Source organism: Nothobranchius furzeri, chromosome 6 (genome assembly GCF_043380555.1).
Source record: "Nothobranchius furzeri strain GRZ-AD chromosome 6, NfurGRZ-RIMD1, whole genome shotgun sequence".
Classification (NCBI taxonomy): Eukaryota; Metazoa; Chordata; class Actinopteri; order Cyprinodontiformes; family Nothobranchiidae; genus Nothobranchius; species Nothobranchius furzeri.
In genome coordinates this window covers 29,444,101-29,513,141 of record NC_091746.1, presented here as the reverse complement: position 1 = coordinate 29,513,141, position 69,041 = coordinate 29,444,101, and the positions used below count along the sequence as shown (strand labels likewise).

The following is a 69,041-nucleotide window of genomic DNA, read 5'->3' as shown; positions in this document are numbered from 1 at the left end:
GATGGTTAGCAAACACCTGAGCTAGCTTAGTTCTGCTCTTTTTGCTGATTCTGCTTTTCCTGGGATCCACTGATCACCTTTTCTTGTTCATTTTCTTTTTCCCTTTCATCACATCTTTAGTGTTTCTCACTTTTATGATTTTTTAAATTTCTTTGTTTTTGATTAATTTTGATCCTGAGTTAAGTTTTTATTTATCACAAGTGATATCGTCATCACAATATTAATCACTGTTATCGGAAATCGCAGGTTTTCCTAATATTGTTCAGCTCTACTGTTTAACGTTGTTCTGGATGGATCCGTGCTCCGCCGCCACACAGGCTGGAACAACAAGCGCTACTTCAGTCAAACCAGGGAACATTTCTCCAAACCAGAAGTCAGCAAGACCCCCTAAAGGAAGGGTTTCCAGACCTGGACAGCCCTTGCTTCAGCGCCCGGTGCGCCAGCGGTTCGGCTGCACCGCTCTGTTGCAGACGCACTCCGAGATTCTCTTGTCAACGCGTCGAGAAGGATGTGGTTTAATACTTGAAGCTCTGAAGCAAATCTTTCCTTGATGTATTTGTGGTTTTATTGTGATGTTCTCTGTGTGTGACGTTTAAAATGTGTGCACACCCGCATGAGTCCGAGCGGGAGCTACCATCTGTCAAAATGGCGGACAGCCTTCAGAGTTTTCTGTCTCTGTGAAAAAAAAAGGTCAAAAGCATAAAAAGTCTTGTTAACATGACCTCCGATCACATGTTACGAGCATCACCTTTGTTACCTGTATCACATGTGTAACCTGTAACATCTGTTACCTGTATCACATGTGTAACCTGTAACATCTGTTACCTGTATCACATGTGTAACCTGTAACATCTGTTACCTGTATTACATGTGTAACCTGTAACATCTGTTACCTGTATCACACGTGTAACCTGTAACATCTGTTACCTGTATCACATCACATGTGTAACCTGTAACATCTGTTACCTGTATCACATCACATGTGTAACCTGTAACATCTGTTACCTGTATCACATCACATGTGTAACCTGTAACATCTGTTACCTGTATCACATCACATGTGTAACCTGTAACATCTGTTACCTGTATCACATCACATGTGTAACCTGTAACATCTGTTACCTGTATCACATCACACGTGTAACCTGTAACATCTGTTACCTGTATCACATCACACGTGTAACCTGTAACATCTGTTACCTGTATCACATCACACGTGTAACCCGTAACATCTGTTACCTGTATCACATCACACGTGTAACCTGTAACATCTGTTACCTGTATCACATCACACGTGTAACCCGTAACATCTGTTACCTGTATCACATCACACGTGTAACCTGTAACATCTGTTACCTGTATCACATCACACGTGTAACCCGTAACATCTGTTACCTGTATCACATCACACGTGTAACCCGTAACATCTGTTACCTGTATCACATCACACGTGTAATCCGTAACATCTGTTACCTGTATCACATCACATGTGTAACCTGTAACATCTGTTACCTGTATCACATCACACGTGTAACCCGTAACATCTGTTACCTGTATCACATCACACGTGTAACCCGTAACATATGTTACCTGTATCACATCACACGTGTAACCCGTAACATCTGTTACTTGTATCACATCACACGTGTAACCTGTAACATCTGTTACCTGTATCACATCACACGTGTAACCTGTAACATCTGTTACCTGTATCACATCACACGTGTAACCCGTAACATCTGTTACCTGTATCACATCACATGTGTAACCTGTAACATCTGTTACCTGTATCACATCACATGTGTAACCTGTAACATCTGTTACCTGTATCACATCACACGTGTAACCTGTAACATCTGTTACCTGTATCACATCACATGTGTAACCTGTAACATCTGTTACCTGTATCACATCACATGTGTAACCTGTAACATCTGTTACCTGTATCACACGTGTAACCTGTAACATCTGTTACCTGTATCACACGTGTAACCTGTAACATCTGTTACCTGTATCACATGTGTAACCTGTAACATATGTTACCTGTATCACATGTGTAACCTGTAACATCTGTTACCTGTATCACATGTGTAACCTGTAACATCTGTTACCTGTATCACTAGTTTAATTTTTCTACCTGTGTTACCTGCCAGGTGGGCGGTGCTGTTCTTTCTCTCCAGACGGTAAGGCTCTGGCGGTCGGTCTGAACGATGGCAGCTTCATGGTGGTGAACGCTGACACTCTGGAGGATATGGTGACCTTCCACCACCGCAGGGAGCTCATCTCAGACATCCGTTTTTCCCAAGGTACCTGAACTCACCACACAGGTGGGCTACGACACTGATGGCCAGGTACTGATGGGTCCGGTGTTTGTTCCAGATGCAGGAAAGTACCTGGCTGTGGCATCCCATGATTCCTTTGTGGACATCTACAACATTCTGACCAGTAAGAGGGTGGGAATCTGTAAAGGAGCTGGAAGTTGCATCACCCACATCGACTGGGACTCCAGAGGTGAGCTCACCACCGGAGACAGGAGACACGTAACGCCAACACTTAAATGTCCTTTCTGCAGTTTTGTTTTCTTGTACAAACACATTAAACAAACAAAGCAAAAGGACCGCTGATGGGGACGGAACCGGACGTTTTTAGGCCATCGACTAAAAATGTAGAGAGGAAAAAATACAGTGCAAGCAAAAGAAACCTAACCCTTCAAAACAACCCCTCCCTCCCTACCCGTCTCCCCCTCGCTGACAAGGGGAGACATATTCTGCTGGGAATGTTCAAATCACGTTTTTTTTCCCCCCTCCCAATCCGATTCCGAGCCGTTTCATTTTAAGAATCTGATCAGATTCGGATGCTGATTGAATCGGAGCATCCCAGCACAATAAATGAATAATGAAACAGGAAAAGGGTTCACCTGAACCATCATTAGGTCTGTGGAGCGCATCAGGAAAAGGGCTCCAAAGGAATTTCCCAGAGGAGTGTTGGGGAGAACATCTCATCTTCTCCACCTCGAGGCACGACGTGAGGTCGTGTAACCACCGTTTGTGAGTGGGGGGAACCGCATCCCGGTACACGTCTCCCCTGCTCACCGACACCGAAAAGAGCGGGCAGAGGGCTGGGCGCCACGCTGACTTTAAGAATCTTAGCTAGAGAGTGAGAAAATGCTGTCCCAGCTGGAATGTTTGGTTTGTAAAGGTAAGTCCGACCTCTCTTCACTGGACTTCAGTCTTGTGGAGGTGTGATGGTCCAGCCGGTGCTACTCCTGAGTGAGAGGCTGTAGTCTGAGTGACGAAGGAGGACCTCAGCTGGGTTCTGGAGGAACCTGAGAACATTCAATTCAATTCAATTCAAAAATACTTTATTAATCCCAGAGGGATTGCTGTAGTAGCTCAGAATAATAATAATAATCAGGTCATCAAAGAGTTGTTGTATGTTACAATGGCTGTTGGCAGGAAGGATCTCCAGTAGCGGTCAGTGTTGCAGCCAAACTGAAGAAGCCTCTGACTGAAGACACTCTTCCGTTGTCGGACAGTCTTGTGAAGAGAATGCTCAGGGTTGTCCATCATTTTCTTGATTCTCTGGAGAATCCTTCTTTGCATTATCTCCTCCAGCGGTTCCACAGTCGTCCCCAGAACAGAACCAGCCTTTGTTATTAGGCTGTTGAGCCTTTTCAGATCCCTGCTTCTGATGCTGACCAGCACCTGATTTATCATCGCCCATTATGATCAATGGAAGAGATGGTTTGAATTTCCTCTTTCTCTGTCTCCGTTTGCTCCCGCTCTGCACCCACGCTTCTTGCGTTTTAGCTCATTTGGGATTTGTGGCTTCAGTTGAGGTATTATTTCAGCCTTTCCAATGCTAATCAGCTGCTCCCGATTGTAAACCTGCTTGTTACCATGGTTACGCATCATAACAAATGCTCAAAAAGTGAAAAAAGTGAAAAAAATTACAGTAAAAATCCTCTTAAGCTTCACAGCACCAGAAGCAGAAAAGTAAAATGTCCAAAAAAACAGTTTTTCTTGAGAAACTAGAAGAAAAAATGTCTAAAAAAAGCAAAACTTACATATAGTCAACAGAGCTACTCCAACATGCAGCCACCCAGAGCAGCGCAGTTCCAGAAAAATATAAAGAAGAAAACATAAAGAACCTTTCTGTGTCATCTGCAGGTAAACTGCTGCAGGTGAACACTGGAGTCAAAGAGCAGCTCTTCTTCGAGGCTCCTCGTGGACGTAAACAGAACATCAGCGTGGCTGAGGTCAGAAACCTTCTTGGTGGTCTCATTAGAGTTCTTTAGTGAGACTGGGACCCAGACCTGTCTGTGTCCTCGTTCCAGTTCGAGAAGCTGGACTGGGCCACCTGGACCTCTGTTCTGGGACCAACCAGTGAGGGCATATGGCCGTCCCTGGGCTTCGTCAATACAGCGTCCCTCACCAAAGACCGCAAGTTGCTCGCCACAGGGGACGACTTCGGCTTCCTGAAGCTCTTCAGCTTCCCGTCACGGGTGAGATCCAGACGCATGATGAGAGTGTTGCAGAAGTAAAGAAGGTAGAGGACTCAGGGTCAACGGTCCAAAGCATCAGTGTGTGAGGCAGGTGGGAATGGGTGGAGAAAAGTGTCAGGTGTGGCGAAAGGTTTTCAGGTGTGGAGGACAGTAGTTTGGTGTAGAGACGGTGTCCACTATGGGGTGCCATTTCTAAAGTCAAACAGTCATAATCTAACAGCAATATTTTTGGTTATTTAGCATATCATAAGAGAAAAAATTGGGAGTTCACTTTTTCGAAGTCATATTTTCATCATGTTATTCATACATTTATAAATGTTAAAGTTTCCAAATAAATATTTAGTTAGCAAGCTAAATATTTAATTTGTAGTTAAATATTTCTTTTGCAAACTAAATATTTAGGTCTGATCTAAATATTTAGTTTGTAAAATAAATATTTAATTCACTAACTAAATATTTACTTTACCAGTTAAATATGTATTTTGGAACTAAATAATTAATTTGTAAATTAAATATTTATTTTCCGAAATAAATATTTAGATCCCAGCTAAATATTTATTTTGGAGCTAAACATTTAGTTTGCAAAATCAGTATTTGGGAAATAAATATTTAAGTCCGACCCAAAAATATAAAATATAGTGTGGGGCTAAATAACATCGTGGAAAATAAATATTTAGCTGGTACTTAAACATTTAGCTAACTTGCAAATTCGCTTGCCAATAAGCGGAAGTTGATTACCAAAATAAAAGCTGGGTCTCGCTAACTTCTTTATAAACTCTTGCGCTGAACCAGAACTTGTTTTATTTCCGGTTCTAGTCTTCTGAACATGTCCGACGTGTTGGTTGAAGAAGAATAGAACAGGAGATAAAACAAGTTCTGGTTTGGAGCAAGAGTTTATAAAGAGGTTATCGAGATCCAGCTTTTATTTTGGTAACCAACTTCCGCTTTTTGGCAAGCGAATTTGCATATTAGCTAAATGTTTAAGTACCATTTAAATATTTATTTTCCACGATGTTATTTAGCCCCACACTATATTTTATATTTTTGGGTCGGACTTAAATATTTATTTCCCAAATACTGATTTTGCAAACTAAATGTTTAGCTCCAAAATAAATATTTAGCTGGGATCTAAATATTTATTTCGGAAAATAAATATTTAATTTACAAATTAAATATTTAGTTCCAAAATAAATATTTAGTTAGTGAATTAAATATTTATTTTACAAACTAAATATTTAGATCAGACCTAAATATTTAGTTTGCAAAATAAATATTTAACTACAAATTAAATATTTAGCTTGCTAACTAAATATTTATTTGGAAACTTTAACATTTATAAATGTATGAATAACATGATGAAAATATGACTTTGAAAAGTGAACTCCCAATTTTTTCTCTTATGATATGCTAAATAACCAAAATATTGCTGTTAGATTATGACTGTTTGACTTTACAAATGGCACCCCATAGTCCACGAGGACAAGACGAGCGTTATGACCTTCACCTGTATAATCAAAGGTTATGAACGAGTGAATTATTTCCTTAGGGCCAGTTTGCCAAGTTTAAAAAATACGTGGGCCACAGCACCAACGTGACGAGCGTGCGCTGGTCCAGTGATGACTCCATGCTGCTGTCGGTGGGCGGGGCTGACACGGCGCTGATGATATGGACCAGGGAGGCTCCGGGTCACAAAGAGAGCAAAGCCGTGGACAGCGAGGAGTCAGACGATGACACAGAGGAGGATGGAGGTAACTTCATCTGGTTGCTATGGCGACACCCAAGGAGGGCATGAAGTAATTTATTCCTTATGAAGGCTTCCCAGGTTCTGGTACTGGTACTGATGTTGGTTTAGTCTAACCTGAGGAGAAGAAGAAGAAAGATAAAAATCACGAAGTGCTTCACGCGAACAATAAAATCAAAATAATAAATCAATGATTTAAAAATATCATAACAAATGGGAAACGCCCACACACACACACATGATCATCAGAACAACTGATTTGGTTCTGAGGATGGTTCTTTACTTTTATCTATGTTTTGCGTTACCACGGTGACGTGATTTACACAAAGGCAGGAGTTCTTTAATCTTCCTAAAGCGTTCCCCGTGTGGCAGCGTAGTGTCTCCAGAAACGGTTTCAGCTCGTTCTCTTCAGGATACGACAGCGACGTGGCTCGGGAGAAGGGGGCCGACTACGTCACCAAGATCTACTCGGGGAGCATCCGGAACATGTCGGGAACCAAACCCCACCTGCAGCACAGAGAGCTTCCGGTGGAGGACAGGTAGGGTGATGTCATCATGCTGGCTGGTGAGCTCGCATCAGTTTGGGTCAACCTTGTCCACCCCGTTCAGACCTCCTGTGAGTCGAGCTGCGCCGTTGCCCGACAAGCTGCTGAAGAACAGCCTGATGAAGAAGAAGAAGGTGGTGGAGGTCAGCGCGGGCGGTCTGGTGGGCGACGTTCCGCCGGCTCGCCGCGTTCCGGCTGACCGCTGTGTCTCCCCGCAGGAGCTGGTGTTGGAGCACATCTTCGGCTACAGAGGATTCGACTGCCGCAACAACCTGCACTACCTCAACGATGGCGCGGACATCATCTACCACACCGCCGCCGCCGTGGTCGTCCAGAACCTTTCCGCCGGTCAGTGAAACTCCATCGGTGCTTCTGAGTCACCGCCGTTAGCCTCACACTTCCTGCTTCCTGTCCCAACAGGAACTCAGAGTTTCTACCTGGAACACACCGATGACATCCTCTGTCTGACAGTCAACCAGCACCCCAAATACCAGAACATCATAGCCACCGGACAGATCGGTGAGTCTAATTCCAGAACCTTATCAGAACCATGACAGAGTGTCCTGGGTTCATGGCCCTATCCGTCCTGTGGTGCCGGTTGCCCTGGCAACAGGTTCTGTCTGGAGGTTTTGCTTGCAGGTGACATGCATGGATAACTGGACCGGTTCTGATGGTTCTGGTCAGCTAATATTTAAGTGCAGTCTCAGGTCCAGCAGAACCTCAGCATGATGCCTTCACTCATGACCGGCTGCTTTTGGCCCATTTCACTTTTGTGTTTCTTTTTCATGGCTTCCTCATTGTCACCTCCTCCCCAGGTGACCGCTCTGAACTCCCAGGTAAGTCTCGCTCACCTGCCTCACGTTCTCATCACGGAGTCATCACACACATGATTCTGTTTGTTTTCCTGTCATCTGTTTGCTCTCCGTGTGTAGAGGCCGAAGTGTCCGGTGAGTATCCACAGACCACCTCCTGTAGACCCCCCCCCCCCCCCCCCCCCCCCCCCAGCAGGTCATCCAGGCGTCGAGCCAGTCCGGTCGATAGATCTGATGTTGCCAGCGGGATTATGTCATGGATGGATTAGTTGGATTAGTTATTACGGCCCTCGCCTCTGGATCGGGCTGCCGGAGGATCTCAGGGTCGCAGAGAACGTTCGTGTTTTTAAGATCAGGCACCAAGGCCCGCCTTTTTAGTTTAGCTTTTAACTGATTACTATTTATCGCATTGCTTGTTTTACTTATTTATTTATTTTTAATTGATATCGTGTTACACATTTATGTTGTTTTATTTGTGAAATCACATTTTATTGGATATTTTACATCAAACATTTTCCATATTTTCCATATTAGCTCATGTTATTTTACACGTCACGTATTTTACTCCTTCCCGTGTTTCCTCTGTGGAGCCCTCTGCCTCGGGACCGGTGGTCGGTGGCGGCGGCTGGGGTGCTCCTTGGGTAGTGGCCCGGTCGTGGTGGGGGTTGCCACCGGCACCCCCCCCCCCCCCCCTCCCAGGGCCCCCTGGATTGGTGTCTTGGCTGCTGCCGTGGATCTGCTGCAGTCGAGGCAGATGGCTGCCTTGATGGCGTGTCTTTCATTACCTGTCCAATCTGAGCTCAGCCTAGTGTTTACTGTGGTCTTTTAATGTGTTGTGTGTACGAGTGTGTGTGTGTGTGTGTGCCTGGGAATGGTTTTTAGGTGTGGGAAAGGGAGGGAATGTGGATTAAATGGGTCATTTTCATCTGTTAAGCACTTTGTGATGCATCCTATGCATGAAAAGTGCTTTATAAATAAAGTTTGATACGGGTTTGAACCATCAACATATACATATATGGACAATGGGTTTCCATAGCCTCCAATAACACGTTTTTCAAGAGAAATGGGAGGTGGCCACCACCGCCATTTTGACCGTGTCACAGGTTCCGTCAAGCCCAGACAATTCCACAAAAGGGAAGAGAGGAGGAGCTGAGGGTGGGGCTGTAAGGCTGGGATCGACTGACGACACCCGGTCGAACTAGCCACAAGCTAACCTGAAGCTAACCCGAAGCTAACGCGGAGGTGGGAGCTAAGCTAACGGAGGTAGCAACCTAGCTACAACCGGAGCTAACTCTGTGGAACGCCCATCGACCTGAAGTTCACACGAAGTTCAGGTGGAGGTTTGCGGCGCTTTTTCATGAAAACTATCTTTCTGTGACTAAAAAAGTATCAAATCTGTAAGTTTATAAGTTATTTCCGTAATGAAAATATATTTTGCTTTGAGCAAGTTTTCAGTATTTTTAACGTGCCGTATTTTCCGGACTATAAGTCGCTCCGGAGTCGCACCAGCCATGAAATGTATAATGAAGAAGAAAAAAACACATATAAGTTGTATTTTGGGGGGAAATTTTATTATTTTTCTTACAAAATCTGAGACCGAGCGTTTCACATTGCAAGACAAGCTCCGGTAACAATAACAGTTTGAACTGGAAAACGATCCGGGCGGGTCCAGTTGCGTGTAGCCTGGTCCGGTCCTTTGTTGGTGCTGTCTGTTCTAGTCTGGTCTACATCCCAGCACCTTGTCCTATAATTGCCTTTTGTCTTTGTACATTGTGTTTCCTGAAGTCTAGGTCAAGGTTTGGGGGGGTTGACCTAAATCTTTCAGTCTCCGCTACAGCTCTGGTCTTGTCCCCCAGGCCTGGCCCCGTCCATCCACGTGTGGGACGCGGTGACGAAGCAGACCCTGTCTATCCTGCGCTGCCCTCACGCTAAAGGCGTCGGCTACGTCAACTTTAGTGCTACAGGAAAGCTGCTGCTGTCAGTGGGGGTGGAGCCTGAACACACAATCACTGTGTGGAGGTGGCAGGAAGGTACGTTACCTGTCCAGCTGTACCATCCAGTCACCATGGACGGGTGGAGGGTTGTCAGTGAGAACCCAGAGTTCTGGATCCGAGCCAGGTGTGTAAATGAAAACCTGAATACTGCTTCACTGATGCTGACCTTTGACCTTTGTGTCAGGCACTAAGGTGACCAGTAAGGGGGGCCACACCGAGCGGATCTTTGTGGTCGAGTTCAGACCCGACTCCGATACCCAGTTCGTGTCGGTTGGGATCAAACACATCAAGTTCTGGACTCTAGTTGGAGGTTCGCTGGTGTATAAGAAAGGAGTGATCGGGTCGGTGGAGGACGGCCGGATGCAGACCATGTTGTCCGTCGCCTTCGGCGCTGTGAGAACCCCCCGCAGCTAAAGTTCTGGCTTAAGGTTCTGCTCTGGTGCTCAGTAAGTTGGTGTTTTCTGATCCAGAATAACTTGACGTTCACCGGTGCGATCAGCGGCGACGTGTACGTGTGGAGGGAACACTTCCTAGTTCGGGTGGTGGCAAAAGCCCACAGCGGTCCCGTCTTCACCATGTACACCACGCTGAGGGACGGACTCATCGTCACCGGGGGGAAGGAACGGCCGTGAGTACTCCACGCACGGTCCTGGTCTGGGTTCGGTCACTTCTGTGCACTTTTTCTAAGTTTGTGATGAAAACATTGAAGTCCACTTCACGTTCCTGGCTCCAGATCAGGCGGTCGAGCTGGTGCACCTGCTGTAGTTCATGACTTACCGTCTCATTCAGAAGAACTCCTAAACCTCACCGTGGGCTCCAGCAGATGGCCACGGAGGCTCTTAACCTGGTCTTCCTGTCTTACCAGCCTTCTGCTTCTCATTTGTCAGACTAAAGGTGTGTTTCTGATGTTCCACAGGACCAAAGAGGGCGGTGCTGTAAAGTTGTGGGACCAGGAGATGAAGCGCTGCAGGGCCTTTCAGCTGGAGACCGGTCAGCCCGTGGAAAATGTCAGATCTGTCTGCAGAGGGAAGGTAAGGTCCCCTTCCCGTTGCTCCACCTTGTGCTTCATGAAACCTTCACCTGTGGACCTTGTCTCTTTGGCCCAGGGTAAAATTCTGGTGGGAACTAAAGATGGCGAGATCATCGAGGTTGGAGAAAAGAATGCTGCCTCCAACACCATGATCAATGGACACACTCAGGGAGGGATCTGGGGCTTGGCAGCTCACCCTTTCAAAGACGTCTTCATCTCTGCCAGTGACGATGGGACCATCCGGATTTGGGACCTGGCTGATAAGGTAGCGCACCCTCAGGTCTCCGTCTGCAGTCGTTCTGTGGCCCGACGCTCTTCAGTGATCTGGTTTTCTCCACCAGAAACTCCTGAACAAAGTGAGTTTAGGTCATCCTGCCAAGTGCACCTCCTACAGCTCCAACGGAGAGATGGTCTCCATCGGCATGGAGAACGGAGAGTTTATCGTCCTGCTGGTCAATTCGCTCACCGTCTGGGGCAAGAAGAGGGATCGGAGCGTCGCCATCCAGGATATCCGGTACAGGTTCAGTTTTTAATGTAGATCAGAACCAGAACTTTTCTGTCTGATACTTTTCTACTTGGTGGGCTTCTTGTGGTCCAGGTTCAGTCCAGATAACCGGTTCCTGGCCGTGGGGTCAGCTGACAGTGCTGTAGATTTCTACGACCTTTCTCTTGGACCATCACTCAATCGGATTGGTTACTGCAAGGACATCCCGGGTTTTGTGATTCAGATGGACTTTTCAGCCGATAGCAACCACATCCAGGTGATCTGGGTCAGAACTCTGATGGTTGGGGAAGGGCGCAGCTACGGAGGTGGATCGGCTTCTGAAACCTCTGATGTTCCTCTCAGGTGTCCACCAGCTCCTACGTTCGTCAGGTCCATGAGGTTCCATCAGGGAAGGTCATCCCAGTGCTGCCTGTCATCGAGAGGATCACCTGGGCGACCTGGACCAGGTGAGGTCGGGCTCCGTGTCGGACTGACCTGTTACAAACACGTTGTAGATGTAGAAAATGTCTCTTGATGCTTCTAGAGGGTCTGACGGACTTCTTGTTTTTGTCTCGTCAGCATCCTCGGAGACGAGGTTCTTGGCATTTGGCCTCGGAACGCCGACAAAGCCGACGTTAACTGCGCTTGTGTCTCACACGCCGGCCTGAGCCTGGTGACCGGAGATGACTTTGGCCTCATCAAGCTCTTCGAGTTCCCCTGCAGTGAGAAGTTTGTGAGTGAGACTCTGTTTCAGATGTGTCCTAGTTGGACTGTGTCCATCTGACCTGTCCTTCCGATGCGTTTCCAGGCAAAACACAAGCGTTACTTCGGTCACTCGGCCCACGTGACCAACGTTCGTTTCTCCTGTGATGATAAGTACGTGGTCAGCGCCGGTGGCAGCGACTGCAGGTAACCAACAGACCCGCTTCTGAAGCAGACCTTTCCCCTGCTCTCTAGTCCATGGTGCTACACCTTGCACTGAAGGGTGGTAACCGTGGCAACCGCTGTAAATTTTGCTCAAACGGGATCATTCTTCCATCGGAGTGTGTTTGAGGTTACCCTGCTTGGTCAGGGGGTAGAGGTCAGAGCTGGGGTCCTGGTCTATCAGACGGTGAATATTTTCTGTCTTATAAGTAAAACCTGTTCAGAGTCTGGAGCCGTGGCCAGCCGGAGGTCCATTCCTGGACCTTCCGAGCTCTGCAGCAGAACTGGGAGGTTCTTCTAACTTCAGATCTTTGACTTTTCTGTGCAGCCTGTTCGTGTGGAAGTGTCAGTGAAGCTTCCTCGTCCACAGAAGACTCCTCTGCTGTCCTGTGGGGACCAGAACCTTCTGCAGACTGACCCGACCCGACTCGGGATCAAATTCCTGTTGCTGGGAACAAACAGGATTCTTCCTGAACATCTGGATGTGTTGAGTGGATTCCAGGTGTTGTTTGTGTTTGGTAGAAGATGTGAGATGAGAGATGTGTAGCCGTTTGATGTAGCATGTTTGTGTGTGTGTTTGTGCCTTTATCTGACCTTTGACCTAACGTTTAACTCTTTGAACATGGTGCTGTAACCTTTAGGGCTCCTACGATGTGATGCTAGGCTCAACGTTGTTTCATTTGTGTGATGAAGAGGATGATGATTGATGTTTGTTAGAAACTGAATAAAAACTGATTTCTACCTCTGAGGTCCAGTGAGTGAGATTGGTTCTGTGTTTATGTGACCTTTGACCCCTGTCCCTTGGATTAAATACATGGGATTGTTTTTTGTGCATGTTTACAACAGACATCAGAAAAAAGCACCAAAACAGGCTGTCCTCCGGCACAAAGAGGAGCCAAACGGGGCAAAAATAAACAAAAACACACAAACAGGGCATCACACTCGCGACTCGAGGAGAACCAGGTCATCAGTTCCACAGCTTGTCCATAAACTTCACGGGTGAGAAGAAGTGGCACAGTTCGTTCAGGAATCATTTGTGAGTAAAAAAATGAACCCGTAATTATTAAACTTACAACATTTTCTAAATTAATTTCCAAAAAAGCCTGAAAGCTGATCTCATTGTCTCAGTGTTCATGTAGCTTTGGTATCTTCAGGAAAAGCCAGAAGTTCACGTCTTGCAGCAGCAAACGGGTCTGAAACAGAACTTGGTTTAGATTTATGAGGAAAACGAACGCCTGTGAAGAATTTCCTAAGCAGGATTATTAAGGCTGTTAACTCTGATGTGTGCATTAAAGGTGACAGGATATGTTGAGGGACAGCCTAAATGATCCACTAAAATCCTTTGTCTGCAGGTTATGTTGAGCATTAAAATCTTTAACTGAAAGAATACCTTTAAGCACATAACTGACCAAATGCCCTTATTATTTTTCTATACAAATCTATTTATTTACGATTTTATGTAACAGCAGTATATTAAAACATTGTGTTTGTAGATTAATCAACATAATAAAACTTGCAGGAGGAAGGCAGTGATCAAAGCCTACTGGTTGTGCAGCACCAGGCTAAAGGTCAAAGGTGACAGATCATCTGCTGCTGTGACCCCCAGACTCTGGAGCTCTCTCCCCCTGAGCCTGAGATCAGTGGACTCAGTGGTCTCCTTTAAAAAGCAGCTGAAGACTCACTTGTTCAAGCTGGCTTTTGTATGACCTTCTTCACCTCTCTCTCTTTATTCTGCTCTCCCCACCTATTCCACCTTCCTCAGGATCCACTGGTTTCCCTCTTTCCTGTTCACTCTCTCTCTTTCTTAACATTTTTAATCACAATTGTCTATTTTTGCTCATTTTAAATATATTTTTAAAAATTTTCTAAATTCTTTTTTATATTTTTACATTTTTAGTTTTTGTGAAGCGACTCGTGATTTTTATCTTGAGAGGCGCTATAGAAATGATATTTTCTTCTTCAGTGGGTCAGACCCTTGTGTGTGTGTGTGCGTGGAGGAACGGTTCCCCTCCCGGTCGACAGGTGGCGCTCGTCCCTCGGTAACGAAGTGTCATGGCGGCCCCCTGTTGCAGGTGCATTTCACGGTGAACCTGCACGGTCCCGTTCTCCAGGATGAGCTGAGCAGATGAACCGTTTCAGGTGAGACCTCGCCATCCACACAAACACAGAGAAACCTCCAGCAGAAGAAGAGAGCTCCTCACCGGAAACATGTTTAGTTTTAGGTTCGGCGGACTGCAGCTCTTGAACAGAACACACCTGATGGCTTTTAGAACATGTCGGCGTGTGAGTTCCGGTAACACCGGTTCCGTGTGGTTAGTTTATCGTCTGTTAACTTAAACTCTGATTTACTTGAGTTCTTGGAGCTGCTTGTTCTCTTCTGGTGGTAGAACCTCTTCGTTTCCGGTTCCGTCCAGATTGAAACACACACTTTATTGATCACACCGGCATCATGGATTGGGTTCTAGTTGTGGTTTTAGCCTAGCTGTGTCCACCTGTCCTGCAGGTATGAGTGTGACGTCATCCGTGATGCGGGCGGCCCGACGGCTCGTCCAGGTCGACCTGCCTCTCCTCAGACACTTCCTGTCTCCCGCCCCCTCCCCTCTCACCAGTCCAGTGCACAGGACGTTCTCCTCCAAACAGGTGAGTCTGACGTCAGACCCCTCCAGGAAGCGGACCTTGGTGGTTGTTTCTAACTTCCTGTCCTGAGTTCTGCTCGGTAAAAAAAAAAATCATAAATATGAAAACAGGTCAAAGGTCAGAGGAGAGATCAGAAGAAGCAGAATGTGAAGTCCAAAGCAGAAAAACAGGAAGTGGAGATTCGACGGGGGATGACCGTGGCGGCGCTGTCAACAGCCATGAACAAAGACTTCGGTAGGAAACGTCAGAACCGTCCCTGTTCTTCTGGGCTCACTGAACTCAGCTGAAACCCTCCCTGTGTTCTTCTGAAGATCATGTCCTGGAGACTCTGTTCAACACCTCAGTGGACCTGGACTCTCTGCATCCAGACTCGGTTCTGGAGGAGAAGTGGATCAAGGAGGTGGTAACCCGGTCGGGCATGAAGTTTAAGTGGGCCACGCTGAGCGAGAGGAAAGAGCGACCCAACAGGGATGCCCAGAGGAGGTAGCGTGAATTTGGGTCCAAGACAAGGTTGCGGTTCTAACCAGTGACCGACCAATCAGAACGCAGCGACACACCGAGCTCCCATGGGAGACGTTTGTCCTGGATAAGAGGGCAAAGCTGCAGCAGACAGAAATAATAAAAAAAACAGGAGTAGATTTTAACAAATCCGGTCTGATCCGGTGGGTTAGTGCTGACCAATCAGATCACAGCTGAAGTATTATCAAAGGATTTTGTTTTGACGCTCTGACCCAACCTTCCAGACCTCTGGCAGACCCTTCGGTCCTGGTGAGTCGCCCCCCTGTAGTCACCATTATGGGCCACGTGGACCACGGGAAGACCACGCTGCTGGACAGCCTGAGGAAGAGTCAGATCGTCTCCATGGAAGCTGGAGGCATCACTCAGCACATTGGAGCCTTTCTGGGTAAAGTTCCAGCACAGAGCAGGTGTTCACGTAGTGAAGCCTCCTGACTGTGATCCTCTGTCTGTCAGTCCAAGTGCCCACAGGTGAGAAGATCACCTTCCTGGATACACCTGGTCATTCTGCCTTCTCTTCCATGAGAGCCCGCGGTGTTAACGCCACTGACATCATCATCCTGGTGGTGGCAGCCGATGATGGTGTCATGAACCAGACGGTAGAGTCCATCCAGCACGCCAAAAGGGCTGAAGGTGAGCCTAGCAGACACAACTGAGGGCTGAAAAACTCCGTTGTTTTTCTGCTCCTTAACGTGTGTGTGTGTGTGTGTGTGTGTGTGTGTGTGTGTCCAGTTCCCATCATTGTAGCCGTGAACAAGTGTGACAAGCCCCAGGCCGACCCTCAAAGAGTCAAGCAGGAGCTGCTCGCCCACGACGTCGTCTGTGAGGAGTTCGGAGGAGACGTCCAGGCGATCCACATCTCTGCTCTGAAGGTTGGACCACTTTGTGACACGTGCACATCCCACCCGTAGATAACCAACCCCTAAAGGTCAGCGTGATGATGTCATTGTCGCCAGGGTGACAACCTGCCGGCGCTGACCGAGGCCACCGTGGCGCTGGCAGAGGTTTTGGAGTTGAAGGCAGACCCCAGCGGTCCCGTGGAGGGGCTGGTCATTGAGAGCAGGACAGATAAAGGCAAAGGGTGAGTTGTCCTCACTGGTCCCAGTAAAACCAGCAGAACCGGTTCCGTGACCCAAACGCTGGTGTCTCCTCAGACCCGTAACCACAGCCATCGTCCAGCGGGGGACGCTGAAGCGAGGCTGCTTCTTGGTGGCAGGGAGGTGCTGGGCTAAAGTACGCTTCCTCTACGATGACAACGGGCAGGTGGTGACGGAGGCGGGGCCAAGCGCTGCGGTCCAGGTGGTCGGCTGGAAGGAGCTCCCGTCGGCTGGAGAGACCATCCTGGAGGTCGAGTCTGAGGTCAGGTCCTTTTGCTCTTGTGTTTATGAAAAGATGTTCTGTTCTGCTGTGATTGAACTACTTCCTGTTGGTGATCGCCACAATAAAAGCCTGTGATGACCGCTCTCCTGCAGCAACGAGCAAAGGAGGTGGTGGAGTGGAGGACTCACGAGGAGGAGGAGCAGAAGCTCCTGGAGGATCAGAGTGCCATCAGCCTGAAACATAAGCTTCACCTGGAGGAGTACCAGCAGAAGCGGGCGGAGCTAAGTCACCTGAGCTGGCGCATGAGAAAGGCAGCTCTATACCAGGCCAATAAGACTCGCTGTGCCACGAGGCCGAGTGAGCGGACGCAGAGTGAACAGCCTAACTTACCCCTCATCATCAAAGGTAGGAACCGCTTGCCCGCCCCCCCGTTATGCTCTTCTCTTCGTTACGTCATCCACTTACCCGACCGTCCAATAGGTGACGTGGACGGTTCGGTGGAGACGCTGCTGAACATGCTGGACACGTACGATGCGCAGCAGCAGTGCCAGCTGGAGGTGGTCAGCTTTGGCATCGGGGATATCTCCGAGAAGGACGTGACCATGGCGGAAACGTTTGGAGGTACAAGCAGCAGGAGGCACCGCCACGGTTCCGCTTACCTGTTCAGGTGTCGGTTGTGTAGCTGGCTGTAAGACCAGAGCAGAGCCGTCACCTGTGGGGTTGCTGGGTAACTTAGGTTGAGCGATGGGGGTGAAGCGAACCGTTTAGAAGAGCTGAGTTTGTCTTAGGCTCCTCCTACTTCCTCAGGCTCCATCTACGGCTTCAACGTGGCGGCCGCCCGACCAGTGCAACAACTGGCGGCAAAAAAAGGCGTCCCACTGCGTCTCCACTCGGTCATCTACAAGCTGTTGGAGCAGCTGAAGGAGGAGCTGAGCAGCAAGCTGCCGCCGCTCGTCTCCCGGAACGTCATTGGTGAGTCTGGTTGGTTGTCGTGGAAACGAGCCGTTTCAGAACCGATCCCTGATGAATACCTCGTGGAGGGGGGCAGAGCTCTTGGGTACCAGAACCACAGAACTCGAAGTGAACTGATTTCATGGAATTTAATAGGCTCAGAACCGCTAACGCGGGTTTTCCGTCTCCTCTGCTCCAGGTGAGGCAACCGTGCTCGCCACCTTCTACGTCTCCGAGGGGAAGAAGAAGGTTCCGGTGGCCGGCTGCCGTGTCCAGAAAGGGCACCTGGACCGGCGCCTCCGGTTCCGGCTGATCCGAGGACGTGATGTGGTGTGGGAGGGTGAGTGAAACCAGGACCCTCCCAAAACTGCAAGTGGTTAGAGTGGGTCTGGATCAGAACCGGGTCGACGATGCCATGTTTCTCGCAGGTACCCTGACGGCGCTGAAGCACCACAAAGACGACGTGCAGACGGTGAAGACGGGAAAGGAATGCGGCCTGTCGGCTGACGGTGACGTGGACTTCAGCACCGGTGATGTCATCGAGTGCTTCGAGGAGGTGGACGTCCCTCAGGTCACTTCCTGGGACCCTGGATTCTAATGTCCCATCATGCACTACTGTAAAGTTTGAGGTTCTGGACAAAGAAGCTGGACGAGTTGTTTCAGAAAGACTTTAATAAAATAAAACTAAATAAAAGATCAGATCCTTTCATCTGTAACAGCTGGACAGGAAGTCCCACAGCAGAACATCCTGTCCTCCTGGCTGGAACCAGTTTTTGAGTCCGACAGCCTGAAAGATGCTCCTTCACTTCGGTTTGGCTTTGGCGGGTTTGGCGAGCAGAACCGGGTTGATCTGACTCGGAGACAAGCCTCTGATGGAGAAGAGTCGAGCAGCGCGCTCTGGCAGCGTTCCCCCGCACTTCAACCCCCGAGACGAGAGTTCCTCCTTCAGAACGTCCAGACCTAGAGACTCTAGCTGCTGGACGGACGTCACAGAAGACAGGTCCAGCTGTGGAAACAACAGGAACGCATCAGAACCAGCAGATCCAGATTCTATAGCAGTTTAAAAAATAAATGTTTATTAAACAAAAACCCTTCAGACACGGGTCTGGACTAGGACCATCTAGTCCACAGGATCGGAAGAAGTAGGGTTCCATTTTTGGAATCAGACCTACTCTGGTTCTCCTAAAGCCGGGCGGACACCGTGCGACTTTTTCACTCGTAGCACTCAGCTTCAGCTCAAACGGTACGACTTCCTCGCAGGGCAGATCTCAGGAGTCATGTGCTCACGCTGTACGTCTGGTAGCAACACGTCGGCCCTAAAATATGCTAAAAAGAGCAGTTTTTACTCAACACGTCAGACTTTGGTCTCGTCTTGCCTGTTGTCCTTCGGGAGTGCTGCAGGAGGACACACAGGGATTTATGGGGGTTGGATGAGGAAAACGACATAAAGAAAGTAAATCTGTGTTTTGTGATCAGTTTAATTTGACACGAACACGACAAACACGCTTTCTTGACAATCTTTGTGAGTAAAAAACGTGTAGAAACAAAAACGAACAGCGTGTGTTATTAGGGAAATAGCGGGGGAGCGGTGTTGATGCAGGATTGCGCATGCGCCGTGAGCGGTTCTGGTACTTTTTGGGTCGCAGCTGCTCGCAGCGCCGCTTCAACAGTGCGATACCCTCACGAGGGACGAGCAAAATATCAAACACGCCAGAAGTCCGTGCGAGCTCACAACTGCTGATCGTCGGCTGGTCACGTGGTGTTAATCGCCTCTCGTAACCCCCTGTACACTACCGCTCGGCGCAGAACTCGCCCCGATCTCGTGGATTCTCGCACGAGTGGAAAATCGGCTCAAAAAAGTGAAAAAGTGGCACCGTGTACGCCCGGCTTAACTGAGGCTGTTCACAGGACCACCTAGCCCAGATAAGAGACCAGAACCGCCCTCTTCAGCAGCAGTTTGCTCTTTCAACACAAAAACAGTTTTGATCTAAAATGTTTCTGAATCTGAAGACCAGGTTCTGACCTTATGAGACAGACACCTGGACTCTGAAGTTTCTGGAGGCCTCTGGTCTCCTGAAGGCCCGGGTCTCTGGTCTTCTGGTCTCTGCTCTCCTGAGGGCCCGGGTCTCTGCTCTCCTGAAGGCCCGGGTCTCTGCTCTCCTGAGGGCCCGGGTCTCTGGTCTTCTGGTCTCTGCTCTCCTGAAGGCCCGGGTCTCTGCTCTCCTGAGGGCCCGGGTCTCTGGTCTTCTGGTCTCTGCTCTCCTGAGGGCCCGGGTCTCTGCTCTCCTGAGGGCCCGGGTCTCTGCTCTCCTGAGGGCCCGGGTCTCTGGTCTTCTGGTCTCTGCTCTCCTGAGGGCCCGGGTCTCTGGTCTTCTGGTCTCTGCTCTCCTGAGGGCCCGGGTCTCTGCTCTCCTGAAGGCCCGGGTCTCTGGTCTTCTGGTCTCTGCTCTCCTGAGGGCCCGGGTCTCTGGTCTTCTGGTCTCTGCTCTCCTGAGGGCCCGGGTCTCTGGTCTTCTGGTCTCTGCTCTCCTGAAGGCCCGGGTCTCTGGTCTTCTGGTCTCTGCTCTCCTGAGGGCCCGGGCTCTGGTTCAGCTGAAGCAGAGCTGCGGTCTGATGAGCTGAAAGAATGTTTAAAGAAGGTTAACAAATGTTCTGATTTTGTTCTCCTGTGGTTCCGGTCGTAGCCCGACCCGCCAGCCCCGTGCTTCGTTATGGGAAGTTCTCTGTAGACAGGACGGGTCTGGCAGGCCAGGCTGTTCCGGTTATGGTTCAGAACCAAACTTCTAACCACTCAAGCTCTGAGCTACACTAAAACGAAGGTTCAGTCAGCTGGTTCCTCTGACCCGGAACACCTGAAAGTGAACTGGTGCTGTGGGAGAGGAACCGGTCCTTACTGCCATCTTTAATAGTTAATATAACTGCAGTCGTGTCAATAAGGTGACGGCTAAAACGGCCGTTTTTAAATCGCTGACCCAAACCAACATCAGGTCAGAACAGCACTTATCTGATCAACCAGCCCGACTCTGGACCTAATCCGGGTCAGGTGTGGTGCTGAACTGGACCTTCTAACCAATTCCATCACATGTTGTCATTTGTTTACGGTTCTGAGAGAGTGATGTGGAACATCAGCCCAGGAAGCCAGGCAACGCTCCGTTGACGGCTCTCAGTCGTGGGGCGGGTTCTACCGCTGTCTTTCAAAGGATCTCCGCGTGCTACTGGACAACGAACGTGACGTACTCACCGCAACGGATGTCCGTAAACGAGGCGGTACGGCAAAGACACATCCATCTGCTCCTGAGTCTAATAAAGACCACGTCCACATAGTCCAAAAAAAGACGTAAAAGCTGGTTCAAACGAGCTGTCGCCATCTTGTTCTACTCTGTTGCATCATCCCGCCCACCAGACGAATAGAGGGCCCTGATAGGCCCACAAAGCAGATAGAGCACTGTGATTGGCCCACCATTGTGGACCAATCACAGCACTCTATAGCAGGGGTGGACATTAACTTCAAAACCAACCGGCCAGCCGGGCCGGTAACTGAAAATCTACCGGCCCCGCTGGTCAGCTGCCAAAACGAGTCAAAATAACAACTGAACCATTTTAAATGTAATAAACCTTTATTTTGTACACATTCACAAACATAATAACGTATTCAATTTAGAATTTGTTTGTTCCCTCAACAAAACTCGATTTTGTCGTCGCATACTTCCGGTATACAACGCAGCACATCACCTCCTCCGCTTTGCTGTACTCGAGCCATTCTCTGCGCCTCCCGTCTTCTTTAAACCGCCAAGAATCTTTCCACCTCCGCACACGCTTCTCTGCTTCATACCGTTTCGAACGGTCTCGCTTCTCCTCACCAGTTTTAAAGCGTTTTGCTGGAGGCTTCATCAAGAAATCCCATCCCTGTGGTGGCGCCATCTTCCTGCGTGCTTGTGTGTTTCTAGCGTGGTTCCACTTCGTCTTTTATAGTGAACTTATAGTTCACGTGACTAGAATCGCACGTACAAGTGCAGTACGTGCACGCCTGCGCGCCTCTAGTCACATAGTGCAGTACGCGACTAGAGGCACGCAGGTTCACGTGCGCGAAACGAAAACGGCGGCTTCTTACAGGGCGCGGCCATGATGTAGGCGACAGCCGGTGTGTAAATGACAAACAAGGCTTGGGCGCCACCCGGGCGGTAAGTCGTCAATTATTTACCGCCCAACGAGAAAATTTAGCGTCATTGGTGCTCGGGCACTTTAAAGGTCCACCCCTGTATAGGATTGAAACCCCTATGGAGAGCTGTGATTGGCCAGCCAGAATGCTGCTAGGGGCTGCGGAGGTTCCAGTGGAGCGTTCTAGACCGAACGTTGCAAAGCAAGAATCTGGTCTAGCTCACTAGGCTGGTGGAACATGTGATCCTACCTGCTACAGACTTCAGGCTCTGCTTTCTTTATTGATGTTGTCATGGTAACGGCACCTTCTCGGTTGCCACGTGAGGACGTACATGGAAACCCATCATCATCATCATCTCCATCCTCTGAACTCGAAAACTCTTCCAGCCCGTCCAGTCCTGACCTGTAACCATGGCAACAGATTAGCTGACTTATCACATACTCTGGTTATGATGAAGATCATTTAAAATCCAAACTGACCAGAGACCAGCCACTGTCTTTTTCTTCTTCTTCTGTGGCTGTTTACTCAGATTAGTGCTCCTCCTCTTGGGGGTGGAGTCATCGCTGACCTTCACCTGAGAGCTGGAGGACACCTGCAGACCTGCAGGCGCACGCACGCACACACACAAACTTTAGTCGCACACCTGCAGCAGAACTCCAGCATGCATGTCATGATGAAGCAAGTAGGACCTTTGAGCACAGAGTCTTCCAGCCTCTCGCTCAGGTCGTGGCACTGCCGCTGGTATTCTGGGTCGGTGAACTGGTGTTTGGGTTCAGCCAGCTTCCTCTGCAGCCGCTCCAGACGCCGCTGCTCCTTTTCGGCTTCGCGCTCCGCCTGCTTCTTCAGCCACTCGGCCATCCTGCATGTACCACAGAAGAACAATGGGGTCTGGTTTCTTCCTGCTGATGAAGATCACCTGGACAGCTGGACTTGGTTCTACACGTCTGATGTTAAACAGGTCAGAACCAAACTCAGACCTGCTGGACAGGAAGTAGAGCTGCTGCAGGACGTGTGACGTCGCTATGCAGATGTGCCCTTTTCCTGCTTATTATTTATCGACCCCTGCTCTACAGCATCATTCAGACAACATAGAAACAGAATAAGTTCTGGTTCTGTTTCACTTCCTGCTTCTGGATCCATGTTGGCTTTTCACAATAAAAGCCCAGAGATAAGATTTCAAGCTAGAAAAATAAAACATAAAACAAGAAACAAAGGTATACGGTGGAGTGAGCAGAGCTTACTCTTTCTCATGGTTGACGTCTCGGAGGCGTCGGCCGCTCAGATCTCTGCAGGCCTCTCGGTTGGTGGTCTTCTCGATCTGAGCGCCCAGCGCTCTCAGCATCGATCCAAAACCTGAAACACACGATAGCCTCAGCCACAGCCTTAAGCCACAGGGGCCCCGAGTACTTCCTGGTACGGACCTCCTTTCCCTCCACAAAGGCGGGGCTCCAGGTGGTAGATAGCGCCATTCTGCAGAGGATCATCCAGGTGAGCCAGGCGGCCGTTTGTGGTGACGTAAAAATCCTGAAAGAAAACCGTGAAACTGTTCATGTATTTTCATTTTTAATAAAGCTTTTTTCAACCGGATAAAATCCACGGAGAAGACGACCTGGAGAGGACCGGCTGCCCGAGGGTGCTGCAGCACCCCCTTATGGATGACAAATTATATGCATGTTGATATTCTGCAAGCAAAAGTTAAATAATTTTATTAGATTTTGTTTTGAGTTTAATTGAACACATCTAGAAGTACATAATATTATTTCAAAAACCTTTTTGTATGTCAAACATACACCGAGCTATCTTATATATAAGATGTAAGATGTGTGTGTGTGCACAGGGACACTTGTTTATTTGCCTGCTGATTCGTGATCGAGATGAGAAACCCACTAGATTGTCTATATTCCTTGTTGTTCAAGTATTTAGACGTTTTTCTGGTATTTAACTCATAATCAGTGCTTTTCAAAGAAGAGCTCCATGTTGGTTTTCCATTCATTAATGCGGCTGCCGCTGTAAACCGGCGTAACATTTATCTACGTAGAACAAGGGCGGTAACGTTACACACCTCAGACATGTGCACCTGCGTGGAAAAATGGAACAGTTGGATATTAGTGATGGGAATTCCGGCTCTTTTTAGAGAGCCGGTTCTTTTGGCTCAGCTCACCAAAAAGAGCCGGCTCTTTTGGCTGCCAAGTGGCTCCTCAGATTTTCTGTTGCGTAGAGTACATTTATAACCAAAATAATGCAAAACTGTATGTAAAATGATTTACTAATGTAAAAAAATGCAAATTATTAAATATTTATAATTTCTATGGATTTAATAACTGAACACTAAGAAATCTCCACTTTCTCCACAGAAGAACAATAAAAAAGTCAGCCGTAACAGATCACTGCTTAAGAGAAAACCATATAAGGGACTGGGACAACACACGGATCATAACCACAGAACAACAGAAATACAAAAGATGGATCAAAGAAGCAATCGAGATAAGGAGACGTGGATGTGGGACCATGAACAGGGACGACGGAGTTTACACGCTGGACCACGCATGGGACTGCATCGTCGGAGAGGGGAGAGCGGGCAGTAGAGGGCGACAACGTCCTCTGCTGCCCGCAGATAAACGGAGAAGGAAGTGACGCGCCACCATCAGCGTCAGCCTGACGAAGCCGGCAGCCGTCGGCGAAACTGTAGCTACAAACAGGTAAACAAAACTGTTTCTGTGTTTTAAAAAAGAACGACAACATGGAGTAAGTAAGACTGAATCGATTGGTGCTCTTTGTTCGCTCTGTGTGGAAAGGTTGATGGCTTGTTGTTCAGATCTGCGCTCGTTACAGTGGTCCTTAATCCCGTGAGTTACGTTCTTAAAATAACCCACAAAATCCACATCTTTTACACGTTTAGCGTACGCAGCTACCTTTTGGGTCACACACGAAAACACACCAGACAGTTTCTCAACACAGGATATCTGCAGGTTTAAGGGAGCCAAATTTAAGACTTTTTAAGACCTTTTTTTAAGGCCATTTAGACCAAATTTAAGCTATTTTTAAATTTAATTTAAACTATAATTTCCAGCTATTGCCTGGAACCGGTGCTAACCACGTCGCGAACGTGGGATTAGCCATCCAGTTACCATTAAACTTGCACTTCCCCATGGCGCAAGCTCCCACTAGCTTAACCAGCTAACGTGCTCATCTAAAAATAGCCCCCTTTCACAACCAACCAAATGTGTACGGTTCCGCTTACGCCAACATCGTACACAAAAAATGCTTAACACTAACTATAAATTCATGAAAATTTTATAGAAATAAAAAGAATCTTGTTTATTGGGTCTTTGAAAATGTAAGACCTTTGGAAACTGTATTTAAGGATTATTTGTCATTTTTAAGGATTTATAAGGCCTTAAATTTGGAAAAGCTAATCTAAGACTTTATAAGACTTTTTAAGGACCCGCGGATACCCTGCAACAGTTTTGTTTCCAGCATTTGAGCAGATTTGCGTCTCCTCCTCCTGTGCGGGGGCGCAGATCACTGTTGCGCTCCAGCTATGGCACAGCGCTCCTGTCCCCGCAGATGAGCTAGTCCCAGCGCACTGCAGCAAAAACCCCTCGCTACACACCTTGTGCACTTTTTTCAGACATGCATGTACGTTTTCACTTTTCTCTCATGTTTACACATTCCCAAAGTTCAAACATTCAGACGCAGAACACTAAACTAGTGAAAGGTGAACCGTTACTGCACCGATGTAAGCTGGTACTGGCTTGAAACTGTTTTTCTGTGATGTCACGTTTGCATACGCAACAGGTGGAATTGTTCCGTTTTGTTTTCAGTTTCTGTTACATTTAAGATGTTCTTGTTCGTTTTCTGTTGATAAACACTCAGGTGTCAGTCAGACCTGCTGTCTGAAGAGCATGCAGAGCATCAGTTCCCTTGCCAACGCGCGGTTCGCTGTGGATTCTGGAAGACTTGTGGGGGTTTTCCAGAGTTGATGGTAAAAAGCTGCTGTTATGTAGAAGAATGAACCAAGAATAATTAAGGCTTACTACTATTAGGGATGTCCCGATCAGGTTTTTTTTGCCCTTGAGTCCGATCATTTGATTTAGAGAATCTGCCGATACCGAGTCCCGATCCGATACTTTCGATACATAAAAAAAAGGAAGAAACAGTTCCAGAATGTTCCTTATTTTCTTTTTTATTTAATTACCTTTTTATTTTAATTTTTAACAACAGATCACTTCTGTGAGGTAGCTTAAACAATCAAGTAATAAATAACATAAATTTTTCATTTTTGGACTTTATTGCAAATATAAAAAGTCTAATATAAAAACAGATCGCACTTCTACTTAAAATACCTGGCAGGGGTCTATTTTGCCTCGGCCCCCAAAATGCTTAGATACGCCCCTGGGCATGGGACGAAGATGTGAAGATGATCTGAATTGTATCAACTATATAAATACTACATGCTGATAGGTTATTGCTTCATACAGGTACACACGTGTAGTGGGATCAATCTACCTACATCTTATTTTGTTAAGAACCTTGTTTTGTTTTCTTGTTTTTTAATTTCCTGTCTTCCTGTCCCGTCTGTCTCTGATCTTCCTGTCCCGTCTGTCTCTGATCTTCCTGTCCCGTCTGTCTCTGATCTTCCTGTCCCGTCTGTCTCTGATCTTCCTGTCCCGTCTGTCTCTGATCTTCCTGTCCCGTCTGTCTCTGATCTTCCTGTCCCGTCTGTCTCTGATCTTCCTGTCCCGTCTGTCTCTGATCTTCCTGTCCCGTCTGTCTCTGATCTTCCTGCATCTCCCAGTCCTCCAGAAAAACTCCTGCCTGCTTCCTTCTTTTTCACCTCACAAGTCACTTTTTAACCAGCAGATCAAATCGATTTGTTGACCGCTAAAAAAGCGGAGTGTGCGCCGCGCTGCCCGGCTGCGCCAGTGACGAGCGCTGCAGCACGAGCACGTCCACACGTCATGCTCAAACACAGACAGAACTTACCAGAGAGAAAATGAACGGAAACGAACGACTGTGTGTTAATTATATATTTTTGGTGACGCCACCTTAGAAACTTAGAAAATGTTACTGTGGCCATGTGCAGAACGCCGCTGGAGTTCATGAATAATCAGCGGTCTGCCTGCCGCTCTGCATCTCTGCTCAGAAGAACCCCCGCTACGCTGAGTCCATATAAATAATATAATAAAGGTAGAAACTGGACCTCTTTTGTGCTCCTTCTGGGTGTGTAAGCTAAGGGCATCAGGGGAGCCTGACAACCTTTAAGGAGAACCAAGTTGCTCTCCTGTAATTTGAACCCAGTATCCGAGTCCGGATCGGGGCTTGGATCGGGAAGTAAAGCCCGAGTCCCGATCAGTCTGAAACCACGTGATCTGGACCGATTTCCGATCATGTGATTGGATCGGGACATCCCCAGCTACTATTTCACATAACTATACATAAACATGTTAAACACGTGCGGTTTTTTGTATGTGGCTGATCGCAGCATCCCCTTAGGAAAATATGTTTCCACGGCACTGGTTACAAACACAAACTGAGAGAAGTGCTGGAGTTACTCCAAATGTAAGAATGAAAAATAATCAGTGATAATTAAAATATTTAAACACGTCACACAGATAATCTTTAAAGGATAACGGAGCCTAAAAAGACTAAATCTAAATAAAACCAACAAAAATAGATCTGAACATAAAGACCATTAATGGCTACATGTAGGACTTTAGCGTTTATGCTACAGGAGGTGCTGGGATGTGTACAGTGGCTCTGAAGGGAATATCAAATAGGGCTGTAGCGAAGCCTCGACGTCGTCGACGGCTCGATTCTAAAAATTTGTCGACGTCAGATCCGGAAGTCGACGCACCGCACCGCGCCCACTTGTTGCATCCCCAGGAGTTTGTAAATAGAGGAGGAATCTGCCTGTTTTTCCTCTAGTTCGCCCTCTTCTCCGCCTTCACCAACATCTCCGCCAAATACAGAAGACCCGGAACAATGTCCGTCCACTACTAGATTATTTTCCCGTTTTACCCGCCTTCGTCTCCCGGCAACGGACAACAACTTCCGGGGTCAGATGCGCTGCTTCGTGTCTATCGCAGATGTAGAAAATCACCGGGAGCGTTTCTCCCTTCATAAAGGAGCTTCTTTCAGACATTAGGAGAGCTGTTTGGTGGTAGCAGTCTCTCCTCCGTGCTGGTCTGTTTGCTGCTGGATGTTTTTGGTTTATTTAAACTTGGTAACTTGAACTTAACGTTGGTAAAGCTACTGTTAGCATCTTCGCTAACAGCTTCTTGCGTTGGGATAAGCTGTTACGTTTTGGTTTAGAGTTCATCTTTTTTGTGGCGTAGATCTCCCTTTTATTACATTTAGAGTGTTGTGGGTTTTTGGTTTAGTGTAAAATATCACCTTGAGTTTGGTTTAACCCGTAACACCACTCCCCGCACGCACATAAGTGACCAAAACAAAGCAGCATGGAGACACTCCATCTTCTACCACCTCTCAGGCAGCAGCCTGCACTCCCAAGTTCTACACGTCACCAGAACATAACCAACCGCAACACAATAAACGCAGTGTTATACAAAATGGAAGGCCTGTAGTGTTTATTCTCTTACAGTAAGAATTTATCAATTTTTTTGAGGAATTTATTTGAGATTTTCTGGTTTTTGTTAATTGTGCAATAGAAAAATAATCATTAGATTAATTTTCTAAATAGTCATTAGAATAGTCGACTATTCGATAAAATAATCGTCAGAATAATCGTTTTAAAAATAATCGTTTACCCCCAGCCCTAATATCAAACATACCTCTAATGTGTTGAAACCTGATTGATATTATATCACAAAGCAAAAAAAAAAAAAAAAAAAAAAAAAAAAAAAGGAAACATCCATGTTTGACCCAGACAGGTTCTGGACCTTTAAACATCTGCTGAAGTTACTGAATAACCCATCAGAATCTGGGTCCAGTTATGTGATTAAACAGTACAGAGAACAGTCAACAGAACAGACCAGAGAAGAACACGAACACTTCTGGTTCTTCTGAACAAGACTCACACAATTACATAAACTAGTATGGATCCCAAAACAGGACCCTGTGGTACTCCACACCCTTAAACCCAGAAACTGGTTCAGTCAGCAGAACGAACCCAGTAGAATCCCTCAGTCAACAGCGATGTGACCCAATCTGACTGGTATTTATGCGTTCATAGAATATTCATGATGTTCACTCCGAGGGGCAATAATAACCGTAACCACTACGGTTCAAACACTGTAAAATATAGTATAAAAGCTGCTTTAATTTAATTACCATCAGTGTTTGAAAACCTCTATAAATTAAAATTGCTAAAACCCGTTAAAACGCACGTGATCCAAAAACAACTTGGTTTATAGGTGAGAATAAACCTGTTTGAAACATCCATCGGTAACGAACTCACCAAACAAAACTACCTCGGGTCCGTTAGCTCAAGATGCTAACACTAAACTAACCTCCCTCCCAGGTCCAATTTAAACCCAGATTAGTTTCTGGTTCGGACTCTGTCCGCTTCAAACACCAACCTGCTGCGGAACGAACCGGTTCACCGCGTCTCTGACCACAGAACCATGTGGAAACACGCAGGTAGAACGCCATAAAGTCGGAGTACAGACAAACACTTCCATCTTGTCTTTTTGTGTGGTACAGCTCTTGCGCAAGCGCAGTTTTACCTTCTTTTTTTTTTTACTTTTTTTCTTCAAAACTTTATTGAACAAGGTGATAAGTAAACAAACAAATTGTATACAAAATTGAACAAAGAAGATGAAACATATGCCAGGGGGTGCACGTGCACTACAGAAATGTTACACACATCCAAATAAATTATAGCTGGTGCAAATAGTTATAGTTTTTAAAGCTTTTTTGTTTAGTGATCCACTAATCAATTTTATGTAAGATAGAGTGTAAGCGCAGTTTTACCTAGCTGCTTAAATACCACACGTGATTTCAGCCGCCAAATGGGGTCGGGGCTCTGCTCTCCCTAATAATAATAATAATAATAATAATAATAATAATAATAATAATAATAATAATATCTTTCTGTTTGTTTCATTTTCGTAAATTAATTGTTAACACTTAAATGTATGTTATTGCAAATGTAAACAGAATGTGATCTATGAATAAAAAAAATTTACTTACTTTAAATTTTTCATTTTTATTTGTGGTTTTTAGTGGTCAAAGGTTACAATAATAGCTTATGTGTATATACATGTAACTTGTTATTATTTTTCTTCAAATTATTCTCTTAATGAATGATAAGTGATAAATGGCCCGCACTTGTATAGCGCCTTTCAGTCAGAGGACTCCAAAGCACTTTACACTGTAGAGTATCATTCATCCATTCACACACTACGTGTTGATGCTGCTGTAAAGAATGAATTTCCCCACTGTGGGATCAATTAATTCTATTCTATTCTTTTTTTTGTAACAAGTTTTATTTAACCAATGAAGCTTACAGGCTTACATAAGAATCAATATTTACAGTTGAATTCTGAGCATGACAAAACAAAAAAAAAAGCAGGTGTACAAACAGAAACAATAATATTAACCTAGCTCAATATCAACCTGCAGAAATCATAACCAAAAATAAAAAATTAATATATATATATATATTACATCAAACAACATTAGGGGTAAAGGAAACATTCACCAAATTGTTATAGAGCCAAATGGCTTTCTTGGAACTACATAATTTAAGAGAATCCATAAAGGATGGAAGTTCTTTCAAAAAAACAATAAAGATCAGTTTGATATTGCCAAATTTACATTTGTGAATAAAGAATTTAGCGAAAATAATCAAATTATTGACAGTGAATTGCTGCATTTTATTTTCCAAAATAATACCATACTTGATGTCAGTAAAAGATAAGGAGCGTATAATGAAATTGTTATGCGTTAACCACGAGTGAAAACTATCCCAGAAACATTTGGTAAAGATGCATGTGAAGAATAAATGTATCTCAGATTCTATATTAGAAGTGCAAAAGGCACAATCGTTCTCTCCAATATTAAATTTAGACTGCAAGAAATCTTTGCAAGGATAAATATTGTTTATAGTTTTAAAATGAACTTCCTTGGCTTTAGGAGGGATTGGGAATTTGAGATAGTATTCTATTCTATTAATTGTTTTCTGGTTTCTGATGTACGGTAAATACTTTTCTACTTTTGGCCAGCAGGTGATAACGTGAGGTTACCGACACAGGAAGTACACACACAGGAAGTACACACACAGGAAGTACAACTAGAAGTCGTCTTCTTCGAGTAGGACCTGGCTGCAGACATCAGCTGGTGTGTCGAGAGCAAGATGGCGTGTCATTACTTTTACCGGAAAATCGACGAGCGAAAGACCTCGGCAGGAAGTTGGTCTTTTTTTGGCGGCCGCTACGTTGTTTTTGTTTCAACCATACTCGGCGGATTTCAATTGAGGAAAGGTAAGGATAAGGATGATAGATAAAGAAAGAAAGATACGGATGAAATTAACTAATTGTTGCGACCGTTCTAAGTTCTTAAATGTAGGCACTGTAGCTTTTAAAGCTTTACCAGAGAATTATTGCAAAGGCACCATGTTTCATAGCTAATTGTATCAATATTAACACGCAGTCTTAAAATGAATGCAGGGAGTTCACAAGCTAACACAAAAGCTACATCAATAAAGCTATCAGCAATTGTAGCTTAGCTTTAACTTAGCTATTTGATTTTTCTGGTCTCCCTGTTTGTTAAAACAGTTAAAGTAATCATTTTAACTTTATATATAATTTAGATATGATATAAAGACCACGATTTCTAATACTGACTTGACTGAAACGTTATTAATACCCTTTTTTAATTAAAAAGCGTAGATTTTCAGAGATTTGTAAGTGGTTTCAATCACTAGTTTTCATACGAGGCTAAAGTTAGCTTCCGATTCGGGAAATGGCTAAAGGGCTAATACACCCAATTTTTCTCTACTCTGACCATTTTTATTCTGCTCTAGCTCAAAACCTACAATACATACACTCTTCAAACCTGTTTTAGATTATTCTGGGCTCGTAGGAATGCATAAAACATAGTTTGTGATTTGTGAAACCTTCCTCTGATTTGTGAAACTTCAAAAAGAGATTTATGAATTTATTTTTCAGCATCTGGCCCACACTGGAACTGGTCCTGTGCACCCAGAAATAAAATGTATTTTCTGGACAAGCTTAGCTTTCAATATCTCTAAATATTTTTCAGTTATTGTGTGTGGTGTGCTGGGTCATTCTACTGTGGTTGCACAAATCAGGTGTCCTGCAACAGGTACAATAACTTTGAAATAGTAGCCGCTTCTCTAATTAATGCCGCCCTCCTTCTGATTGTGTTTCAGAATAATCCTATCCTTATAAAAAATAGATATTTTTGACTGACTGCTTTGATCGGGTTTGGTTTATATTAATATTACCGGATTTAAGCACATGTAGCTGCAAATCATTCAGGAGTTACAGGCCTTAAATATAGATCTAAAATGAATATCGGACTTCTTCAAGTGACACTGACAAAACTCCTTACATGTGCTTGTATTCTTCATTTGCCAATAAGATGTATTTTTATCTAAATTACAGGACAATCGAGGCTTTGAAAAATGGAACCCAGGCAGTGATTTCAGATGGTGAAATCAAGGTAATGTTTAATTATAATAAATTAAGACTCTAAAATTGGACATAGGATAATGCAATCTCTTGTTATCTGTGGTAATGTTGCTTATTTTTAACTCTTGTCTCTACTCAGACTTTGTATAAGGATCTCTGCAGCGGTGGAGTGAAGTCTGTCCTCATGTATCTGTGGCACAATCCAGGTGTCTCGCTTAAATTAAAGCAAAGACTAAAGCCACTGATGTTCCACTTTGCTGATGCATTTATTTATGTGGATGCATGGTTAGTGGGCCACCTGGGTCCGTTGTCTAATGCTGAGAGGAACGTTTTGTTCATTATTATGTTAACGTGTTTTATAGGTTGATGAGCTGACGGAGCGGATTGGTTCATGCTCAGAAATAGATAAACTAATAAAGAAGAGAGTTCCAGTTTCTGGACTTGGTGTTTGATGTCCTTGTTCCAGAGGTACAAAGCAGTCTTCAGCAGTGATTGGTATAAAAGTTACTTTTCGAAAACATTTGACAGTGTATGAAGTAATCCTTAACAGAGTTTGGTGGCAGGAGAATCTCGTCTCTGCTTTTTGCGGATGATGTGGTCCTCCTAGCTTCACCCAGCTCTGACCTTCAGCTCTTGCTGGGTAGGGTCGCGGCCGAGTGTGAAGCGGCTGGGATGAGGATCAGCACCTCCAAATCTGAGACCATGGTTCTCGACCGGAAAAGGGTGGCTTGCCACCTCCGGGTCGGGGGAGAGGTCCTACCTCAAGTGGAGGAGTTTAAGTATCTCGGGGTCTTGTTCACGAGTGAGGGTAGGAGGGATCGGGAGATCGACAGGCGGATTGGTTCAGCGTCTGCAGTGATGCGGACGCTGAGCCGATCTGTCGTGGTGAAGAGGGAGCTGAGCCAGAAAGCCAGGCTCTCGATTTACCGGTCGATCTACGTCCCAATCCTCACCTATGGTCATGAGCTTTGGGTAACGACCGAAAGAACGAGATCGCGGATACAAGCGGCTGAAATGAGTTTCCTCCGTAGGGTGGCCGGGCTCAGCCTTAGAGATAGGGTGAGGAGCTCGGACATCCGGGAGGGACTCGGAGTAGAACCGCTGCTCCTCCGGATCGAAAGGAGTTAGTTGAGGTGGTTTGGGCATCTGGTCAGGATGCCTCCTGGACGCCTCCCCGGGAAGGTGTTTCGGGCATGTCCTGCCGGCAGAAGGCCCCCGGGTCGACCCAGGACACGTTGGAGAGGTTACATCTCCCATCTGGTCCGGGAACGCCTTGGGGTCCTGCCGGAGGAGCTGGTGGAGGTGGCCGGGGAGAGGACGGTCTGGAGCTCCCTAGTTGGGATGCTGCCCCCGCGACCTGGACCCGGACAAGCGGAGGAAGACGACGACGATGAAGTAATCCTGCATGTTTTTCAGGTAACAATAAAAGTGTTGGAAAAATGGGAGGGGATGAATCGATATGCAGCTGAGAAAGCCATGCTTCAGCAAATTCATTTGTACCCAAAATAAAATGGTTGTGAAATTAAGTGTTTCTTTGGTTTTATTGTCTTTCACTCAAAATAAATACCAACTAGCTAAATAGTTATCAGCTGTAGTAGTTAAATTCTGTTGCAATGAGCTGCTGTGATACACAATAGGACAGTGTTATGGATATTTAATAACTAATTTTTGTTGCTGGTGAGAGAAGAGTGTTGCTGAAATGTTTTTCACTGCTTCTGGGAGTCCTGTACTTTAGCAATTGGTGTAGGTCAAAAGTTCATCTTGGGCTTAACAAAACTGAATATTTAGCAAGTAGTATTTTGTTTGCACATTTTGAAAAGTCTTAGTTTAACGTGTTCTCATTTTATCCTTATGTTTTTTTAATTCACTTTACAGCCTTTTATTGTGTGTGTGTATATATACATATATATGTGTGTGTGTGTGTGTATATATGTATATGTATGTACGTATGTGCTACTGTCATAAAAATTCCCTGTCTGAAGAACAAAGGGATTTAATCAATTTTCATGCAACGCAGGTAACAACGTTACTTAAGTTTGCCAGTCCAGATCTGAAGAGAAAAAAAAAATCCGAAATAAAAAGCTTTTTTCGGTAAGTTTTGTTTTTTTAAAAACTACTTCCAGTGAAAGTAATGACTTCTGGTTAAGGTAATGACCCACCGTGTAATTTTTCTCTTAAATGTGTACAAATCGAAGAGAAAAGCGACACGGTATGGTTTTGACAAATCCAAACTACTTTTGTGCTTTGTCAATAAAGCGTATTCAAGAAAAAAAACTACTTCCGGCAAAGGTAATGACCCGAAAAAAAAACTACTTCCGGCAAAGGCAATGAGTTCCGGCGAAGGTAATGACACTTGTTTTTCTGGATACGTCATTTCCTGTCACGGCAAAGACGCCAGCTGATGTCTGCAGCCAGATGCTCTTGTCTTCTTCCGGTGGTGTAGGACATCATGGCGGCTCTATGTAGGCTTCGGTTCGGTTTGGGGTCTGCGGTCCGGTTCTCCTCCCGCGGTTCTGTCCGGACTTCGTTCAGCTCGGACGCCACAGACAGACCGAGGTCCGGGTTCGCCGCCGCCTTTGAGCAGCAGACGGAGCTTCGGCGGGAAGCCGAGAGCTCCGCCGACGGGCTGAGAGGCGCCTCCTTCGGACAGAAAGAGAGCTTTGCCGCGCTGCTCCGCCGGTCCCCGCTAATTCAGATGGGACCAGCCCGAGACAAGGTGGTGGTCGGGAGGATCATCCACGTGGTTAAGGACGACCTGTACATCGACTTCGGGGGGAAGTTCCACTGCGTCTGTCGGCGGCCCGCGGTCGGAGGAGAGAAGCTGCAACGTGGATCCAGAGTCCGGCTGCGGGTCCAGGACCTGGAGCTCAGCTCCCGGTTCCTGGGGGGGCAGACCGATACGACGCTGCTGGAGGCCCAGGCTGTGCTGCTTGGCCCGCTGGAGACCCGGGACGGACGGGACCACCAGAACTAAGGACTAAGACTAAAATGAGACACTTTTTAAATTGCAACAGAGGCTGGTAGAACACCGAGGCAGCATGGAACCAGAACGGTTCTGGACTCTCAAACACCGTTTAGGTGATGCACGTTTTTGTCTGTTAAACATCAGATTACAAATAAAAACAAACATTCATCTGATTTTAACAGTTTCTGTCGTTAGTCTCTGGAATCTGCTTAGAACTGTTGTAGTTCTTAAAACAACCGAACCGGTATCACTTAAGGGGCCCGGTAACACCTCCGGGACACACTTAAAAACTTTATATTTATATTCACAAAACCCCACAAATTTAAACTTCTTCAAGACATAAATGTAAAACCAGTCATAAATGAGGGAAGCGGCAAAGTTGGATTCATTTGAATTCAAATTCAATTCAAAGATACTTTATTAATCCCAGAGGGAAATTAGTTTCGGTACGCACAATTCAGAGATCAGACATACATGGGCAAGACACATGACAAGAGTTGGTGACTGTGGTCCTTTGCAACCATGACTTGTGCTACCTTAATAGAGATAAGAGGGTTACATGAGGATTGGTTCAGGTGGAGGAAAAAAGGCACTTCAGAGTTATCCTCCACAGGGAGGGCAGCTTTGCTCTGCAAAAAAACACCTCAGAGAGAAATGCAACAGACTTCAGACAACACAACATAAATGTCCACTAGGTGGGGTGGTGGGTTGGGACTATCCACACTTCAGTTCCTGCAGCCACGATAAGCAGCGCATGTCACCTCAGTGTGGATAGGGGGAGGAGCATTGAGGGTTGGAGGGTTGCAGTGACCCTGGAACGTTTCAGCGGCCTTCCCGCAGTCCCGCCCAGGCTGGGAAAGGAGACAGAGTTGAGTTGCCATAGCGACGGCACATTCCACATATCTTCTGAGGGGGGAGTTTTCGTTGGAGCCTTGCAGGCTCAAGGGCGCCAGGTTCTGATTAGAAATTGTTTTGGGGCCAGACAGAGATAATTTCCTCTCTGTCTTACAGTTTCTTGGTCCTCAACCTCTCAAAATCCCAATAATGGACAGTAATCTATCCTAATCCGTGCTGATTCTTCCACTCTCTCCTTGATGGCATCCATCTTCTGTGCCAATGAATGAATCTCGGCCAAAGTCCCAAGCTTACGATTCATCTCGACAATTATGTGAGTCTGTGAATTCACAGCGTGGTGCAAACCATCTCTGAGCTCCGGGATCAGGCCAGTATTCCTCGACAGCTCGTTAATTTTCCGGTAAGCCAGGAAGCCTCCAAGGCCAATGAGCAGGAAACCTGACACCAACACCACAGTCTAATGCCACCCTAAAATTTTTCTGACCCCCTATGAAAAATGTCACCCCTGGGAACGTCACAGAGACGACAGAATGCTGTGTTTTTAGTTTTATTTATAATCTGCTTTTAATTTGTTTATGTTTATTTATTTAGCAGACGCTTTTAATCCAAAGCGACTTACTATTTATAACTTATAGGGCATGTTGTGATCTGTGGGGGAAACCGGAGTACCCGGAGGAAACCCACGCATGCATGGGGAGAACACACAACTCCACGCAGAAAGGCTGCAGCCGAGTTTCGAACCTGCAACCTTCGTGCTGCGAGGCAACAGTGCTAACCACTGCGCCACCATGCAGCCCAAACTTAATTATTTATTATAAATTTTATGTATTTCATGTTTCCTTTAGCTTTTATTGACATGTCTCTCTGCTGTTTTATACTTAATTTCTAGTATAAAGAGAACAACGCCATCAATTGACGCTGAAGATCTTTTACGTCTCCGGTAGGAAGTTTTATATGGATGTAATTCCAGAATACACCGCTAGATGGCGGCACACTGCTCTCACAGAAAGAAGATGTAACATCACGTGAGCTTTTCCAACATTTTAATTGGATGATCCGACCTGGAGGAGGTGGTATTTGCTGTCAGACACAAAAAACTATTATATTTAATAAAATGGCCGACTTTTGAAGGCGCTTTTAGGGCGCCTCTGAGGTTATTTAGGGTAAATACAGTTTATCTGGTTTTTCAAATTTACCTAAGAAATTATCTGGCTCCTCTTGTTTCTGCCTGAATGTGGAACGGCGGGAATATTCTCTATGAGAAGATGACTCTTTACCGTTAGAACTGGGAGGACAGTGCTATTGTACTTGTCCAACAACTCTAACAGAATTCTTCTCACATCTAACAGTCTGCAACCCACCACAGGTGTTGATTCAGCTCACCTGGCCGTTGGTCTCGTGACAAAAACAACCACCGATTGATTTCAGCAGCACTTTATTCAGGTCAAATAAACCCTCAGCGGTGACTGACAGGCTGAGACACACAGCAATAATAGATGTAGCTCAGAGACAGGGTTCTGTCTGCACGACAGTCAGCAGTACTGTGTGTGTGGTTGATCTAGAACCACGGCAGAACGGTTCTGTTAGTCCTCTGGGTCCTCGTGTGTGTGATCAGAACCGGTACCAGTGAGATGAAGAGGGTGCTTCAGGAACGAACTCGGATGTTTTTAAATGTCTTACTTAATTGGATCCGATTTTTTTTTTGTAGATGTCTTGAATGGTTCCGTTCTATGAAACCCAATAAGAACCAGCCATTATATTCAGTATCACCCGTCTCTCTGAACATCATGTTCTGTTGCATCCAGAACCGTTTGGTTCCGGCATTAAATGGGTCAAATCCCTTAATGGACTCAACCTGAACAGACCCAAATATGAGGACAGATTTCAGGCTCAGGTCGGCCCAGGTTCTGGTAAAGTTCTGAGTCTGTTTCTGACATCAGATGAATACGTCTGCTGATGATGAGGACACAGATTCACTTCCTGCTTCTGCTCACATCAAAACCAACTTCAAACTATCAAGGTCCAGCCTATCAAGACCAGGACTGGAGCCTACTAGTCTAAAATGGACCAAGTTCCTTCCAGAACCACGCTGCACCTCTTCACCACACCTAGTTTATTTACCAAATTGTTTGTTTATTAACAAGAAAGCAGTTGACCAGATCCAGGCTGGATTTCTGGAACGAGAGCACTGTGACATGGACCCAGATTGTCATTGTTAACGGAGAAGGTTCTGGTCTCGAGTGGACCGAAAGAGTCCAAGAGGACTAACTGAGCTGGTTGTTCAGATTCATGCAGGTTAATAAAGTTTAAGATAAATATGGTTGTTTATGTTGTTCAGACTGAGCGAGCCTCCACCCGCTGATGCTGGGGAGGTTCTGCGGGGTGCTGCAGCAGCAGAGGTCTTACTGAGGTGTGGACCCGTCAGTCTGGTTCTGAGGCTTGTGGACGTTTCCCAATCCATCCTGAAGGAGGCGCTCTGAGTTTCAACCACACATGGTCACAAAGAGCCACTGAGGACACAGAAAACAGGAAACACTCAGCTGATGGGTCATCTGGTCTGGGTACCTCAGTTAGTTAGTTAGTTAGTTAGTTAGTTAGTTATTTGACAATACGATATATTGTAATACTAAAATCTAGATGATAACTGCAAGTTTAAAGACTGAGTTTAATTGGAAAACTCAGGCCAGAGGCTTCCAAGGCACATCCAGAATGAAGATGGTGTAAAATGCTGCCACCTAGCGGTCGGAGTTTGAATTGCACTTTACTGAATATTTACAGTAAATGTTTACACGCACATTCTAAATAAAAATCAATTTACTGCTTTTGAAAACAGATTCAGCATCATAAGACAAACTATCCCAACATTTTCTCACATCGCTAGTTAGCTGGTTAACTCACTCTTCAAGCCTGAAGCAGGAATACACACACACAGACACACACACACACACACACACACACACACACACACACACACACACTTTCTTTAACCTTCGAAGGTCGTGATGTTAAATCTACTTAAAGACTAAAACTCTGGAGACCCAGTAAACTTGTGGTACCTCAACAGTGTTTATCTCCACAGTTCCAGTACAGTCTCGGTCCAGACCCTGGAAGATCCCTACAGAACAGAAACCAGATGAGATCATGCTGGCTTAGTTCTGGGCCCATCAGAACCACAGTTCTGTACGTACTGAACATGGCCTCCAGTCGGATCAAGCAGCAGGTGAAGTTGTCAAAGTCGATGATCTCGTTGTCGGCGTAACGAGCGATCAGCATCTGGTACAACTTGTTGTTCAGTTTGAATCCTGCAGAAAGCAGAACCTGTCGGACCCGCCCGCTGAAACAGAACAAGCACCAAACAACAGAACTTACCTCCATTTTCCAGGGCCAGACGCATCTCATAGGAGTTCATGCAACCCGACCTATCAAGATCAAACTCTCTGAAGATCGCCTGGAACACAACCGAACAAAGCCATTGGAACTGGAACCACCAGGTCTCAAGCTGCCAGACCCATAGAACCCAGAACTGGCTCTGACTCAGATGGGATGTTCTTTTAAATCAGAACCAGGCTGGTTTTGTGATCAGCTCACCAACCACTTCCGGATCTTGTTCCAAATAATCTGGAATTCCAGCAGACCGAGCCGAGCGCTGCCATCTTTCTGTGGTCCAGTCAAGGTCTGTACCAAACAGGACCACCAGAACCCGTCTAGTCATGACTGAAATAAAACCTGAACCCAGTTCTGTTCATGTGTTCTGACCCTGACTAACGCAGACCTGCTTCAGGTTGCCTCGGGCTGAAAGGATACGTCCATGAGGCTGACCATGGACCTGCAGGACTCCATGCTGAACCCATCAGTCTGAAGGTCTCGGTCTGCAAACACAAGAGCAGAACCAACCTGGTCCTCAGATGGTAGCACCACCAGAACATCTACAGAAGACAGATGGATGGATGATGGATGGATGGATGGATGGATGGATGAATGATGGATGGATGGATGAATGATGGATGGATGAATGGATGGATGGATGGAGATGAATGGATGGATGAAAGTGTAGTATGGATGGATGATGGATGGATTGATGATTAGTGGATGGATGGTTGATGGATGGATAGATGAATGGATGATTGATGGATGAAAGTGTAGTATGGATGGATGATGGATGGATGAAAGTGTAGTATGGATGGATGATGGATGGATGGATGAAAGTGTAGTATGGATGGATGATGGATGGATGGATGAAAGTGTAGTATGGATGGATGATGGATGGATGAAAGTGTAGTATGGATGGATGATGGATGGCTGGATGAAAGTGTAGTACGGATGGGTGATGAATGGATTGATGATTAGTGGATGGATGGTTGATGGATGGATAGATGAATGGATGATGGATGGATGAAAGTGTAGTATGGATGGGTGATGAATGGATTGATGATTAGTGGATGGATGGTTGATGGATGGATAGATGAATGGATGATGGATGGATGAAAGTGTAGTATGGATGGATGATGGATGGATTGATGATTAGTGGATGGATGGATGATGGATGGATTGATGATTAGTGGATGGATGGTTGATGGATGGATAGATGAATGGATGATGGATGGATGAAAGTGTAGTATGGATGGATGATGGATGAATGAAAGTGTAGTATGGATGGATGATGGATGGATGGATGAAAGTGTAGTATGGATGGATGATGGATGGATGAAAGTGTAGTATGGATGGATGATGGATGGATGGATGAAAGTGTAGTATGGATGGATGATGGATGGATGGATGAAAGTGTAGTATGGATGGATGATGGATGGATGGATGAAAGTGTAGTATGGATGGATGATGGATGGATGGATGAAAGTGTAGTATGGATGGATGATGGATGGATGGATGAAAGTGTAGTATGGATGGATGATGGATGGATGGATGAAAGTGTAGTATGGATGGATGATGGATGGATGGATGAAAGTGTAGTATGGATGGATGATGGATGGATGGATGAAAGTGTAGTATGGATGGATGATGGATGGATGGATGAAAGTGTAGTATGGATGGATGATGGATGGATGGATGAAAGTGTAGTATGGATGGATGATGGATGGATGGATGAAAGTGTAGTATGGATGGATGATGGATGGATGGATGAAAGTGTAGTATGGATGGATGATGGATGGATGGATGAAAGTGTAGTATGGATGGATGATGGATGGATGGATGAAAGTGTAGTATGGATGGATGATGGATGGATGGATGAAAGTGTAGTATGGATGGATGATGGATGGATGGATGAAAGTGTAGTATGGATGGATGATGGATGGATGGATGAAAGTGTAGTATGGATGGATGCTGGATGGATTGATGATTGGTGGATGGATGGTTGATGGATGGATAGATGAATGGATGATGGATGGATGAAAGTGTAGTATGGATGGGTGATGAATGGATTGATGATTAGTGGATGGATGGTTGATGGATGGATAGATGAATGGATGATGGATGGATGAAAGTGTAGTATGGATGGATGAATGGATGATGGATGGATGGATGAAAGTGTAGTACGGATGGGTGATGAATGGATTGATGATTGGTGGATGGATGGTTGATGGATGGATAGATGAATGGATGATAGATGGATGAAAGTGTAGTATGGATGGGTGATGAATGGATTGATGATTAGTGGATGGATGGTTGATGGATGGATAGATGAATGGATGATGGATGGATGAAAGTGTAGTATGGATGGATGATGGATGGATTGATGATTAGTGGATGGATGGATGATGGATGGATTGATGATTAGTGGATGGATGGTTGATGGATGGATAGATGAATGGATGATGGATGGATGAAAGTGTAGTATGGATGGATGATGGATGAATGAAAGTGTAGTATGGATGGATTATGGATGGATGGATGAAAGTGTAGTATGGATGGATGATGGATGGGTGAAAGTGTAGTATGGATGGATGATGGATGGATGGATGAAAGTGTAGTATGGATGGATGATGGATGGATGGATGAAAGTGTAGTATGGATGGATGATGGATGGATGGATGAAAGTGTAGTATGGATGGATGATGGATGGATGGATGAAAGTGTAGTATGGATGGATGATGGATGGATGGATGAAAGTGTAGTATGGATGGATGATGGATGGATGGATGAAAGTGTAGTATGGATGGATGATGGATGGATGGATGAAAGTGTAGTATGGATGGATGATGGATGGATGGATGAAAGTGTAGTATGGATGGATGATGGATGGATGGATGAAAGTGTAGTATGGATGGATGATGGATGGATGGATGAAAGTGTAGTATGGATGGATGATGGATGGATGGATGAAAGTGTAGTATGGATGGATGATGGATGGATGGATGAAAGTGTAGTATGGATGGATGATGGATGGATGGATGAAAGTGTAGTATGGATGGATGATGGATGGATGGATGAAAGTGTAGTATGGATGGATGATGGATGGATGGATGAAAGTGTAGTATGGATGGATGCTGGATGGATTGATGATTGGTGGATGGATGGTTGATGGATGGATAGATGAATGGATGATGGATGGATGAAAGTGTAGTATGGATGGGTGATGAATGGATTGATGATTAGTGGATGGATGGTTGATGGATGGATAGATGAATGGATGATGGATGGATGAAAGTGTAGTATGGATGGATGAATGGATGATGGATGGATGGATGAAAGTGTAGTACGGATGGGTGATGAATGGATTGATGATTGGTGGATGGATGGTTGATGGATGGATAGATGAATGGATGATAGATGGATGAAAGTGTAGTATGGATGGGTGATGAATGGATTGATGATTAGTGGATGGATGGTTGATGGATGGATAGATGATTAGTGGATGGATGGTTGATGGATGGATAGATGAATGGATGATGGATGGATGAAAGTGTAGTATGGATGGATGATGGATGGATGAAAGTGTAGTATGGATGGATGATGGATGGATGGATGAAAGTGTAGTATGGATGGATTGATGATTGGTGAATGGATGGTTGATGGATGGATAGATGAATGGATGATGGATGGATGAAAGTGTAGTACGGATGGGTGATGAATGGATTGATGATTAGTGGATGGATGGTTGATGGATGGATAGATGAATGGATGATGGATGGAAGAAAGTGTAGTATGGATGGATGCTGGATGGATTGATGATTGGTGGATGGATGGTTGATGGATGGATAGATGAATGGATGATGGATGGATGAAAGTGTAGTACGGATGGGTGATGGATGGATTGATGATTGGTGGATGGATGGTTGATGGATAGATAGATGAATGGATGGATGGGTGAGTGATGGATGGATGATGAATAGATGATTGAATGATGGATGGATGGATCGAGATGAATGGGTTGATGATTGGTGCATGGATGGTTGATGGATGGATAGATGAATGGATGGATGAGTGATGGATGGTTGATGGATGGATAGATGAATGGATGGATGGATGAATGGATGGATGGATGGGTGAGTGATGGATGGATGATGGATAGATGACTGAATGATGGATGGATGATGGTAGATCAGGTGCCCTTCAAGTCCTGAGTAAACTTGTTTCTGACTGGAGGTGGCGTGCAGTGACCACGTGTTCTGATTGGGCGTGTTGAATCAGCTGATCTGATACCTGACTGCTCTGTTAGACTAACACATCACAGTGTAACTCACGTTTGGAAACAACCCTGTTGAGGATGGTTCTGAGCTCTCGGACTGAGATCTCCATGTCCTGAAGAAGGAAACAACCTTGATGAGATTAAACCATTGTTCTGTTTAGAGCAGCCATAAAAGTGTTCCTGGAACCGGACTCACGTCTCCAGACAGCTGAGCGAACATGGACCTGAAGGAATCATCGATGTCACTCTCGGTGATTTCCTGCTGCAGAGATGAAGACCAACAAGGGAGTTGCTTCACAACATAAACAAAAAACCTCTTATTAGAGAACTAAGTTCTGTTCTTCACCTCCTCTTCCAAGTTGAACACCACGCCATCGTCCATGTCCCTGCAGAGATTTACACGTTAACCTGGAGAAGCCAAAGAACACCAACACCAAAGGTGGTCCTCGCCTCACAAACTCACTTAGTCTCACATTGCTTCTCGGTGAACACCCTCAGGACAAAGTCAGCTTCCTTTGAGGGTTCAAAGGTGGATGGGACAATCAAGTACTCGCCAGGTGGGAGGCGGAGCCTGGCGCTCACCTCCCGCAGGTTGATGAAGTTCTCGGACCGTGCGCAGGAAGAATGGCGCAGGAAGAAGTCTTTCTTCAGGTGGACACTCTGAGATCCTTTGAACTGCCGGGTCAGCAGATGAACGGACGCCGAGTTTAAAACCAAAACTGAGGAGAACGAAAGCGGCAGAAGAACTCACCTCATGAGGAATCTGTTAAGGAGACAAAACATGAAGAAAGGTCAAAGTTCTGAGTGAAGACATGGAATCGTCTCTACAGGTATGTGTACATCCAGACCACCAGAACCATCTCAGGTTCAGTTCAGTCTTGTTTGTTCATGGCTGATTGTTCCACCGATGGACCAATCAAACGTAACGATCCTGACCTTCAGAACTCCATCAGTACCGTGCAAAAGTTTTAGGCAGGTGTGAAAAATGCTGTGAACAAAGAATGCGTTCAGAAATAATTATGATGATTGTTTATTTTTGATCAATTTACAAAATGTAAAGTGAGTGACCCCAAACCTACAGCCATAGTCATTAAAGAGCAAGTCACCCCCTACCAGAGTCTTACTCAACTCCCACTTCCTGTTTGAAAAATGCAACAAATGCTGTTGCCTAGCAGACCGAGAGGGCGGAGCCGCTAACAAATACACACACACATTGGCTCAAAACAGCATTGTGACATCATAATGTACCAACTGACGTCATTGTGTACCTCTTAGCCAATAGCGGGGGCAGATTTCAATTCAAATGTAATGCTGAGTTTTTACCTGACAACGGCGCAACACTGACAGTTTTAGGCAGAAAATTTAAATTTGAACTAAGATGCGTTAAAGAGCAAGTCACTCCAAATCAACATTTTTTTGCTGATAAACTATATAAATGAGTGTCTGATGGTGCTGCAGACACGTGTAGTCAAAAATTAGTCACTTTAGTGCATCTTAGTTAAAATTTAAAATTTCTAACTAAAACTGTCAGTGTTGCACCGTCGTCAGGAAAAACTCAGCACTGCATTTGAATTTAAACCTGCCGTCGCTATTGGCTAAGAAGTACACTATGATGTTAGATGGTACATTATGATGTCACAACGTCGTGAGTGTGTGTATTTGTTAGCGGCTCCGCCCTCTCGGTCTGCTAGGCAACAGCATTTGTTGCATTTTTCAAACAGGAAGTGGGAGTTGAGTAAGAATCTGGTAGGGGGTGACTTGCTCTTTAAAGTGTCAAATTATTAAAGAGCAAGTCACCCCCTACCAGAGTCTAACTCCACTCCCACTTCCTGTTTGAAAAATGCAACAAATGCTGTTGCCTGGCAGACCGAGAGGGCGGAGCCGCTAACAAATACACACACACACTCAGGCTCATGACAGCATTGTGACATCATTATGTACCAGTTTACATCATAGCATACTTCTTAGCCAATAGCGGTGACAGATTTAAATTAAAATACAGTGCAGAGTTTTTACCTGACGACAGCACAACACTGCCAGTTTTAGGCAGAATATTTAAATTTTAACTAAGATGCACTGAAGTGCCGAATTATTGACGACGCGTGTCTGCAGCACGATTAGACACGCATTTATGTAGTTTATCAGCAAAAAAAAGTTGATTTGGGGGTGACTTGCTCTTTAACTACACGTGTCTACAGCATGATTAGACACTCATTAATATAGTTTATCAGTAAAAAAAAGTTGATTTGGGGGTGACTTGCTCTTTAAGAAATATCTTCAGCATAAACAAGAAGTCCTGAAGTGATGGTCTGGCCCCTACAGAACCCCGATCTCAACATCATGGAGTGCGTCTGGGATCACACGACGCCCACATCCACAGAAGATTTGTGGTTAGTCCTCGAAGATGCCCAGTTCCTTCAACAGCTGTGTGCAGTTGAAGCGAGAAGATCTGATGCTGAAGTCAACAGGTGGTCACACCAAATATCGATCTGATCTGGATTCTCTTTTGTTCATCCACTGTTTTTGTTGACTGATGAAAATAAACGATTAACGCGTCCATCTCTGAAAGCATTCTGTGTTTACAGCATTTTTCACACCTGCCTAAAGCTTTTGCCCAGTACTTGTTTGATGGTGTTGCTATGGTTACAGCAAGTCTGAGACGGTTCCACAGCTGTTTCTGATTGTCTCACTTTAGAACCGGCGATCCAGTCCCGTTCTCTCCAGGAGTGGAGAAGTTTTATAATGAAGACATTAGAGAACTTTCAGGGCAGCAGACCGGTGACATCATTTCTGCTCTCTGACCTCATAGACGGCGAAGCCGATGGTGTGCATGTCCTGACCCTGGCGGCGGTACCTGCGCCGGTCCTTCTGCATCAGCGCCACCAAGAAGCTGCAGGCAGCTTCGTCATCATCGGGGTCATCATCCTCCTCCAGCAGAGAGATCTTATACTGAGGGTTGATCCAGAAGGTGTCTGCAGAGAGGCATCATGGGACAAGTAGTCACTTTAAAGACAAATTGGGGCTCAGGAAAAAGACCCATTGAGCTCCTGCTCCCACCTCATCACTGTAACCCAAGAACACCGGACCTCCTGAGGAGAAACTGACCACAGAACCGGATTCGTGGACCGGACTTCAGCTCCCCGATTTGTGGATGTAAACAGTAAACACGTGCTTTATCTTCACCTCAGTTATTTTTCTCTGGTCATGCCCACATATTTATTGTTAAACCCCGCCCCCTGTCACATCTCAGTCAGTTCAGTCATGTTGCGGTGTCCAAATTCAGGAGCTGCGGTCTTTGACGAGAACAGAGACAACTACCTTCCAGATCTGTCCTTCCAGCAGACCAAATTCATCTTTCTAGCAAAGAAGAAAAAACACAAAGGTTGGATTCATCCGAACAGCGACACAAGCTGGAACTCTTGACGTTGCATTTATGGAAGTTAATGTCCCGAAGGTAGAAAATATCTGTTGTCATTAGTTCAGCCTGTTGTTTCAGTTACAGTTAAGGGCAGTCGAGGACGGTCGCCTTGCTTCTACCCTCCCTACCCTGTCTGCTCTGTGCTGGAACGCCTCTCTGAACCTCTCTAATGATGGATCTGGTCAGCTGGTCTCTGAATGCCACTGATAAAAAACATTTAAGAATGAAGAAGGGGGCTCCTCCTGCTTTCACAAACACACCCAGTAGGATATGTGATGAATTCCTGGGATGCGTCTGAAGCGGCTGTTCCTTTGATGATGTAGAAGTCATGATCACGGGGATTCTGCTGTGTGGAGTGGGCAGGTTCCTGACTCAGAAGCTGTCGGGGGAGAAACTGGCGGGCCACCCAGCTTCTATAAAGGCCGTGTCGGGCTTTGAGCACTCAGACTCTCGCATCGAACGAGCATAACCAGAAGCTGGATGCTCTAAACTAGCTTCGGTTTTCAGAACTCGTCCGCGAATGGATCTGAACTTGGAGAAGCTTACAGCTCGGCTTGATAGAAACTGACCCTATTCGGCTGTTTGGAAATGACCAGAGATCGCTGGGAGACCGAGGCAGACACAACTCACTCTAGCCGAACCAAAACATACTGTTATCTGAATTCGACCTTCACATGTCAGACTTGGAGGGCCATTCGTCCAAAACCTCCTGTAGACAGATGCTCTACCCCCTCCCTCGGGCTCCTTGGCCAGCTTGTGGAAGGTCGTGTTGTTACATCTAAGACGACGGACATTGCAACTGAACTGAAAGTTCATGGAGTCACTTACACTGATGCACACATGCACGCACGCACTCCCAGTTTTATTTTTAATGTGCTTGTGCATCCCTGTCATAGGCGTCATTTTAACCGGGGACGCCGGGGACATGTCCCCGGCAAAATTTGTGATTGGCAGCTGTGTCCCCCCCACTTTCAAAAACGCCTGCTGATGAGGATTTTTGTTTTACCAGCTCAGATCTTATACCAGGGGTCGGCAACCTGTTCCCATCAAAGAGCCATTATTACCTGTTTCCCACGGTAATTCTGGACGGACCTTAATAAGCAGTGACTTAAGTGAAGCAGGCAGGTCGCGCTAGAAAATTTAGTTTAAAAAGACGTCATAAATGTGTTCCCCCATCCTTTTTATTTATAAAATATGAAGTAAAAACTCACAATTTAATTTTCATTCATTTGTCATTAATATGTAGTCTACACCCGTGCGTTAAGTGGACCATCTTCCAGTAAACGCAAAGTATCAGCCCACCTCTCCAAATGCGTAAAATGTGCATCAGCCGCTAGTTAGGCGCGCCGTGCGCTCCACATGAACTTTGTGCGTGATCAAATGTCTCTACGCGTCATGCGTCTCCATATTAGAGACGGGAACAAGCGCTGTTCAGCCAAAGTTTCATAATTTCATAAAAAGAACATTTTTCCAAGTGACACATCCCTCAGAGAGACCGGGTTTCCAGACTGTTTCAGTGGGAGGAAATCTTATCGCATGCGGCGTGGTTCTGCGCTGGAACCCCAGATCTTCGGCTCACTGTCCACCGTGGGCGCTCCGAGCCGCGCTGAACACAGTGTCCAGTATAAAGCTCTGATGTTCTGATGGGAATATTTTACCTCTGCGATGTGCGTTAACGATTAAAATGTCAGCTCATCCATGCGCATCAGTGTGCGTCGGGGTAATTCTTTCAAACCAAGCAACATCCTTGAGTTCATCTGTCAAAATAAACAGTCAAATGGAAATATCTGTAACCTGCCGTTTAACTGTTTTGCCTTCCTGTGAAGATTGTTGCAAAGAGAAACAATTAAACTTGATTAACCCCAGAGCCACCCAGAGAACCAGAGCGCATGCGGGAAGGTTCCTCCCACTGAAGCGAGTGTTTTCCAAACCCGGTCTCTCAGAGAGACTTGTCACTTAGAAAATGTTCCCTGATTATGAAACTTTGGCTGAATAGCGCTTGTTCCTGTCTCCAATGTGGCGACACATCCAGGAGCCGTCTGAGGAGAATCCCAGAATCTCACATCCTTCAGCTCATAAAGTGCCGATATGATTAAGCACAAGCGTGATGCGTCAACCCAGTCTCACAGTAAGACCGGGTTGGACCTGTTCAGGTTTATGCAGACAATCTTTACATTTAGAATTGGCTTACAGATGTAAAATTAATGCAGTAAAATATAAAGCTTTTTATTTAAATATCCATTCATTATTTTACAAACACAGAGAGCCGCATCAGATGGTGCCGACCCCTGTGCTAGCCTACTTTATTGTCCCCAGCAATTTTTAAACCCCACTCAAGTGTATGGTTATTGTCCCCAGCAATTCTGAAAACAAACTGACGCCCTTGATCCCTGTAACTCTACTCCCAATCCCTGGGCAGTGCAGGTTGAAGGCTGCGCTGATGAGCAGCTGCTGGTCTCCCTGATTCCCACCCGTCCTACCCACCTCTTGTTGTGACACTCTGGATATGTGACAACTAAATTATCCTTAATCCTAAATACAAAATACTTAAATATCAGATTCTCATGTTTTTGGTTCATTTTTGTCCATCACCATGTCATGAAAATGTGGCGGGTAGCTATCCCCTCCTTTCCACAGGAGCCGTCAGCAGCACGTGAATGCAGCAGCACGTCTTGCTCGCGTAAGCTGCTGCTTGGCCCTTCCCACGAGACGCGAAGTAGCAGGGGAGCAGCCGTCACCGACCGAGCACGAAGTCACGCGACATTAGCAAAATCGCGCGTGACTTCATCAATAAACACAACAACAAGCAGGAGAAAACTACAACATGGCTCCAAAAGGTTTGTGTTTTATGTTCTATGTTTTATAATCGCCATTATGGAAAAACAAAGGAGACCGCTAGCTAGGTGATAACTTTTTTTAAAGTAAAGCAACCGGAAGGCAGTACGTTTCTTTATTCTGAAAATCTCGGGAAGCTTTGCTCCGTTTCCGCGTCCGATTTCCTGTCTTTCCTTCCCCAAAAACGTGGAACTTGACCCATTTCAGAGGCGTTGGTTTATGCTTGACGCGTCCGCGAGGTTCGCGCGGCGAAATTGCATCATTTTAACAACCACGCCCCTCCACTGCGCCTCAGCATGGCCCAAAATTTCCACACCGCACACCTAGGAAATTTTCTAACCACGCGGACGGTCGGACGTGGAAAAACATGGCGGACTGGCAAGAACTAGTATGGTAGAGGTTGGTAAATACAGACATTTGTATGATTCAGCTCTCAGAGATCACCGTGATCAACATGTTGTTAATAATTCTTGGAGAGAAATAGCTCGCACTGTCGGAAAAGACGAGGACGCTGTTAAAAATGCTGGAATGCCATGTTGTAAACAGGAATTTCTACTTCTACTATGGTGTAGTGTTGGATGCATGCCGTAGAGCTCCATGTTGCCCCCTACAGTTTGGGAGAATATTGGCTCACCGCAGAGACGAGCCGCATGAACCATAAACGCTGCGAGTTGTGAAGCGCGTTCCATCCGCGAGCCGCATCACCAAGCGGAAAGTAAATGCGTCAAGCATAAACCAAGCTTAAGGGCCGCGACATGCTGCTCCTGAGACGCGGCCGACTCGCGCTGCTGACGGCTCTGGAGGAAAGGAGTCTCTGTTCAGTTCTCCGGCCTTACTCGGGTGGTTCCTGCAGCCCCCGGCGGTGCTTCCCTTCCTCCAGCTGCCGTTAAACGTGGCGGTGGTCCAGAAGCTGGTGGTGTCCTGGCTGAGAGCGTCTGGAGTCAGATTGCATATCTCCAAGCGTGAGAACTGGCGCAGAAACTCCCCAAACGACATCCTAACACAGAAATAGGGGTTGCTGAAGTTTGGACTTGACTGTCCTCAAAGTGATCCACCCAGAACCGACATACCAGAACTCTCCATCCTCCATCTTGCACAGCATCTCATCCTTCTCAGCGGAATCCAGGGTGTTCCACTCTGAGGATCTGAAACATGAAGCTTCAGCTCAGTGGTCTACCCAGCTCCTGGTTCAGATTTTTAGATGTGATCTCCTCACCCATCACTCCATGCTCCAGTCCACTCCACCTGACCCCATGGGTTCCTGATTCGGATCAGACGCTCCTGCTGGCGGCGGTACTCCACCTGTTGGACACAGAAAGGACAACATGGACCTAGTTCTGATGTGTATCATTAACTTCCACAGTAGGGGTCACCAGGGAATACTACTTTATGGATATTTAGCCAAATAAAGGACTAACAGTTTGATAAATCACATTTTGTCAATCCCATAATCCAGAGCAGGACAGAAAAGATGGGAACGGACTGCGACCACTTTCCCCTCTACAAAATGTGCTAATGCCAGGGTCAGGGTTTACATTAAGTTGTGCACATTTTTCAGCACCATTTTTTTCAATGAATCATAAAGTTTTTGTAGAAAATGACTTATGCAAGTTTCAGACCCCGTTTTGTGTGTGTAACTGATGCCTCAGGCTGTCGCACCAGACCAGATTAGTCCAGGTTAGGACAGGCCAGTCCGGATCTTGTCATTTTTATTAAAGAATGTGCCATGGTGGTATAAAGGGGGTATGGGGTGGTCCTTGGACAGTCACGAATTTTCAGTCAGCTGAACATAAATTGCCACCTTCTGTGTCTGCTCTGGAGCTGGGAGATTGGGGGTTTAAATCCCGGTCGGGTCATAGCAAAGAGCTTAAAAATGGGACCCAGTGCCTCCCTGCTTGACACTCAGCACTAAGGGGTTGGATTGGGGGATTAAACCATCAAATAGTTCCCGAGCGCAGCCACTGCTGCAGCTCCCCACGAAGATCGGTCAAAAGTGGAGATGTGAAGGAACCGGCTGCAGGTTGACCAAAATGCAGCTGCTAGGTTTTTAACAAGTACAAGCCGACATTGCTATATTACACCAGTCCTGGAACATCTTCACTGGCTCCCTGTCATTTTCAGAGTACAGTTTAAGATGTTGACTTTTGCATTTAAAGCACTCAACGACCTGGCACCTCCCTATCTCTCTGACCTGCTCACTCCATATGTACCCACGCGCATGTTGAGGTCGGCTGACCTTTTGCTGCTGTGTACACCGCGGATGCGATACAAATCGCGGGGTGAACGAGCATTTGCGCATGCTGCCCAAAGCTGTGGAACTCGTTGCCCATTGGAATTTGGCAGGCTCCATCACTGGCGGTTTTTAAAATGTTGTTTAAAGACCCACTTCTACGATGTGGTTTTTAGACAGTGACTCATTTTAGTGTTTTATTGTGTCATTGTTTTAATGTGTTCTTAGTATTCATCATGTTTTATCTGCTTTTGAATGGTATTTTTATCTTCTGTTTTAGTTGCTTAGAATGGTTGCGTTTTGTTTTAGCCTGTGCAGCACTTTGGGCAGCTCCCATGCTGCGTTTTAAACTGCTATATAAATAAACTATGGTATGATATGGTATGGTACGGTACGGTACGCTATGGTATGGTATGGTATGGATGGTATGCCAAGGTATGGTACGGTATGGTATGGTATGGTATGGTATGGTATGCTATGGTATGGTATGGTATGGTATGCTATGGTATGGTATGCTATGGTATGGTACGGTATGGTATGGTATGCTATGGTATGGTATGCTATGGTATGGTACGGTATGGTATGGTATGGTACGGTATGGTATGGAATGGTACGGTATGCTATGGTATGGTATGCTATGGTATGGTACGGTATGGTATGGTATGGTATGCTATGGTATGGTATGCCATGGTACGGTATGGTACGGTACGGTATGGTATGGAATGGTACGGTATGCTATGGTATGGTATGCCATGGTACGGTATGGTACGGTACGGTATGGTATGGTATGGTACGGTACGCTATGGTAAGGTATGGTATGGATGGTATGCCAAGGTATGGTACGGTATGGTATGGTATGGTACGGTATGCTATGGTATGGTATGCTATGGTATGGTACGGTATGGTATGGTATGGTACGGTATGCTATGGTGTGGTATGCTATGGTGTGCTATGGTACGGTACGGTATGGTACGGTATTGTATGGTACGGTATGGTATGGTATGGTATGGTATGGTATGGTGTGGAATGGTATGGTATGGTATGCTATGGTATGCTATGGTATGGTATGGTACGGTATGGTATGGTATGGTATGCTATGGTGTGGTATGCTATGGTATGCTATAGTACGGTATGGTATGGTATGGTATGGTATGCTATGGTATGGTATGGTATGGATGGTATGGTATGGAGATGTAATTTCCCCCGGAGCTCTTCATCTCTCCAGTTTCCCCGCAGAAAAAAACAGCATAGGTGGTTACCAGCATATGTTGTGTTGCTGGTATGCTAGTCCAGCATGCCAGACCGGCATACTATCCTGGACCAGCGTCATATGCTCCTAGACCAACACCAGAATACAACATATGCTGGTAACCACCTATTCTGGTTTTGAAAGGAGGGTCAGGGTTGCCATCTCAGTTGATTCTGTTTGAAAAAGCAAAACTTATGTCCGTGTTTACTTTTGTTTTTAATATAATTGCCAGCCAGGAATTGGCAGTAATTCCACACTTGATCACAACAACACCCTCTGTTGCGCGAAGGCGGAATCTTCAGTCACAAGTCTGGCGTTGCAGCAAGATTATTACCAAGTGTGGCAGCACAAATGCTGAAAAATTCCCACATCGCCATGCCGCTTTCATAAGACACACCAAAGCGGCAGTATTACGCTGATTTGTCAGCACAGTATGTCTTATAAAAGTCCAACCTAGCCTGACCAGCCAACTGGAAACTCTTCTATTCCAGTAGCCCGACCCCTTAGAATTCTAACCGAGCCAATCAGCGCAACGCTGAGTTTCTCACAAACGGGTTGTATGAAGTCGAGTTTGCAGCACCTCTTTCCTCTGTTCTAAATGACTTGAACATGTCTTTAAAACCCCAACAAGAAGCTCAAAAAGCCTCTCTTCTAAAAAAAAAGATGTTTGTGCCGTCGCCAGACGCCATTTTTGACTACAGCTAAAAAACGACAGTGTCACGCGGTGCAGTCGGCATTTTATGCCTTTTTTCTGATTGGTTATTTTTGAGATGGCTAGTCCCGCCCCTCATGTGCCTCAACCTGTGAGTAACCAGACTAGTTCTCTGTGCAGAAACAAAGGACGAGTTTGGTTGGCCAGGCTAAGTCCAACCAGGTCTGGTGTAAGGTCAGAAGTTTCAGGAACACCTGTTGTGTTAGGCGGGAGACATGTCTCACCTGTCTCAGGCCTGTCACAGAATAGGCGTGGCCTTTTACCAGTTTCTTGAAGGTGACCGCCTCCATGTCGAAAGCACTGGTGATCTGAGAACAGAACGGATTCAAGTAGTCTTCCAATGCCAGAAATGTCTGCAGTCAGAGAGATGTGAGGACAGGAGACTGAGCAGGGACTGACGTCTATAGAGCAACCAAGCAGGGATCCTCTCTCCAGAGCTTTTCCGATGATCCGATAAAGATCACTGGGAGCTTTCTTCAGTTCGTACGACTCAGCCACACCCCCCGTGAAGTCCTCAAAGCCTTCCGTGGTGCTGCCCCCAGACAGGGCCTCATAAGACCCATTCAGCCTGAAGACAGAGACACAGCGTGTCCATCCACTTGTAGACATGGACAGATAGATGATGAGATAGTTCTTACTTGGCGTAGGCTTTCTCCAGCAGGGCGCTCCAGAACTCCGTCCCCTCTGCTGAGTGGACAAACATTAGCTTTCCGTCTTTGACCGGAAGACGGTCGTCGATCACCACATCCACCCATTCCCCAAACTGCCAGAACTGCAGATGAATGGACAAAAGGATGGAGAAAAGGGCAGAGAGACAGAAGGACGAACATAAAGACAGTCAGATGAATTGACAAACGGACAGAAGGACATACGGATAGACAGAAAGGCAGTCGGACAAAAGGACAGACGGACGGAATGGTTAAAGTCCGGTATTTATAAAGGGCCTCTTAGAATCCTAGAACCCCCCAAGGTGCTTCATAACACAACAGTCATTCACACACTGATAGTGATGATGAGCTATAATGGACCCCGGGGGACAGAAGCAAGACAGCAGCCTCTCCGGCCACCATCAGTGGCATCAGGGGCGCAAACCTGCAACCTGTCTGCAGGCACTTAACCCGTCTGCCACCAACATAGAATGACAGAAGGACTGAGAGACAGATGGACATAGAGAGAGGGACATAAAGACAGGTGGACATCAGAACCAGAATCTCTGCCTGAAACCATTTCCATCATACAGAATGTGGGTGTGGCCTGTTGCCAGGTGCAATCTAACCTGGAAGTGGAAGATGCCGGCGTACTGGTTCCGAAAGTTCTGGCCATGAGGAACCACCCGGTGGAGCAGCGTTTGGTTCAGGGTCAGAGAGCCAATCGCAGCCAGCAGCCAGCAGTCCCCTAGAAGACAACATCTCACACTTTTACCGGAGGGTCGGGGTTGGAGTCAGGGTTTGTTCTCGACCATCTCAGGGTCTTTGTGCTTTTTGGTTCCAAACGTCCAGTGGCGTGTCCAGATCTTTTAAAATGGGGTGGCCCAGGTGAGGCACTACTTTGTGCATATGTGGCACCAGTGGTTATGTTTTTTCTGTTTTACCTCAAGCCTTTTGTGGACAATGAAAAGCCTATTTAAAGGGAATTCAGTGTGGTGACACCTGGGGCGGCCAGTCAGATTCCAAGGGGGGTATGTGCTACCCCAAGCCACTCCCTGGATATGCCCCTGCAAATGTCTGATCCAGGATATCTCTACAATCCAAATTGGACCAGAGTCTGGAGCTCCCGCCATGAATCAGAAGATGATGATGGATGTGGAGGAAGAAACGTCGAAGTTACAGGAATCAGCTGACTCCATTAGCCCGATGGTCTGTAGGGACACGTTAATGCTAACAGCTAAGACATCAACAACAAGATCAGCAGATGGAGCCTCTATCAACAAGAGGACAGATCAATAGGTCATTACAGCTGCAAGTGCTGCCTTCAGGTGCTTTCTGAGATCTGTCTGATGTTCCCCAGATGGAGACAATCATTTATTCATGTTTCAGTATCATAGAAAACAAACAGATAATGCATGTGGGAATACAGGAAGTAGACTTTAGAGGTAGAAACCAGTCAGCGGTCCCGAGAAACACCATCTGCACCAAGAAGGAATTATTGTTCATGCACGCCTCCTCACAATTCATAAAGTCTACCGCTGCTCCTCCCATTATTAGGAGACAGGATGGATGGATAGATGAATTTGTCAAATCAATTATATAAATATCAATTATTGTACAAGAAATATTGGAATATATAAAGAATTTAGGGAATATTGTGTAGCTGTGTTTGTTGACTTGGAAAAGCCTTTGACTCGGTAGACCATAACATCTTACTCAGCAGGCTCAAACATGTAGGACTTTCTCAGGCATCTTTGGTATGTTCCAGAAGTTATACCTTAGGCCGTACGCAGACAGTGAGAACAGAGGGTTACCAGTCTGCTCCTCTACCTCTATCTATGGGCGTTCCTCAAGGGTCGATGCTGGGCCCAACCTTATTTAAAATCTATATTGATAACATAATTCATGCTGTTGATAGTTATCATATACATCTGCATATGCATATACATTTATATGCAGATGACACCATTTTATATACATGCAGTTCTTCCTTGAACACAGCTTTGTCCTCCTTCCGGCACAACTTTAATTGTCTTCAACATGCCTTCTCCAACCTTCATCTTCATTTAACCACAAGTAAAACAAAGTTCATGATTTTCAACCGTACATACCGCAATCAACTTGCCAGTTTTGTTTCCCTGGATGGTACAGAACTACTACTTGTCAGTTCCTATAAGTATCTGGGTATCTGGCTTGACAGCACACTTTCATTTTGACATTCGCATTAATTCATTACCTTCTAAAGTCACGTCAAGAATTGGGTTTCTATACTGCAACAGGTCATCCTTTACTCATTCTGCAAAGCAAACCTTGGGCAAAATGACAATCCTTCCCATCTTAGTGACATCATTTATTGGACTGCTTCCAAAAAACTTCTTCGTAAACTCGATGTAATTTATCACTCAGCGATCCGTTTGGTCACTGGTGCCCCTTTCACTACTCATCATTGTGATCTGTACGCACTCATTAACTGGCCATCTCTCCATTCCTGCAGGTCGTTACATCGGTATCAGTCCACATACAAAACAGTCATCGGTAGAACCCCGTCATATCTTCGCTCATTACTCATCACTTCCAACAACCAGCGCAATTTACGTTCCAGTAACTTTATCTCTATGGTTATTCCCAAAGCTCGCACCTCATTCCAGTTTGCTGCTTCCAACGACTGGAATGAGCTTCACTGAAATCACTACCTACACTCCATCCATTATCTACCTTCAATAATTCATTGCGATCAATAGTTTCTGAGCAACGTGCTTCTGAGTACTAAAAGAGTAAGTCAACCCCAAATCAACTTTTTACTGATAAACTACATAAATGAGTGTCTAATCGTGCTGCAGACACATGTAGTCAATATTTTGGCACTTTAGTGCATCTTAGTTAAAATTTTAATATTCTGCCTAAAACTGTCAATTGTTGTGCCGTCTTCATGTAAAAACTCAGCACTACATCTGAATTTAAATCTGCCACCGCTATTGGCTAAGAGGTACACTATGACGTTAGCTGGTACCATATGATGTCACAATGCTGTTGTGAGCCTGTTTGTGTGTATTTGTTAGCAGCTCCGCCCTCTCGGTCTGCCAGAGACGAGGGCCCGGGCGGGATTCGATCCTCAGACTCCCGGGTGAGAGTCACGCGCGCTAACCAGTCAGCCAAAGGGACATCCCCTTGGCCAAGTAGCAAGCGCGCACGATCAGTCGGGACGCTGTGACAGGACGCTCACACTGCCACACAGGCAACAGCATTTGTTGCATTTTTCAAACAGGAAGTGGGAGTTGAATAAGACTGGTAGGGGGTGACTTGCTCTTTAAAGACTGTTTTAAGTCTGTTTTGACTGCTTGTACATATTATATATGAGAAGAGTCTGTTGTCTTCATGTCTGTTTTGTCTTATTTTGTCTTGTATGTTTTTATCTTACCTGATTTTCTTTGATGTAAAGCTAACTACGTGTCTGTTGCTGCTGCCTCTTGGCTAGATCGTCGCTGTAAATGAAAACGAGTTCTCAATCGACTCATCTGGATAAATAAAGGTTTAATAAAATAAAATCAATAAAGAAGATCAGAGATAACGAAGTTTACAAGGAATCACTACTGCGAGTGAACCGTTCATTGGCTCTTAGCGTTTGGACAAAAAAGGAGTCGAATGAAAGGCTGAACATTTATAACTGCGGCTCCGCCCCCTGAAGGGATTCCATCTGTCATGGATGTAACGTTCGGCTCATGAGATAAATTTTAAAATCTCAGGCAAAAATATTTGTGGTTGACCAGCCAGACTGCAGCGTTACAAACACACCTGCTGTCACACACCTGTTGGTCTCAAACAAACGCTGAGTCATGTCAGCGCTGCAGTAGGGATTCCTGGAAGCTGTGGGTGGTTTTTCTGCGCACGCCCTTCCTGGTAATATGTAGCAGCAAACTCGCCCTGCAGGTAAGACAGGTCGAGCCTCCCGCTGCATGTTGGGAACACACAATACATGTGCTCTAGTGACTTGCTCAGGGGCACTTCAACATGTTGTGTGACAGCTGCCTAGCAGCGAACCTCTGTGGCTACCGGACCGTTCTGGTGCAGCTGAGAACTTCTGAGTCTATCATGTAAACAGTGACCAGTCCAAACATCAGTGATCGGTTCTGAAACAGCTTGTGTGCAGCCAAACAGCTTTGGGTTTCTCAGGTGTTGCCATGGAAACAGTATATGTGTCCTGACATAATAGTCAACATTTACGGAAGAACCAATAATGACCTTTGAAACAGATCACATGACCTGCGACTCACCTAGAGCTCCCTGACAGATGTCCGTCCTGGTGGCCCCACCCACAATAAACTCAGGTGTTGCTGTCAGATCCTGGAACAGCCAATCAGAGACAAGTGTTTCTAAACATCAGGTAGACTATTTACAAACCAGCATGAGCCAATCACAGACCCTTGGTTCACACTCAGCGCAGTGTGTGTGTGTATGTGTGTGTTTGTCTGATGGGGTGTTTCTCTGGTTTTGGTTCTGACCTTTGGTCTTTTCCACTCCACCCCCCTGATCTTGGCGCTGCCTGGTCCAAGTTCCTTGAAGCCCAGTGAAGCAGGTTCTGCTGGGAACATGGGGTCTTGGAACAGGGTTCTGTTCTGCAGACACTCCTCCCTCAGAGACTGGAAGTCCTGATTCAGGTACTGTACTGCCTGCTGGACCGAGCCTAGGCCTTCATCCCGATCCCGGTCCCTCTGGATCCGTTCTGACACACCAACAACCATTCTGACTCAAAACCTGCAGAGATCATCAGATGAACAGACTTGTAAGACCTAGATGGATCCAAACAGTGGAACCTGTCCAGATACGGGGTGCCATTTAGTCAAACACTCATGTCTTTGGGTTATTTACAGAAAAAAGTTAAGAGTTCATTTTTCAAAGTCACATTTTCACATGTTATTCATACATTTATAAATGTTAAAGTTCCGAATAAATAGTTAGCAAGCTAAATATTTAAATTTTAGTTAAATATTTAAAGAAAAAGTAAAGAATTAATGAATTTACTAATTAAATATTTATTTTGGAGCAAAACATTTAGTCTTCAAAATCAACATTTCGGTTTAGCTCCGAAATAAATATTTAGCTGGGATCTAAATATTAAATATTTAATTAAACATCTAATTTGAAGCTAAATATTTAGTTAGTAAACCAAATATATAGCTCCAAATGAAATATTTAGTTGGGAACTTTAAACTTTGTATGAAAGGAAATATGACTTTGAAATTTTAACTCATTAGTTCCATTAAAGGCTAAATAAGTGCTGCTAAATTCTGACTCGTGTGTGTGGAACATCCTTTTACTGCATTTGTTCTAAATAACGTTCGGCTTTTGCGACACAAACAAAACCACACGCTGTCCACGTTCTGGTTCTGGGAAATGCTTTAGAACACCTGACTGAATCCGGTGAGCAGATCGGTTCCTAGAACCCAACATGGCGGAATCAGTAGATGATAATTAGTAGCTATCTCTTTACACCAACAGGAGAAGCTGCCTCTGGTGTGGAACTCCTGGGTTCTGCTGGCGATCAGAACCACCAGAGAAGTTCCTCTGGATCAGACATCAGCTGGATCTAAAGTCCAAAGCAAGAAGCAGCATGAACCTGATTGGACCACTGGTCCACCTGGTTCTGTTTGAGCCAGTTTGAGGTTCTGTCCAGACACTTTTGGACCTTTGAAGATGGACCACATTTCTATTTGGTCAGAGAAAGTTATCTGGACCAGAACTTAACTTTCCTTTAGGAACCTACTGATCAGCACTGAGACCGGATCAGCTCAGAACCAGTGAAACTAAACGACCTAGTGACGTCACTTCCCGTTTCTGTTTCATCCGAACACCTGTCCCAGTCGAAGCCGCAAGAGCGCAGCTCTAATTGGTTCCGATGATGTAATGCTGACACTAATCAGGAGACAGCAGGGCACGTGCTATGCTAACGGACAGTTAGTCGGACCAGGGTCACGGTTTCGTCTGACACTCACCTGATGTTCTGCTGCTCCGCGGCTCGGTTCCGAAGTGTTCTCTGGTTCTGGTTCTGATGCTGAGGATGCTTCACTGCAGCACAGGGCTCCTCCTAGGGGGAGGGGCGGGGCTTCGTCGCATCACGGGGGAGGGGAACAGCCCCACCTTGCAGACGCTTTAGTGTTTCGTCTCATCCTTCTAAAAGCTTCGTCTCGGTCCTAATGGACCGAACCGGAGTTCTGTCCGTTAGAAACGCTGATGGGAACTCTACACGCGCGTGTGTGCGCTCATGTCCATTAACGGGTTCTTATCAATGAACCGAGCTACTTCCTGTTTGGACTCTCACACAGGCTCGTGCACGTGCACGCTCTTGTTTTGGAAGGAAAACATTCATAAACTGATGCTGCTAGTTTCTTAAGTCAGCTAAACCCACTCAGGAAGACAGAGTGGTTGGACCTGACTGAGCTGGGACGCCGTAAAGTGGTGAACATCGACATATAAATATTGGACAATGGGTTCCCATAGCCTCCAATGTCACGTTTTTGAAGAAAAATGGGAGGTGGCCACCACCGCCATTTTGGCCCTGTCACAGTTTCCGTCAAGCCCAGACAATTCCACGAAAGGGAAGAGAGGTGGAGCTGAGGGTGGGGCTGTAAGGCTGGGATCAACTGACGACACCCGGTCGAACTAGCTACAAGCTAACCTGAAGCTAACCCAAAGCTAATGCAGAGGTGGGAGCTAAGCTAACGGAGGTAGCAACCTAGCTACAACCGTTACCGGAGTTAACTGTGCACAACACCAGAGCTTCTGAGTCAGAGATACGCCGGGCTGACCGCTGGGTAAAACCGGGTGGAACACAGAGGTCTCTGAGAGCTCCACAAGCCGGCAGCCGCACAGCAGACAGGCGCCGCTGCGATCTGAGATGCGCAGAGCTGCCGCTGGGGAGAACCGGGTGGAAAGGTTTCCATCCCAGAGCTCCACAAGCCGGCAGCCCGCGCTGCAGACAGAAGCCGCGATCAGACAGAGATGCGCCGAGCTGCGGGGAGGGGAGAACCGGGTGGAAAACATCGGCCTCTTGAGACCTCCACAAGCCGATAGTGGGAACCCAGCTCCACCAACATGTTATATTTCAACCCATTTTCTAAAGTGCAGCATTATGTTAAATGCACTGGGGTTTACCCTATTACATTTAAATTTCATGGTTAGACAGTACATGTTAAAATCTAAGCTCAGCTCGGCAGTGACCTAAAATACATAAATATAATTTTACTTACAGAAATAAATGAAGTGGAGACTCCTTGGACGCTCTATTAGTGCAATTAATGCCACAGCAAGTCATTTTGTCCAACAATTGCACAAATAATATCCAAACAAGAATACACACACACAGAGACTCAAAATCCCGGAGCAGTTTCCAGGCCAGACCGAGGCTCTACTGAGGCCTTTCCACGGAGCTAGCTCTGTGGTCACGTGGGTCTGATGCTCATTAATTATACCGAATTTTAGGCTTTTAATACACTTAAACAGAAGAGTGAGAAAAAATCCACCCCCCTCAGAGTTGTCATGAGTGTAAACTAGATCATTTAAACCTAAAACATGTTTAGGAACCAGGCTGTAAACATGTTTATTTCTGCTGTGAAATTGGTATTTTTAACATGGGAGTCAATGAGGATTTGCTCGCTTCTGACACCAGCCCCTAGTGGATGAGGGTGGAACTGCAATTTTTGTCACTTCTGAGCTGGCCTCAATTTTTCACCCGCATTGTGGGGGCTTGGTGGTGAAAGATTAGGAAGATTCTAAGGGCCCACAGCTGTCAGGGGCCCAAGAATGTTTCAAAGTTGAATGAAAAAAATTAAGTTTAAAAATCACAAGTACTTTACTTTGCAGTATTCTCATTTGAGGCATTAAACAAAAATTCTTTTAGTCTTTATGAAATGTATATTTATTCAGAGGTCCCTACTTTATTTTGACCAATTAATTTGGACCCCCCCCCCCCCAACGGCATAAAATGGTACAGTCCACCTGGCCAGGGGCGTGTAGCAGGCGAGGCCAGCTCACGCAGCAGTCAGACAGCAGAGTGCGCCAAGGCTGCAGTAAAAATATGTCTGCAAAAACAAAGTCTGGGTCACAGAAAAGGAAAGAAAGGAGAAAGAGGACAGGCAGAAGAGAGGGCGTCAGTATGTCACACAGTAATTTTCAAAGAAAGGTGGGTTTGGTTAGTGAGTGGTTAAATTCAACCTGTTAGCCAGCTCTGATTTCCACAGTGAGACGAACTATGTTTCATCTAATTAAGGTAAATGGGTTGTTGTCCTTGTCGCTACCAGAACCAGCAGCTGATGATGTGTCAGCAGGTGTCCCCTCACAACCCAATGAACCTCAAGAAGGTGAGCAATGTAGCATGTTAGCTAGCAACCTCATTTAAGGGGGTCTGTGGGAATCTCTTCTCTATCAGTACCATTACAAAGGAATATAAAAAGGTTATTTTTGGTGATAAACAAATTGTTTTTCCACATAATGATAATTATAAATATCAATCAGTAAAAATGAATAGTTTGTTTTTGATGCTGGGCAGGTTGAAGCATTGTTATTTAGTCTGTTAATGTAACATAAATTACTGTGAGATTATTACCGTGAAGCACCTTTTTGAAGGCACCACACAAGAAAAAAAACTCTTCATCTACTAAACACCTTGAAATGAAATGTTTTGAATCTGACTGAATTATGGGAGGTTTTACAAGATGTAATTTGTTTATGTAGCTTTTAGAACGCAAACCAAAAATCAGTAATTTCAAAATAATTCATCAGAGAGCAAAAATGAAACAAAAGCTGTTAATAATTGTAATAAATAAACTTAACATTGAACACAACAACATATGAAATCTAGTATTGATCGTTATCGGTCATTATTAATTATATCACTGTAAATAATAAATCTTGCTGTGTACAATCAAGGCTGAATATATTTGTAGCTGTTTTTTTATTGTTGAGAAATTGGGTTTCTAGAGACTTATACGTATTCAGGCTAAGTTGTCCAACTTGAAACTTTTATGTGTGGTCACCACACCCTCGGATGGTTTGGAGAAGAGCCCTGCGCGGGACTGTTTTCTTCATCCCGCTCCCGCCGAATTTCTGACCATTACCGCCCGCAACCGCCCGCACCCGCAGTGTGCATGTCCGCTGCCGTCCGCAACCGCAAAACCCGGAGAACTTATTACGTCACAATAAAAGAGATGTACTGAGTTTGTGTCCTCTCTGGTCCTGGAGAAAACATGTCATTCTATAGGCTATACAGAAACCACATGAATCCTTGTTTCGTTTCTCAGGCCTGCACGTCTTGGTCAGGATTGACGCACTTTGTTTTCATTTAGTTTTTAACCCTTTAACGCCGAGGCGTCACCAGGATCACCGGTGACGCCTCGGCGCATGTGATTTCAAATAACTCCTCACTACTAAAATTATAAAATTCTTTAAAAAAATGCGTAAAGGAGCTACGGTGTGGTGCTTAAAGGAAAATCAAGGCCGTTTCATATTCTATTCTCCTCTGTAATCAGGCAGTGATCAAGGTCACTTTTCTAAGAGACCTGAATGAGAAATATTAACACAATCGGCATATAGACGACACAGCGCAGTGACTTTTAATAACTTTGTTTTTATACATGTGTATAAAAACTTAACACAATCACATTGTACATAAAATAGACCGCTTTGCAAAATAAGTACCATATAAACATGAAAAACAGCAGATTTAAAGTTTTTTGCCATATATTGCAGGTGTTCTGTTTGAAAAAAATTAAAATAAATAAAAACGTTCAAACTTAGGCATGCCGCTCAGTAACACAGGCACCTAATTAACAAATAGCAACAGATTGAGTGGCTCAGATATTACCAATAAATTACAAAGATAACTTATAAAAAACTAAAAATTAAATTTACTAATTAATCCCTTGGTTGGAATATTGCTGTGGAGGAAGAGAATGTGGCTGACCGACTGCGGTCCCAGTCCTGTGCGTCTCTCTTCCAAGATGCGCCCACAGACACTGAATGCGCGCTCTGAAGGCGCACTGGATGCAGGGCTACTGAAAATGCAACGCGCCAGCTTTGAGAGCGCTTGGAAGCGCTCTTTGTTGAACTTCCACCACTGAAGCACGTTGTTTGGGTCTGGGTTGTCAGAGAGCCGGCAGGTGAGATATTCAGAAATATCATCATCAACAGACTTTGGCGCTGATGCAAACGACGCGTCATCTTCCCAGTCTGCGAATCGTTCTGTGCTTTGCTTTTGGCTGGTGGCTCATCCTCTGCTGTGGATGGGACCAGGTCAAACTGCATCTTCTGAATAATATCCTTTGCGCCTTTAAAAAAGGATTTTATTCATATATTAGTAAATATTCATTTTAAAAATGGCTCGTGTCATTCATTTAGCTATTATGCCTTCATTCATTGTCTTATATCTCTTTCTATTTTTAAAATTCATTTTAATTATAATTTGAATTATAACAGCATTGCATGCCATTTCATGTTTTTACAAAAAGCTAGGCAGCATACCTTTAATTACATCTTCTCTTGCGTCTGAGGGCAGCATCCGTAGCAGTCGCATTTTTGGAGTCAGCAGTGTTGCAATCCTGTACATCATGTGGAGAGGGGATGCAGATGTGTCACTATGGTGTCCATAAGTTCTTCCAGACGTGAGGCACACACATTGGCGACTTTAGAGAGCAAGGGCTCGTGGGATGCAGCTTGGCAGTGTTCAATGAGTCTCACGGACCACGGCAGTGGAAGTGATGCGCTGGGAGTGGAGTTGTCGGATTCTAGGTCATTAGTAGCATCCTTAAATAACTTAAGAAACGCAACTACTGTTTTCAGAGTGTTTCCATTGATCTGAACAATTCTTTCATATTGGTTATTGCAGCAGTAATGTGGAGATTTCCTCAAGCTGTTGAAGTATGGAATCCAACAGGTCATCATTTGAATTCCATCGGGTCTCGACTGACTGCTTGAGAGATTTTTTCAAGTTGTTTTGCAGACCTGAATGTTTGAAATATTTCACCAGTTTTTTTGCATTGGTCAACAGTTCAGCAGTTTAAGCCAACATGCCTGGTGAAAGTGCACTAGACAGAGTGACGTGCAGGATGTGCGCGTTGCAGTTCAGCCTCGTGTATCCACGCAGGTCAGCAACTATGTTGGCTCCACGGTCAGTGACAAACACAACACGGCCAGACAGAAGTGTCGCATCTATTCCAAACTCGCGGAGTTTCTGGAAGAGCAGGTTCCTGATCAAGGGCGGAAATCCCATTTCAATTTTTTTTTGGGGGGGGGACAATAAACAGTAAAACTTCAGAGAGTAATTTTTTTTGGGGGGGGGGGGGGACTTGAAAAAAAATGCTCTCTACGTACAACACTCCGGGTTTCCCTTACATAGGCGTAGCGCCCACCACGGCTGAAATCCCACCGCAACGCCTACCAGATCCCAAGTTTTTTTTTTCTTTTTTTTTTTGCGCTGTTTCCCGAAGAAGCAGCGGGAACTACTATGTTGTCGCTTGTGATCACAGCCGGCGGGCAGCAAGGAGGCAGGGCAGGGCAGGGTGAAGTTACAGCATAAGTTACTGAGTTTAAAATTAGAAAGGTAGCAGTGGATATAATGCCTTTACGTTTACATGTTTCAATAGCATTAAGATAAACGAGTGTTGATGATCTTGACAGGGTTTCCTCCCCCCACCAGGCTAAGCATCACTTATTCATGTAAAATTTATTTATTTTTTCATGTCTGACTTTAACCGCATCTAATGCTGTATTACGGCGTGAGCGCAACAGCGACAACTTAAGATCGATGTGTGAGCAGCGTGAGAGGTCGGGTGTTTTCATCTGAACCCTTAAAACCTCCAGCAGGCTACGCTGCACTATTGACGTGTTAGCGCACGGCGCTAACAACTTAGCGACGTGACATGTCTCGGAGAAAGCGTAAAAACACGTTGGATGCTTCTTCTGAAGCGGGAAAATAACACCTCTTCTTAAGCAGAGCACGACGTCGCCTCGGCTCGTTCACGGCCGAGCCGGACTGAGCTCGATAACATTGACCCAGCACAGCCACTGGGTCGTTGGAGCTGCCCCGTGACTGCCTGATGGAAAACCAGTGGGTTTCATCAGACTCGTAGTTTCTTGTTTTTGCTGGGGACCCGCTGTATTTTACCGCTCCCTCCTGCAGTCTTCCCCTATTAACATTTAAAATGATTCTGTAAACTCTGTATATCAACAGAAAAAATCTCTGCCTCTGCCAGCTGCAGTAAATGTAGTCTCCAAATAATAAATAAGAGGTGCATTCATCCGTGTATCTCCTTTGATCCGCATTAGTGATATTCTCAGCACCAGAACAGTGAAGCAACAGATTCCTGAGTTTGTTAGTAATTTTATTTATTAGGTGCATCTAACCTGTTCTATTTTTCTCTGAAATGAGATCAAATCAGTGCTTCTATGGGTTTTTATTTAGAGACGTGTCATAATTTCTCCCCAAGCCCCCTCCCCCCCGGCCGGCCCCACTGCCACAGCTGGAAAAATTCCTAGGGGAAACACTGAACACTGTATGTCCTTATAAGAGACTGACCTGAGACTCTGTGCCTGTGTCTGACCTGCTCTGGCTGCCTGTGCTCAAGTGACTGGACTTTGCCTAATGAAACCATTTAGAAACAATTTCATTTCTTTCTTATAGATGTCTTTATCAAAATGCAAGTTTCCACTTACTTGACGTCAGGGGCGGCGTTAGGCCCGGCTACTTGGGCTGAAGCCCCGGATGTTTCATGGAAAGCCCCGGATCTAAATCGCGGAAGTAACATGCAGTACCAAAGTCCAACAGAGAGGGAGCAGCTGGCAGTAGTTTGTATACAGCCTGCCTGAGCCTCCACCACTGAAGAAGAAGCCCTTCAGCAGCCGGCTTCTTCTACACTCTCTGCCTGAAACGCATGAGTGAAGATGGACATGAGGACGTTTTTTTAGACCAAAAGTACAACGACAGAACCCCAGCTTTGATGAGACTGGTGTTGACTCAGGTTTGTGAGTCTTATTTGAAAATATTTGTTGTGCTGCTGGTTTGCCTAAAGTTAGCTTATCAGGTAACGTTGTTGGAGAAAGAACGGGAATATTTACTGTCATCTCACACTAAACACTAACAGGAACAATACTCTGCCCTGAATATGCTTAATATGTAGCTTCAGATTAAAAATTATGTTGTACAAGACACATATGATGTTGACTAGTGCGTCACATGTGTGTGTGTGTGTGTGTGTGTGTTAAGCCCCGGATCTTCTTCAGTCCTAAATCCGCCCCTGTACGTCACTCTGTCTAGTGCCTTTTCACCATGCAGGCTTGTTGGCTGAAACTGCTGAGCTGTCTGAACTGTTGACCAATGCAAAAAAACTGGTGAAATATTTCAAACATTCAGGTCTGCAAAACAGCTTGAAAAAATCTCTCAAGCAGTCAGTCGAGACCCGATGGAATTCAAATGATGACCTGTTGGATTCCATACTTCAAAAGCTTGAGGAAATCTCCACATTACTGCTGCAATAACCAATATGAAAGAATTGTTAAGATGACAAATGAATATTTATTAATATATGAATAAAATCCTTTTTTAAAGGCGCAAAGGATATTATTCAGAAGATGCAGTTTGACCTGGTCCCAGCCACAGCAGAGGATGAGCCACCAGCCAAAACGCAAAGCACGGAACGATTCGCAGACTGGGAAGATGACGCGTCATTTGCATCAGCGCCAAAGTCTGTTGATGATGAAATTTCTGAATATCTCACCTGCCGGCTCTCTGACAACCCAGACCCAAACAACGTGCTTCAATGGTGGAAGTTCAACAAAGAGCGCTTCCAAGCGCTCTCAAAGCTGGCGCGTTGCATTTTCAGTAGCCCTGCATCCAGTGCGCCTTCAGAGCGCGCATTCAGTGTCTGTGGGCGCATCTTGGAAGAGAGACGCACAGGACTGGGACCGCAGTCGGTCAGCCACGTTCTCTTCCTCCACAGCAATATTCCAACCAAGTGATTAATTAGTAAATTTAATTTTTAGTTTTTTATAAGTTATCTTTGTTATTTATTAGTGATATCTGAGCCACTCAATCTGTTGCTATTTGTTAATTAGGTGCCTGTGTTACTGAGCGGCATGCCTAAGTTTGAACGATTTTATTGATTTTTTATTTTTTCAAACAGAACACCTGCAACATATGGCAAAAAACTTTAAATCTGCTGTTTTTCATGTTTATATGGTACTTATTTTGCAAAGCGGTCTAT

General features: G+C 45.5%; 5 protein-coding genes and 1 long non-coding RNA gene across 12 annotated transcripts in view; 4 read left to right on the top strand and 2 right to left on the bottom strand.

Moving 5' to 3' along the window:
- Positions 1–12,782, top strand: part of eml6 (EMAP like 6) — a 24,660-nt gene extending 11,878 nt beyond the window's left edge. Inside the window, exons 22-43 of one of the 4 annotated variants that reach the window (XM_015972579.3) lie at positions 2,154–2,306; positions 2,380–2,511; positions 4,170–4,258; positions 4,337–4,504; positions 6,051–6,252; positions 6,658–6,784; positions 6,855–6,933; positions 7,009–7,138; positions 7,211–7,309; positions 7,606–7,626; positions 7,723–7,737; positions 9,459–9,632; positions 9,781–9,989; positions 10,067–10,224; positions 10,513–10,627; positions 10,703–10,891; positions 10,968–11,140; positions 11,225–11,387; positions 11,474–11,577; positions 11,690–11,843; positions 11,919–12,019; positions 12,363–12,782. In XM_015972579.3, coding sequence (XP_015828065.3) covers positions 2,154–2,306; positions 2,380–2,511; positions 4,170–4,258; positions 4,337–4,504; positions 6,051–6,252; positions 6,658–6,784; positions 6,855–6,933; positions 7,009–7,138; positions 7,211–7,309; positions 7,606–7,626; positions 7,723–7,737; positions 9,459–9,632; positions 9,781–9,989; positions 10,067–10,224; positions 10,513–10,627; positions 10,703–10,891; positions 10,968–11,140; positions 11,225–11,387; positions 11,474–11,577; positions 11,690–11,843; positions 11,919–12,019; positions 12,363–12,387 — 2,780 coding nt within the window. In that variant the 3' untranslated portion in view covers positions 12,388–12,782. Of the gene's footprint in view, positions 1–2,153; positions 2,307–2,379; positions 2,512–4,169; positions 4,259–4,336; positions 4,505–6,050; positions 6,253–6,657; positions 6,785–6,854; positions 6,934–7,008; positions 7,139–7,210; positions 7,310–7,605; positions 7,738–9,458; positions 9,633–9,780; positions 9,990–10,066; positions 10,225–10,512; positions 10,628–10,702; positions 10,892–10,967; positions 11,141–11,224; positions 11,388–11,473; positions 11,578–11,689; positions 11,844–11,918; positions 12,020–12,362 lie in introns of all 4 variants that reach the window. The other 3 variants (XM_054743866.2, XM_070552103.1, XM_015972588.3) reach the window with 3 other exon arrangements.
- Positions 12,783–14,054: 1,272 nt separating this feature from the next.
- mtif2 (mitochondrial translational initiation factor 2) lies at positions 14,055–18,157 on the top strand. Of its 2 annotated transcripts, XM_015972532.3 has the most exons (14): positions 14,055–14,173; positions 14,538–14,674; positions 14,782–14,905; positions 14,983–15,154; positions 15,415–15,575; positions 15,644–15,820; positions 15,920–16,059; positions 16,144–16,268; positions 16,342–16,546; positions 16,660–16,912; positions 16,988–17,128; positions 17,315–17,479; positions 17,658–17,798; positions 17,887–18,157. In XM_015972532.3, exons 2-14 carry the CDS (start codon positions 14,540–14,542, stop codon positions 18,054–18,056), a joined length of 2,109 nt encoding a protein of 702 aa, XP_015828018.3. In that variant the 5' UTR covers positions 14,055–14,173; positions 14,538–14,539; the 3' UTR covers positions 18,057–18,157. The 2 variants fall into 2 exon arrangements, with proteins under 2 accessions (XP_015828018.3, XP_054599842.2); XM_054743867.2 differs by lacking the exons at positions 14,055–14,173; positions 14,782–14,905; positions 14,983–15,154 and having other exon boundaries at positions 14,544–14,674.
- Positions 18,113–29,300, bottom strand: sde2 (SDE2 telomere maintenance homolog (S. pombe)). Its single transcript, XM_015972551.3, has 8 exons — positions 29,159–29,300; positions 23,039–23,141; positions 22,859–22,970; positions 22,307–22,476; positions 22,097–22,217; positions 21,867–22,019; positions 19,482–20,076; positions 18,113–18,464 (listed from the first exon to the last, which is right to left on the bottom strand). Exons 1-8 carry the CDS (start codon positions 29,258–29,260, stop codon positions 18,261–18,263), a joined length of 1,560 nt encoding a protein of 519 aa, XP_015828037.3. The 5' UTR covers positions 29,261–29,300; the 3' UTR covers positions 18,113–18,260.
- A 1,587-nt stretch (positions 29,301–30,887) lies between these two features.
- LOC139070283 (uncharacterized) lies at positions 30,888–32,672 on the top strand. Its single transcript, XR_011520826.1, has 3 exons — positions 30,888–31,063; positions 32,210–32,267; positions 32,376–32,672. It is a non-coding gene; the product is annotated as an uncharacterized lncRNA (long non-coding RNA).
- A 1,938-nt stretch (positions 32,673–34,610) lies between these two features.
- Positions 34,611–35,374, top strand: mrps28 (mitochondrial ribosomal protein S28). The gene has a single exon (XM_015972520.3). It carries the CDS (start codon positions 34,686–34,688, stop codon positions 35,208–35,210), a length of 525 nt encoding a protein of 174 aa, XP_015828006.1. The 5' UTR covers positions 34,611–34,685; the 3' UTR covers positions 35,211–35,374.
- A 2,519-nt stretch (positions 35,375–37,893) lies between these two features.
- On the bottom strand, positions 37,894–60,899 carry LOC107393886 (calpain-1 catalytic subunit). Of its 3 annotated transcripts, none has more exons than XM_015972498.3 (22): positions 60,783–60,899; positions 59,292–59,544; positions 59,064–59,133; positions 55,422–55,540; positions 54,784–54,917; positions 54,545–54,713; positions 54,370–54,453; positions 51,171–51,256; positions 51,025–51,099; positions 50,791–50,951; positions 46,504–46,673; positions 44,453–44,464; positions 44,165–44,376; positions 44,048–44,087; positions 43,898–43,963; positions 43,757–43,814; positions 39,861–39,925; positions 39,645–39,713; positions 39,426–39,504; positions 39,245–39,358; positions 39,113–39,171; positions 37,894–38,566 (listed from the first exon to the last, which is right to left on the bottom strand). In XM_015972498.3, the coding sequence occupies exons 2-22, from the start codon at positions 59,529–59,531 to the stop codon at positions 38,540–38,542; spliced, it is 2,109 nt and encodes a 702-aa protein (XP_015827984.1). In that variant the 5' UTR covers positions 59,532–59,544; positions 60,783–60,899; the 3' UTR covers positions 37,894–38,539. The 3 variants fall into 3 exon arrangements, with proteins under 3 accessions (XP_015827984.1, XP_015827993.1, XP_054599843.2); XM_015972507.3 differs by having other exon boundaries at positions 43,898–43,960; XM_054743868.2 differs by lacking the exons at positions 59,064–59,133; positions 59,292–59,544; positions 60,783–60,899 and adding an exon at positions 55,147–55,295 and having other exon boundaries at positions 55,422–55,534.
- Between the last annotated feature and the right edge of the window lie 8,142 nt (positions 60,900–69,041).

Bases quoted from the DNA above. Each gene is read 5' to 3' on its own strand.
- mtif2 (XM_015972532.3), top strand. From the start codon at position 14,540: ATGAGTGTGACGTCATCCGTGATGCGGGCGGCCCGACGGCTCGTCCAG. The intron at 15,576-15,643 runs GTAAAGTTCCAG...TCTGTCTGTCAG, and splicing joins GCACATTGGAGCCTTTCTGG to TCCAAGTGCCCACAGGTGAG. The intron at 17,129-17,314 runs GTACAAGCAGCA...CTACTTCCTCAG, and splicing joins CATGGCGGAAACGTTTGGAG to GCTCCATCTACGGCTTCAAC.
- sde2 (XM_015972551.3), bottom strand. From the start codon at position 29,260: ATGGAAGTGTTTGTCTGTACTCCGACTTTATGGCGTTCTACCTGCGTG. The intron at 22,477-22,858 runs GTAAGCTCTGCT...TGGTACATGCAG, and splicing joins GACGTCAACCATGAGAAAGA to GATGGCCGAGTGGCTGAAGA. The intron at 22,218-22,306 runs GTCCTACTTGCT...GTGCGCCTGCAG, and splicing joins GGAAGACTCTGTGCTCAAAG to GTCTGCAGGTGTCCTCCAGC.
- mrps28 (XM_015972520.3), top strand. From the start codon at position 34,686: ATGGCGGCTCTATGTAGGCTTCGGTTCGGTTTGGGGTCTGCGGTCCGG.
- LOC107393886 (XM_015972498.3), bottom strand. From the start codon at position 59,531: ATGGTTGTTGGTGTGTCAGAACGGATCCAGAGGGACCGGGATCGGGAT. The intron at 54,714-54,783 runs GTAAGAACTATC...CTCTGTCTTCAG, and splicing joins CTGGAGAAAGCCTACGCCAA to GCTGAATGGGTCTTATGAGG. The intron at 39,359-39,425 runs GTAAGTTCTGTT...TGCTTTCTGCAG, and splicing joins TCTGGCCCTGGAAAATGGAG to GATTCAAACTGAACAACAAG.